Source organism: Neophocaena asiaeorientalis, unplaced genomic scaffold, assembly GCF_003031525.2.
Source record: "Neophocaena asiaeorientalis asiaeorientalis breed wild unplaced genomic scaffold, Neophocaena_asiaeorientalis_V1.1 scaffold344, whole genome shotgun sequence".
NCBI classification, from domain to species: Eukaryota; Metazoa; Chordata; class Mammalia; order Artiodactyla; family Phocoenidae; genus Neophocaena; species Neophocaena asiaeorientalis.
Window position 1 is genome coordinate 913,265 of NW_020174693.1, and position 72,089 is coordinate 985,353.

At 37.7% G+C, this 72,089-nt stretch overlaps 1 protein-coding gene and 2 non-coding genes across 6 annotated transcripts; all 3 read right to left on the reverse strand.

Annotated features, from left to right (window-relative positions):
* Positions 1-20,373: 20,373 nt before the first annotated feature.
* TMPO (thymopoietin) lies at positions 20,374-47,667 on the reverse strand. Of its 4 annotated transcripts, XM_024758895.1 has the most exons (9): positions 47,023-47,546; positions 41,011-41,137; positions 38,601-38,759; positions 33,101-33,198; positions 25,236-25,355; positions 25,041-25,136; positions 24,515-24,625; positions 23,415-23,503; positions 20,374-22,632 (listed from the first exon to the last, which is right to left on the reverse strand). In XM_024758895.1, exons 1-9 carry the CDS (start codon positions 47,299-47,301, stop codon positions 22,347-22,349), a joined length of 1,365 nt encoding a protein of 454 aa, XP_024614663.1. In that variant the 5' UTR covers positions 47,302-47,546; the 3' UTR covers positions 20,374-22,346. The 4 variants fall into 4 exon arrangements, with proteins under 4 accessions (XP_024614663.1, XP_024614665.1, XP_024614664.1 ...); XM_024758897.1 differs by lacking the exons at positions 25,041-25,136; positions 25,236-25,355; XM_024758896.1 differs by lacking the exons at positions 24,515-24,625; positions 25,041-25,136; positions 25,236-25,355 and having other exon boundaries at positions 47,023-47,667.
* Positions 47,668-55,552: 7,885 nt separating this feature from the next.
* TRNAW-CCA (transfer RNA tryptophan (anticodon CCA)) lies at positions 55,553-55,624 on the reverse strand. Its single transcript has one exon. It is a non-coding gene; the product is annotated as a tRNA-Trp (tRNA).
* A 664-nt stretch (positions 55,625-56,288) lies between these two features.
* Positions 56,289-56,360, reverse strand: TRNAD-GUC (transfer RNA aspartic acid (anticodon GUC)). The gene has a single exon. It is a non-coding gene; the product is annotated as a tRNA-Asp (tRNA).
* Between the last annotated feature and the right edge of the window lie 15,729 nt (positions 56,361-72,089).

Here is a 72,089-nt window from a genome sequence, read left to right on the forward strand (position 1 = left end):
TATCCAGAGGTCATAATTTAAGAAATTTTTTTTTGCTAATGCATGCCATGGACAACCAGTGTCACCATTATCATTGACAGCTGGTCACCAATGCCTTTAAATCCAATCAGACCAGATAACCCAGAACAAATTCAGAGAAACCCATTGTTAAGGTTTTGTTCTCCTGGAATTACTTCCAACACCACTGTCTGTATCAGAGTTTGATCAGAGAAGCATAGCCACAGTGAGTCATATGGAATAAAAGATTTATTGTAGGGATTAGACCTTATGAGACTGTGGGAGCTGGAGAAGAATTTGCCTCTGTGTCCGAGGCTGGACCTGAAATTACTGTAAATCAATAGGACTTACAGTCAGGCAGGAAAGCTGAACATGAAGTGGGGGTGAGCAGGGACAAATTGGAACCCACAAAGTCAAACTAGACTGTGAGTCTGTCTCATCACCTACAATGCTGGTCCCTGCAGGAGCCATGGTGCAGGTGCTTATGAGAGCCACAGTGCCACTATGCATCTGGCCCAGGACTCAGAGAAACCGAAGAAGATCCAGTTCTGAAAAAGCTTCACGCCTGGCCTCTGCCCCGATTTAAGGTGAGCCAGCAAATCAGCAAAATGAGCGTGAGCTGCCACAGCACCTCATGTCCTGCACCGACCTTCAGAGTATAATGACTGCTGCTTCACTTCTGCCTTTGCACAAATTTCCTTTGTGACCAATCCTAACCCAGACCCATATTTAGGAGATAAACAGTTAAACTTTGAGGCGCTAGAGAGATAGAACATTCAAGGGGAACTTTGCCATGGGCATTTGAAAAACTCAGAGCTAGAAGTCAAGTTTGCCCTTGTAGATTTGACAATTATCTCTGTCATGGAGAATCACAAGAAAATCCTTAAATAATTCCTAGCACAGTCATGTAATAAAAGGATATAAAAAATTATGTGAGGGAGACTGAAGTCCATTTTCATATCTGCCCTGAGGAAAAAAGAGTAACATCCACTTATTTATTGTCTTTTTTGATTAGAAATCTTGTTTTTTATTTTTGGGGTGGTTTGTTGTTTTGTTTTCGTATGACTTCATAAATAGAGTAGGGAGAAATTTGTCTCTTTGTGTCTGAAGTAAAATAAAATGGACTTCACAGTTGGGGCTTTAGTTTCCATTCTGGAAAGTTTTAAAATCCCCATTCTTTGGAAAGGTACGCTAGGTTGAGCCTAGAGTACCTTGTCTGCAAGACTGGTGGTCTCCTTACCATAGCGCACCCCGAGAGAGCAGACCTAGCTCTGAGGCCCGGTCTCAGACTCTTAAATTTACCCATGTTTGTGCATGGAGCTGAAAACAGTGAAAGTTATATCTGTATATCCAGAGACATTGTATTTTATAGGAAATAAAAGGCAGGTGAATCCTTTTACCCAGTCTTTATCTCTTGATATCTTGAAATTTCTTTCTTTCTGCAATTAAGATCATAAAATATGCTTTGGCCCAGAGAGGAGAGCCATACCTTGATGTGGCAGAACCTAAAAGAGTCCACGTGGAAGGAGCACATCTATGTGGCACTTCAGTCACTCAATGGCTACAATTCATCACCTGGACAGATTTTAAGTGAGGCCCTGTCATCATAAGTTAGAGGTTCCCAAACCTGGTTTCTCATCGAAGCACCTGGGGAGCTTTTTAAGCACAGATGTTGTCAGACCTCAAAAGATTCTACTAAGTCTGATGAGGAGTTCTAGAAGCTGCCATTTTTTTTTTTAAAGATCCCCAGGTGATTCTTAAAATAGCCAGTTTTAGGGACTGATGATCTAAGGAATTCAAAGATAGGCGTGAGCCTGTGGAATGGGCCTGACCCAACACTGACAACATCCTGACAACATCCTGAGTTGCCTGGTTTGCCATGGATATAAAGTGCTCACTTACTAGAAAGGAATCCCTGCTGATCTGGTTTGCTTCAAACTGACTGTTCATCTTGTTCTTCCACATTCAAGAACAAGGTGCAAGGCTGCGGTGCACACCATCAGCACCCCGTACAAACTGGGGCAAATTCTTAACAGAAGTATGAAAGGGGACAGGAGAATATCAGCTGCTTAAAGATGGTCACAGCCACAGACTTGGTAACATACAGGAAATTTGAGGGGGAAATGTATATACCTGAAGAATAGCAAATACGAAAAATAATGAATATAAAATGGACTAAGCCTTACTAAAAGGAGGAGAAATAGTTTTGTTCATCCTTAGATGGGACAGAATATACCTAACACCTAAATTTCTGTTTATACGCTGGGTTATTATGAACTGAAATGTATAGTAATTTTATCACAATTCAAACCTCATGCCGCTTATGATCTTTTTGCTGTAGCTACTCAGAGGCCTTCCCACAAATGAGTCCGATGTAACTGCAGTCAGCTCTAAATGAAGTTAAAATTTGCAAACATAATGAAACTTCAGGAAAAATTCTCAAATTCTGCTATTATATCTCTAAACCTGGAAGATAGTCAATTGGGAAGGAATAACTTTAGGGAATCAAACATATTTTTAGACAGCAGTAGCCTCAAACGTTAGTGGAATTTGACTGACTGATTTTATTCTTCTGAGAGAAACTGAATATTGCTGACTATTACACAATTACAGTTAATGTACATAACACTAGCAGTTACTTAAATTTTCTATAATTTGTGCTGCTTTGAAATTTTGTGGAAAAGACACTATTTTTTCCCTCTTTTGACTTCAAGAATTTCAACTTTGAAAAATATTTAAATCATCCATCATTTAAATTACAAAATAGGAGAAAATAAAAATCAACGTAGAGTTTTGTCAGCTAATCTACTCACCCACGGCAGTTTATGGGTCAGAATAACTTGTTCCTGGGTGTTTGAATGATCAAATTAGATGTCTGAATTAAATGAACATTATTATTATTATTATTTAAGTGGTATGGCTGAAGCTGAGGAGCCTGTTTTTAATTTTTTAAAATATATGATCGGGAATTCCCTAGAGGTCCAGTGGTTAGTCCTCTGTGCTTGAATCTCCTGAGTTATGTGGACAAGCTTCAGTCCTAAACATTAAGAACTTCTTATACCTTACTTTGCCATGCCCTCATCCTCCTGGCTACTTACAGTCATTGTTTTTCTGTTAACACAATCTCCCAGTTAGGTCCGATCTTTCCAAAAACGTTTAAGCATCCTCCCTTCTAGTCCATTTGCTAATGTATGTTGAAACTGCTCTATGTAATAGTAATCTAGACAACTTAAAAGTTTTTGGACTACCTTTCACTCTAAGAAATATCACTGTAACATCACGTATTTTAAAGAATTGTTGAAACGTTTGCAATTTTGCCTTAACACAGTGGATCCAAGGGTAATTGAAAAAAAGTCATAGGCAGGTTTCGACTGTTAACATGTTTAAGGTAGCATGGTTGTTAAAATGTGTAAATATGTCTAGAAAAAAATACAAGTATCTTAGTAAAAATCATTTTAAAAAACAACATAATGCCCCGGTTGGTCTAAGTTATTGATATTTATTCTTAAATTGTTTAATATCTATTGAATACCTAGTGTAGGGTACTGTGAATATTTCCAAAGGCCTCTCTCCTTTCACATTCTCTTCCCAAGAATCTCCTTTACTCCCATGGGATCAGCTTTCATCCTTTATGGTAAAATTCTCAGTATTTTATTTTTCGTATTTTCTGATTTTGAATATTTGTTTACTTTTTAAGTTTTTTGAAGTAATTTTAAATTTACAGAAAAGGTGCAAGACTAGTACAAAGAGCTTCTGTATACCCTTCACTCAGCTTCCCAGATTGTTAACATTTTGCCATGTGGTTTATGACTCTGTCCGTCTGTCTGTCTCTCCCACCTATTTTTAGACACAGATGTATGGAGAGTTATATACACATATAATATATTTATATGTATATATATAGATTACATGTACAAATACATAAATACACATAAATACCTATATACATACATATTTTTCCTGAACCAACTGAGAATTAAGTTAAATACATGATGCTTTATTATTCCTAAATACTTCAGTATTGTATTTCCTAAAAGATAGAGCACAAGCATCAAAATCAAGATATGATCAGTGATATAATACTACCATCCAATCTAAATATCCTATCTAAATATCCCAATAATGTCATTTACAGCAAAAAACAAATCAAAACAAACCAAGAATACCTTTTCTTCTAGTCCAGTATCCAGTCCAGGAGCATGTTACATTTAATTTTCATGTCACTTTAAGTTTCTTCAATCTGGAACAGTCCTTCTATCTTTCTTTGTCATTCATGCCCTTGGCATCTTAAGAATACAAGACAGTTATTTGGAGAATGTTACTTGAATTGGGCATCTCTGATGTTTTCTCATGATTAGATACAGAGTATGCATTTAGGGCAGGAATATCGTAGGAAGGATTTCTTGTTCTTTTCGGAGAATCATATCAGAAGGCACATGATATTGATTTGTCTTATTACTGATGAGGGGAAGTTTGATCACTTGATCAAGGTGGCATCTGCCCAGTTTCTTTATTGTAAAGTCACTATTTTTATCTGTAATTAATATGTAATTTGTAGGGAGATACTTTGAAACTACCTAAGTATTCTGCTCTTCAACAAACTTTCGCCTACTGATTTTCACATTTGTCAGTGATTGTTGCCTGAATCAATTACTATTGTGATAATTGCCAAGTAGTGATTTTCTAACTCCATCAGTCCTACATTTATTCTTCTGTGAGGAAGTGCTTTTCTTACTCTTCTTATTTAGTTCATTCTTCATTTATTTGTATCAGTATGGACTAATGGATTCCTGTTTTATTCAATGAATTATCTAATACTAACATTATTTCATTTGATGCTTATATTGTCCCAGATTTGGCCAGTGGGAACCCCTTTAAGCTGATCTTGTATTCTTTCTACAAGTCCCCATCATTTTTTGAGCACTTTGTTACTTTCTGGTACAGCAAGATGTTCAAGGCTCACCTTATACTTTTTCTGCCCCAGCCCTGGAATCAGCCATTTCTCCAAAGAGCTTTGGTTCTGTTAAGAGAATAGCATTTAGAACCAAGATCTGGGATCAAAATATGCATAACAATGCTATGTGTTATTGCTTCTAGGTTTTCTCAGTATATATACATGCAAACATATATACACATTTGTATCAATCCATCTATCTATCATTAATTATATCCTCTTAAAAACCATGAGTGCACACAAATACTTCCAATTCCAAGTCAGAATTCCCCAGAATTCATTCTAGCCTTTTTTTTTTTTTTTCCTTTCCACATTTGTAACTCCCTTCTCTGGTTTTCATTACCTTCAATGTATTGTCTCTTACTTGCTTATTCCTTCTGGTTATAGCCAGCTTCCCAATCCTGCTGGCAGTCTCCCTGTCATAAACCTTACAGAGCCCACTGGCCCTGGTTGCCTGAAATGAAGAATAGAAACCAAGAAATTAAAGAAAAGAAACCAACCAATGTTTTTTAAAGAAAAGAAAAATAGAAGGAGAAGAGGAAGAGGAATGGAAAACAGCTATGGCTATCATTATTAACAAATTAACTCCAAATCTTAACTCCAAGTCAATAAAAGTGTACTTTTTGCTTCTGTAAAGTTTAATGCTGATTGAGCGGTTCTCCAGGGAGCTCTCCTCCAAGTGGTGACTCAGGGATCAAAGGTGTTTTAATCTTATGCCTCTGTCATCTCAACACATGACTGCTGCAGGTTTGGCCAAAAGATGAGATGCAACAAGGAAAAGTCACACCCTCTCTCAGCTGCCTCAGAGTGAAAGTAAAATGTCATTTCTGCTCATGTTGCTTGATTGAGAATTAATCTCATGACAGGACCCAGATGTATAGGACTGAGAAAGGTAAGAACATATGGATATTCAGGGACTCATTCAGGGATGAGTTCCTAGTCTCACCTGCACCCAATGTAGATACATTTGCATAGATTCTATCTATACTTAGACAACAATGTAACTTCCTGATGAACATTCTTGGAGAATAACAATGAGGTTGACCAGGATAAAAATGAGTAAACTTATATGTAGCCCTTAGATATACACTGTTAAATGCAGCAGTCATCTATAAAAAATTATTTCAGTTTTGGATTAGTTGATTTAAAGATACTTTTCCTAGCAATAGTTAGTAGTTAGCAGGGTCATGTCTCTATAATAGTCACTTCTAGTCCAAAGGTTAACGTGCTATTTCCTGGTGGCCCTTGTAAGCATTTGGATTGTTAGTAAGTGTTCATTAAATAACTGCAGTACAAGGTATAGCTCTGTGCTTCCTTCTTTAATTATAATTATTTTAACATTTGAAATAATTTCAAATTTACAGAAAATATGGAAGAATAGTACAATGATGTACTTCATCTAGATTTACCAGTTTTTAACATTTTGCCACAATTGCTTTAATAGATTCTTTTTTGTCCATCTATCAGTCCATCTTTATAATTTGAACCATTTGAGAGTAAGTTGCAGACTTATACTGTTTTACCCCTAAATACTTCAGAGTGCATTTCTTAAGAAGAAGCACTATTTTCTTATACAATCATAGTAAAATTATCAAAATCAGGAAATTTAACTTTGATAATATAATATACAATACACATTCAAAATCTGCCAATTATGCCAATTGTGTCCTTTATAATAATGCCTTTTTTCTCCTCCACATCTGATCCAAGATGACATGTTGCATTTAGGGGTCATGTCTCTTTAGCTCCCTTTGCTCTATAAGTTTCTCAGTATTTCTTAGTCTTTCACAACATGAACAATTTTAAAGAGTACAGGCCAGCTATTTTGTAAAATTTCCCTCTCTGATGTTTGCTCATGATTAAAGTTGTGCATTTAGGGACGGAAGGAAGGAAGGAAGGCCATGTAAGTGATGTATTCTCCTCAGTGCCCTGCTTTGGGAGGCGTTTGTGGTTGATTTGTACCATTACTGGTGAGATTACCTTTGATCACTTGGTTTAAGGTAGTGTCCTTCAAGCTTCTTCACTGTAAAGTTATTATTTTTCCCTTTGTAATTCATAAGCAATTTGTGGGGAGATACTTTTCATACTTTTGAGACTATGTCAATAGCCTGTTTCTGAAAAATCTCACACCCACTCATTTTCACATCCATTGATGATTCTTGCCTGAGTGACTACTATGATGGTTGAAAATGGTAATTTTCTAAATCCTTGTTCCTTCTACATTTTTTTAGTTGCCCATTCTACTTTAAGAATGAGATTCCCTTTTAAAAAAATTTATTTACTATCAGTATAGACTCTGGATTCTGGGTTATAATACATTACTGTTATTTTGATGTTCATATTATCCCAGTGAAAGTCCCTTCAGGCTGACTTGTTCTTTTAACATGTCCCATCACTTCCTGCACATATCCTTGCTTTCCAAGGCAAGATATTCCTGGGTCATTTGTTTTTTTCATGCCCTAGTCTTCGAATCAGTCATTTCTCCATGAATCCCTGGTTCCTTTTACAGAGTAATAGTATTTAGGAACCTAGTCCTTTCTTAAGGAAGGGCTTACATTATTGAACCTACTTATTTTGGGCATTTTTAAAAAATAAATTTACTTATTTATTTACTTATTTTTGGCTGCGTTGGGTCTTCGTTGCTGCACGCAGGCTTTCTCTAGTTGCAGCGAGCGGGGACTACTCTTCGTTGCGGTGCACGGGCTTCTCATTGCGGTGGCTTCTCTTGTTGCAGAGCACGGGCTCTAGGCTCACGGGCTCAGTAGTTGTGGCACACGGGCTCAGTAGTTGTGGCTCGCGGGCTCTAGAGCGCAGGCTCGGTAGTTGTGGTGCACAGGACAGTCTTGAAAAAGGGACACTGAAAAGTTTTGGCTAAACTGTTGGCTCCTAAAGGTTTCTAATACAATATAAAACATCAAAGTGAAGAGTAGGACACATAAGACTATTTTAAGCTATGAATCTGCAGCATAAGTGGCCATAACAAATGAATGCAAAGAATGTAACTGCTCTTTAGTGATCCTCGAACTTAAAATTGGAACCATATTTCAAGTAGGTTTCTCTTGGCAGCATGTAAACCATTCAGCAAATATTTATGGAACACTTTCCTATGCATCTCTGGCACTCTAGGTGCTGAGAACCCACTGATAAGCAAAACAGATCTTTGTAGAACTTAGGATCTTATAGAAATGTAAAGGAGGTAAATGCTTTCTCAGCCTGAGCAAATGGGACCTAATTCACTTCTGCAGTTAAAACGCCCAAAATAGGGCTTCCCTGGTGGTGCAGTGGTTAAGAATCCACCTGCCAATGCTTTTCACAATTTTCTAAATAGCTAGGATGTGATTTCAGTAAATGTCGTTCCTTTTAACTGAGATTGAAAGAGTACTGACATTCTATAAAGTCTGAGGTGTTAATTCAAAATGAATGGTTGAGTAGTTTATTATTTGGCACTACTAACAAATAATCTGAATAACTCAGATTACAAATTTGAAACAGAGGTAGAATTCAATCTCTGGTTGAGAAACAAATCATAGAGTTAGTGAATGTCGTTTGATCTTTTCTTGACAGAAACCTAATAAACTTTTAGATCTGCTTTTTTTTTTTTTTTCGGTACGCGGGCCTCTCACTGTTGTGGCCTCTCCAGTTGCAGAGCACAGGCTCTGGTTGCCCAGGCTCAGCGGCCATGGCTCACGGGCCCAGCCGCACCACGGCATGCGGGATCCTCCCGGACCGGGGCACAAACCCGTGTCCCCTGCATCGGCAGGCGGACTCTCAACCACTGCACCACCAGGGAAGCCCTAGATCTGCTTTTTAAGGCACTGAAAGATTAGAAGATGAAAATTAGGAAAGGGTAGGCAGGAAGCTGTTACAAACAAGTCAATTGACAGCTAAAAGGAGGGACAGATAATAGATAATCAGAGGAAAAACTAGAAAAAAACACCTCATAAACTGAAAATATACAGCTGGCTCCAGCCCCACTTAGGATTAAACAACTTTACATGGTACCCAGTTACATATATCTTTGTTTATCACACACACAGCTAAAAGAGGGTGTAGGGAGAGTAAGAGAGCAAGAATACCTTAGCTTATCAAGACATATTGTCCTGACAATGTCCATCTATCAAAAATCACAAATGCATGTACTCTTTGGTCCAGTCATCTCACTTCTGGAAATTTATCTCACACTTACAACACTTGTGCAAAACTATGTATGTACAAGAGGATTCATTGTGGCGTTATTTATAACTACAACAGGTTGGAAAAAATGCAGTAAGTACACTGATAGGGTTAAAAAACAAATTATCGTATAGCTATACATGGAATACTTTGTGGATAGATTGATAGATAAAACTGGACCCTTTTTTACTGATGTATAAAGATCTGCAAAATACTGTTAAATGAAAAAGTAAGACATGTATAGAAAGAATATAGTACCATCGTGTAATATTGTGTGTGTTTCTGTGTGTCTATGTAACATCTCTGGAAAGATATACACACAAAACACAAGACTGGTTGCCTATGGGGTAGAGAACTAGATTACCCTGATGTTTCTGGATATTTCAGGATTTACTATGTGCAAGTTAATAAGGTAAAGGGCTCCTGTTTTAATGAAAGAGTTATGTTGTCAATAGAAATTAAATTATCCTAAACTGATTTAAAAACCTTGATAATCAAGTTATATTATATTGGAAATAATAAGCCCAAATTAAGGCCAATTATTTCCTATTTACTGATTTTCTATTACACTACCTTCATGCTCATTTTAGTGTAATGGTATGAACATAAGGATTGAAACTGTATTGCATTTTCCATCCAGCATGCAATAATAGCAACTCAACATTTCAACTGTTACTTTCAGGTGACCCACTACTTGGTTAAAGCTTTCTGATAGTAGGATATATTACAAACTACAGTGAGTTCCACAGTGACATCTAGTGTCCCCTTTTGGTAAAATTATTTAGATTCTGGGATATTATTTCTGAGATAGCTTGTGACCATGTGACTAGGTACTATTTTTTTTTTTTTTTTTTTCTGTACGCGGGCCTCTTACTGTTGTGGACTTTCCCGTTGCGGAGCACAGGCTCCGGACGCGCAGGCTCAGCGGCCATGGCTCACGGGCCCAGCCGCTCCACGGCATGTGGGATCCTCTCAGACCGGGGGCACGAACCTGTGTCCCCTGCATCGGGAGGAGGACCCCCAACCACCGCGCCACCAGGAAAGCCCAACCCGATAATCTTTTGACATACATTCAGACGTCTATGTAGGTATGGCAGATGGCTCTAGGTTAAACCACCAAATACAGTGGTTCAGTGGCCACAGATTGGAGATATATATATATGTATGTATATACATATATATATATTTTAAATATACATGTATATATCTCCCAGCTATAAGTCAGCTATTTGCCGGATTATTTACCCCTTGGGGATCTAAATTCATACTTCACTAATTCCACAGTCTGAAGTTCTCCTAGGACTTTTTGCTAAATTCCAAGAAATTATGCATTCTTGATCTCTTCTGTCCTCAAGTCCAGCTTCCCTGTGTAATCTGTTTTTGCCTTTCCTCAACCCAGAGAACAAGCCCCACCTTTAACTTCACTCAAAATTGTTCACTTTCACAAAAATGAATTGGTGAGCCAGATATAGAGAACAAACTCGTGGTTATTGGGGGAAGGGGGGCAACATAGGGGTGGGGAGTGGGGGGTACAAACTATTGGTTGTAAGACAGGCTCAAGGATGTGTTGTACAACCCGAGGGATACAGCCAATACTTTGTAAAACTATAAACTGAAAGTAACCTTTAAAAATTGTACAAAAGATTAAAAAAATATGACTAGCTAGCAATTTTGAATATACTAAAAAAAAAAAAGAATTGGTGAGCAATGTAGCCTTTATCAAAGACATTTTTAGTCTGATAACGAAAAGCTGCACAGCACTACTCAGAGCAAATAAAATTAAAATCTCCTAGTCATTCTTTCTCTCCCAAAGACCCTTTTGGGCTGCTCTGCCCTGAGAATTCTCACTTCTTCCCTCTCCCCTCCTTTATTCATCCCCTTTATTTACACAGAATAATTCACCTGTCCCAAACTTTTCTCCAACCTGTACCCCTAAATCTATCCTGACTGGGAAGGGAAGAGGACTTCTACTTAACAGAAGGCAAGCTCTTACTAGAACAGTTGGGACTGTACATACAGTATCCTTTTTTTTAAAAAATAATGCCTAAGATTAAGTTTTTTAATCTATAAAAAATTTCTTGATTTTTACCAATCTAACTTTCTTTTCATCCAAATGCATATTGGCTTCTCAGTATTTTTTTTTCTTTTAAGGGTTATCTATTTCATGGAACAATTCTAATTTTCCAATCTACATTAAAAGAGGGAAAAATCAAGAAATTGATATATGCTACATAAATTTTATATACTATAAAATATATTCCCACGAAGTTAGATTCATATAGAATGGAGATAATAGTGCTTTGTATTTCTTTTTTTGGCTGCTCTGGGTCTTCATTGCGGCATGTGGGCTCATAGTTGTGGCATGCGAACTCTTAGTTGCAGCATGTGAACTCTTAGTTGCGGCATGCATGTGGGATCTAGTTCCCCGACCAGGGATCAAACCGGGCCCCCTGCATTGGGAGCATGGAGTCTTACCCACTGGACCCCCAGGGAAGTCCCTCAACTACTTTTAAAAATGGTCAAAAGACTTGAACAGACACTTGAGCAAATGAGAAGTGTAAGCTGGAAATAAGGACATAAAAATCCTATTCCAAAGTAAAAGGAACAAATTAAATGCGACAATTCTCAGAAGATTTAGTCTAAGTCAAGTTTCTCAGCTTCAGCACTACTGACATCTTAGGCCTGGTAATTCTTTGTTATGGGGGCTGTCCTGTGTATTGTAGGATGTTTAGCAGCATCCCTGGCCTCTACCCATTAGTGCCCTCCCCCAAACAAAGTTGTAACAACTAAAAATATCCAGACATTGCCAAGTGTCCCCTGGGGTGCAAAACCACCAGTTGAGAACCAGTGTGCTGAGTGATGGAAGCCAGACTCAAAAGGCTACAAAGTGTATGGTTAATTTATGTCACTCTGGAAAAGGCAAAACTGTAGGAACAAAAAGCAGTTCTTGCCAGGGTATGGGGTTGGAGGCAGGAGATTGATTACAAAGGGTCAATAAGGGAACTTTCTGGGGTGATAGAAATATTTTATATCTTGACTTTGGTACTACTCACATGACTGGGTTTATAGTTTTTGTGAAATTTAGTAAAATCTTATCCATCATTTCTTCAAATGGTTTTTCTGCATTCTCTCCTCTCCTTCGGGTATTCCAATTACATGTATGAAAGACTGCTTGATATCACCTCACAGGTCACTGAGGCTCTTCCTCTTTGTGTTTCAGTTTGGATAATTGTATTGCTCTGTCTTCAGGTTCATTCATCTTCTTTTGCACTGTCTGATCTGCTAAGTCCATCCAATAAAATGATGTTTTGATATTGTAATTTTTCATCTCCAGAAGTTTTTTCTTTTTTTTTTTTTCGTAGCTCCCATTACTTTCATCATTATGTTCATGTTTTTAACTTTTTGAGTAAATTTAGTAATGAAGCATTTCTTGGTCTGTCTATTGACTTATTTCCTGCTTATAGGTCACATTTTCCTGCTCCTTTGCATCTCTATTTAATATTTTACTGGATGCTTGATATTGTGAATATTACTGACAGTGCATTTTATGGTCTTCCTTTGAAGAGTGTTCAACTGTGTTCTGGAAGACTTAATTTACTAGGAGGTCAGCTTAATCCTTTCAAAGCTTATTTTTAAGTTCTGTTAGGATGTATCTAGAGTAGCTTTTATTCTAGAGCTTGTTTAGTACTACTCAGTTGTGGCCCTTCTAGGATCTATACTAAATATCCTGGGCATTTTACAAGGTCTTTCCACTCTGGCTTTTTGTGATGAGAATGTCTCCCAGCCCTGTGTGAGTTCTGGAAAGTGCTGAGCTCAGAGCCTCTGGGGAGGTGTTCTTCAACCTATGCACACAATTTGGTATTTAGCCAGACTCAAGAGACTCCTATGCAAATTTCTGGAGCCCTTTTCCTGCATAGTTCCCTTTCCTGTTACTCTTTCCCACAAATTCTAATTGCCTTAGCCTCCTTGAACTTTGATTTCCGTGTCTTCAACTAACCAGAGACCCTGTGCGCTGCTTCAGACTCACCCTCCTTTTGTCACCAGCTGGAAAGTGCTGTAGGAAAAAAGTGTAATTGTATGCCTACTTTTGTTTCTCTTCTCTCAGGGATCACAAATTCTAATTTCCTCAGCCTCCTTGAACTTTGATTTCCGTGTCTTCAACTAACCAGAGACCCTGTGCGCTGCTTCAGACTCACCCTCCTTTTGTCACCAGCTGGAAAGTGCTGTAGGAAAAAAGTGTAATTGTATGCCTACTTTTGTTTCTCTTCTCTCAGGGATCAGTCACATACTGTCTGTTATCCAATGTCGAAAAGCAGTTGTTTCATATACTGATATTTTGCCTAGTTTTCTAACTTTTTACAATGGAAGGACAAATCTGTTACTGGTTATTCTGTCACATCCAGAGACAGATGTGAAAAGCAATGGTTTTTTTTTTTTTTTTTTTTTTTTACTAATAATAGACAAAAACACTGTAGACCAATAGAAAGAAGCTAGGAAAAACTTGAAATATAAACATAAAATATTAAAATGATCCCACCTGTCAATAAGATCCAAACCTCCCAACTACCAAAAGTGGGCAAAAATACAAATGGGCAATGAATAAAAATGAGATTAAAAGACCATTAATAGATGAAAGTTGCATTAATTTTAAATTAATTTTCTCAATCTCTTTGATAAGAAATATTTTTGTTTTACTTATTGAGGTTTAAAACACAGTAAATTGCACAAAATCTTGTGTATAGATTGATGAAACTCTTGGTTACATATGTATATACCCTTGTTAACCACAACCTAGATCAAGATATATAGAACATTCTATCACTGTAAAAGAATCCTTCATGTTCACCTAATACCTACCCTTTCCCCAAAGGTATGTATGCCTTGTTCTTCTATCACCATAGAATATTTTTGCCTGTTTTCCTACTTTAGGAATTTTGGACTGAATCATACACTAAATACTTTTGCCCCAGGATTGTTTTAACATTATGTCTCTGCAATTCATCCACATTGTTACATGTAGCTGTAGTTTGCTTATTGCAACATAGTATTGCATTATAAGAGTATTCTACAGATTATCTGTTCTCCTGTTGATGGATGTGTGAACTATTTCCAGTTGGGAGCAATTATGAATAAAACATTATTATGAGCATTTAACAATTCTTTTTTGTGCTTATGTTTTCATGCCTCTTGGGTAAATACCTGAGTGGAATTGCTAGGTCACAGGATGGGCATGTTTAGCGTTAGTAGATACTACCAAATAGTATTCCAGTGTAATGCTGTTGCAGTTTCAGTTGCTCCATTAGCTTTTTCACATTTGCTGCTGTCAGCCTTTAACCACAATTTCAAATGCTTATTTGGATATTTCCTTTTGTGATGAGATTTTCAGGCTTTTGTTAGTTTTTTGTTTGAGTTGTCTTTTTCTTATTGATTTGTGGGACTTTTCAAAACATTCTGTTTAAGTCCTTTGTCAGATATGTGTATTGGGAATATCTTCTGCCATTCTTTGACCTGTTTTCTAACTGTCTTTTGATTCACACTTCTTAGTATGTAATCCAATTTACTAATTGGTTAGTGCTTTTTTTGGTCTTTTAAAAGAAATGTTTGCCAACTCTAAGGTCAGAAAGATATTCTCGTGGTTTCTATTTAGAGGCTTGATTTAGCTTTTACATTTAGGTCAATGATCCACCTCAAATTAATTTTTTCTGCACAGTGTGAGTTAGGGATCAAGGTTAATCTTTTCCCTATATGGAGATCTAATTTCTCCAGCAGTATTTTAAAAATCATCCTTTCACTGACAGAATTGCATGGAACAAGTTGAGAAGTGTTTATTTCTGTCCTCTGGGAGTATAAGATTAGTATTATATCTTCCTTATATTTTGATAGAATTCATTAGTGAATGCTATCACTGAGTTTTGTGTGAAGTTTAAAATTACATATTCAATTTAATAGATATAGTACTATTATTTTTTCTCAAGTTAATTTTGGTCAGTTGCCTTGTACCAATTCTTGTCTCTTGGCTCCAAAAGCAACCCCTTACATATTCTGCTTCGTGATGCTGAGGTTAGGACTCTGCAACCACACTTCTACTTTGCAGGCTGGTTCCCTGTTAGGCTCTGCTGATAGTGGTTACTAGAGACTGAAAGCCTGGAGAAAGGAGATTTGTCCTTCCTGTGGACTATCTTCTTGCAGCTCCTCTATCAACCCAGTGATGTTTCTTCTCTGTGGTGCTACAGTTTCTGTATCAGTTTCAGAATCCAGTGTGGAGTTTCTTTGTGCCTTTCCTCTCCCTTCAGGTGGCAGCATGCCCTCTTCAGAGGTCTGAGTTTCAGCCCCAAGGGTTCCTGCCCCAAGCTTCTAAGTTTTAATAATTCCAACCTCTTCTCTTTTTTCTCTTGACCTTAGGTTCTATAGTTGCTGCAGTGCTCTCTCCATACTTCAAAATTCTTTTGTTACTCTTTCAGTTACCTAACTTTATGACTGGTTAATAATTCTTTAAAGTATTTCTGTTCAAATAACTGATGTCATTTTTGCCTCCTGATTAGAATCTGATACACTGACAAAGGGCTAGAGTCCAGAACATATAAAGAACTTCCACAAATCATTATGAAAGATGGACAACTGGTACATAAGCAAACCCTGTAACAAAATGAAGAGACAGAACTACACATATATACACACAAAGGACATGTACAGAAATGTTTACAGCAGCATTTTTGGTAATAGCCCAAACCTTCAAACTACCCAAATGCCCATTAAAAGTTAAATGGATGTTATGCTATATCCACACAATGAAATATAGCAGTGACAAAAATCTATCACTACATATATGGATTAATCTCACGAACACAATGCAAAGTGAAAGCCACTCAAAGGAGTAAATAATGTATGATTTTATTAATAAAGCAACAACAACAAAAATCCATGGTGCTATGTTAGCACAGTGGTTATTCTAGGTGGAGGGCTGGAGAGGGATAGAAACTAGGAGATTGAGAATCTCTGGGGGATTGGTAATATGGCTTCTTGATCTATGTATGGCACGGTCTCTCATTTTAGAAACAAACGCCTTTTTAAAAAAAAATAAATTTACTTTATTTATATTTATTTTTGGCTGCGTTGGGTCTTCGTTGCTGTGCGTGGGCTTTCTCTAGTTGTGGCGAGCGGGGGTTACTCTTCGTTGCAGTGCGCGGGCTTCTCATTGCGGTGTCTTCTCTTGTTGTGGAGCATGGGCTCTAGGTGCATGGGCTTCAGTAGTTGTGGCCCTTGGGCTCAGTAGCTGTGGCTCACGGGCTTAGTTGCTCCGCAGCATGTGGGACCTTCCTGGACCAGGGTTCGAACCCGTGTCCCCTGCATTGGCAGGTGGATTCTTAACCACTGTGCCACCAGGGAAGCACCCACCTTTCTTGACATACTGCCAACTCTCAAGCTACTGCCCTGTTCTCTTAGTTGTCTACACATCTGCCCCTGCCTTAACACTGAAATTATTCTCACCAGTCACCTAAATTCAGTAGACATCATTCTATGCCCCTATTTTACTTAGCATAACTGTTGACCACTCTTCTTAAAATGCCCTCTTCAATGACACTGCATTCTCTTGGTCTTCCTTGATTACCCATCCCTTAAACACTGATACTCTCATCCTTAGCTCTTTCTCACTTCCAAATCTGTGTATAATCTTATATATTTCCATCATTCTGAATATATCTATTTGCTAAGGACTTCCAACTGTTTCTAGTTTCTCTCCTAAGCTTCAGATAGTTACCCAATTGCCAACAGATGACCTCCATTTGGATTTATTCACAGTGTCTGAGTGCTTACTATGGGTCAAATATTGTTGCTACAATTTCTCACAGAAATATCAGATTGAATGCATTCAAAGTCTATCTTCTTTCCCCCATAGTCTTCTTTTAGAATTCTTTCAGTGACTGGAACCACCTTCCACTAGGCCAGCCAAGTAGAAAATCTCCAGGTAATTTTTTCTTCTCTCTCTCTGACCATATATTAATCAAGTCTGTTAAATTTGCAAGATAACTCAAATCTACCCCCCTCTCCAGTCTCACTGCTTTTCATTCATATTTAATTTTATATATAATGTTTTGGAATGATGGACAGATCAAAGTGAACATTCCAAAGAAATGTCCGTATACATTCCAAAGCAATACTAAACACTGTTTTCAAATGCTACACAGCATGTCCAAACTAAATATCTATATAACCCCTCAGATTAAGATAGTTGTGGTAGCCAAACTCCAAGAAGAGTCCCAATCACCTCTGCCTCCTGGGTATTCATTCTTGTGCCATCCCTTCCCCATTTGACCTGTAAAACCAATAGAATATGGCGAAAGTGATGGTATATCGTTTCCAAGATTAGGTTGTATAAATGCTGTGGCTCCAATCATGGGTGCATTTTCTTGGATTATTCTGGGAGAAGCCAGCTGCCATGTCATGAGGGCACTCAGGTGACCTATGATGTCTCCAGCCAACAGCCTGTAAGGAACTGAGGCCTGCCAACTACCCTGTGAGCTTGGGAGCATATTCTGCCCCAGTTGGACCTTCAGATTATGTCGCTGACAACTAACTACAAAGTCATGAGGTCTTGAGCGAGAACCACACAGCTAAGTCGCTGCCTTAATTAATTTTTGGCTGCGTTGGGTCTTCGTTGCTGTGTGCGGGCTTTGTCTAGTTGTGGTGAGCAGGGGCTACTTTTCATTGCGGTGTGCAGGCTTCTCATTGCGGTGGCTACTGTTGTGGAGCACGGGCTCTAGGCACACGGGCTTCAGTAGTTGTGGCATGTGGGCTCAGTAGTGTGGCTTGCAGGCTCTAGAGCACAGGCTCTAGAGCGCAGGCTCAGTAGTTGTGGAACATGGGCTTAGTGGCTCCACAGCATGTGGGATCTTCCCGGACCAGGAATTGAACCCGTGTCCCCTGCGTTAGCAGGTGGATTCCTAACCACTGCGCCACCAGGGAAGTCCTGCTCCCTGATTTCTGACACATAAAAACTACAATAATTGTTTTAAGCTGATAAGTTTTGAGGTTAATTGCTATTAAGCAATAGATAACTTACTTCTCCCAATCAAACCAGAAGCTGACTAGTTTCTGTCAGTGGGACAAATAAAACAAGTATACTTTACACTGCTTCACAATTTCAAATTATTCACTGCCACAAGATCAATGTGTTAAATTCTGGACAACAAAGTCAGTACTGGTCTAGTATAAACGCATTTGATTAGGATTTTATTTTCATAGTCAGCTTTGATTTATTCCAAACAAGCTGACAAATTTTTCGTTCTTCGATTTACAAGGGTTAAACATTACTAATTCCTCTTAATTAGCTAAAGAACAATTAATACAATAGATTTAAAATTTTTATTTATTTGGCTGTGTTGGGTCTTAGTTGCAGCATGAGGGATCTTCATTGCTGTGTGCGGGATCTTTAATTGTGGCATTGTGGGAATTTTAGTTGCTGCATGCGGGATATTTTTGCTGTGGCACGTGGGATCTAGTTCCCTGACCAGGGATTGAACCGAGGACCCCTGCATTGGGAGTGGGGAGTCATAACCACTGGACCACTAGGGAAGTCCCCCATTAATACAATACTTAAACAGCTAAATAAACCTATGTTGCTATTAGTTAATGGGACAAATGTTTTTGACCCCAAAAACTTCCCCCAAAGAATACCCAAAGATATTCTTAAAACTGCATCCAGGGCTTCCCTGGTGGCACAGTGGTTGAGAGTCCGCCTGCCGATGCAGGGGACACGGGTTCGTGCCCCGGTTCAGGAATATCCCACATGCCACGAAGCGGCTAGGCCCGTGAGCCATGGCCGCTGAGGCTGCGCGTCTGGAACCTGTGCTCTGCAACGGGAGAGGCCACAACAGTGAGAGGCCCGCGTACCGCAAAAAGACAAAAACAAAAACAAAAAAACTGCATCCAGCATTGCCAAACATTATACCTGGCAAGAGGAGGCAATGAATAAATATTTCTTCAAGTGGGTGTAAAATTTTACAAGCAGTCAATTTCAAAGAGCTGGGAACGTAATAGCAATAAACGTCATGAAGTGTCAGTTCAACTAATGACTTTATACCAGAACATAACAGAATTGATCTGTTTTGGGTCTCCCTACACTAAAAATTCCATATTTCCTTCTCTGCTTTCTTCCTAAATCTTTGGTGGGAAGATACTATATGAACTCTGAATAGTTCTCAGTGACTGCTAATTCAAAGCGACAGACTGACTACATGAATGGAAGAGAAATGAGACATCAGAAGACAATATGTTGCAAAAAACTGTATGAAGATGGAAAACAGATTAATAAATAGAAAACAAATTAAGGGTAAGAAGGCTCAAAGTTAAATGGCTACAGACAAAGATTAAAACTACAAGTGAACCTTAAAGATCCCTTAAAGAGGTTTGGAACTTAGAGGCACCACTGAAGTTGTGGAAGGAGCAAGGCTGAACAGGAGAACTGGTTCAGAGTCTGTTTAAGAGTTTCGGTCTTCTAGGTCCTCTCTGCCATTGTCATATGCAACCAGACTCATCATTTCTCAGCTGTGCAAATTTGGGCACGTTTCTTAACCCCTCCAAGCACCAATTTCCTCATTTGTAATGAGAGAATAAGAAAATACTTATTTCATAGGACTATCTTGAGGATTAAGTGAGTCAGTACATATCAAGTACATAGAACAGTATCTAGCACACAGTAAGCATGCAATAAAGCATACTTTATTGTTATTTTAAGCCTTTGATGCTACTTGCTTTCTAATTAATTACAGTGTACATATTACCTTGAGAATCACTAATTTAAATAAAATCACTTTTGGGGGACACATGAATGATGGAGAGATAAAAGCATTTTCAACTTGTGAACACAGCTCCGTGATGAATATATGGCAGCAACATCTTTGCTTAGTCTCAAAGCAAGGCTAACAATCATGAGCGCCATAGATGAGTACAAAGACAGGAAAACTGATGGAAAAAAGGAAGTGTAGACTGAAAAGTATTAGTTGCTATACTGTAGAAAGTGGGAGAGGTGCCTCTGAGAGCTTCCCTACAACATTCTGTGAGTATAATGCCTATACACTGCTTACCTAGGAACAAGAGAGGACCAGATTACTACAATGATTAGAAGCAAAACATAAAGTAGACTGAAAAGAGAACTAAAATTCAACAATCCATAAATCTCACATACAAAACGTTATCAGGAAACCTTACAGTTCGTGCTATTTGAAAAGTATTTATTGCAATGACAAAACTAGAGGTTAATTACTTTTTTATTATTGAATTAAATTGTAAAGTCTACATCTACAATTTTAATCAGGAAGAAATGCTTTGCATTTACATCAAGGACACATTTATTCTAGTGGAAGAAAACAGACACAGACAAAAGACCAAGTACACATTTAAAAAATTAAAAAAAGACTATGCGTTTTACCTGGTCCTACTTTGCTATTTTGGACCATACCTCTCCTATTAGAAAATTGATCTCACGTACATATTAAGTCTGATTTATCTTCCCACATTTCTGAACATTAAATGCAGTTTCTCACAATTTCTAATTATAAACAAAAGATTGAAAGCAATATGGGAATCAAAGTTTAAAAACAAAAAAAGTAAAAGTAGACTGCTATCACTGTATAGAGGCAACGCTGAATAAAATGTGCTCCCTCTGTGGCTCATCTCAAAACACTTACTTGGAGAGGCAAGCATTTCTGATCTAGGAGTAAGTTTCCCACTGCCTTTGCAGAGACGAGACCTACGAATATTTCTGGTCAACTGCAAAGTGAAAAATGTCTACAAAATACCTAAAAGCTAAATATCAGACTATGGCTGATGCAAATCAAACTTGTGTGTTGGTCTAAATATACATCTTCAGCTTTTCCTTTTTAAAAAGTATCTTTTTTATTTCAGAAGATATTTTAAAAAAACTTACATTTTTAATGTGCTTTACTGTCAATGACTGTAAAGTTGAAACTCACATGATTAAATCAAAATTTTTGTTTTACTTGATTCTACTGAAATTTCAATTACCTACTACTTTACCGAACAAAGTTATACATGAGGTAAGTTTTAGCTAAAAAAAAAATTAATCAACCACAAAGATAAAGTTAAACATTTCAAAAGTAAACAAAAATCATAATGCCCGCCTCAATTTCAGAGTTTAAAAATTTATGTATTAACTATTGTGTATCCAAGGAAAGTTTATTATGTAGTTTAAAAGCACATACTTTTTGCTTTTAAAAGCACATACTTTCAAATCAAATTAAGTTGGGAAATATGGGGCAAAAAAAAAACTTGGCAAAATGCATTTTTGGTAACAGAAAATAATTCAATAATGAATCCAAATGGAACCTAAGACTGGTGTTTAAAATTTCTAACTTCTAAACACACACACACACCTATTTATCTAAAAAATATTTTGGTAACGGATTGATAGAATAAATGTTTTGCTTTAAATAAAAAGTACAAGTTTCCAATTATAGCCTTATAGCTAGCTAAATAGTCTTTAAAAACATGTACAGCCAGCTAACAGTTCTCTAAAACATGTGTAAGTTGCACTGATAGATCCCTGCTAAAAATCAACTGCATTTAAAATGGGGTCTTACCGAAGTAGGACATTCACAATACTAGATATCTTTTAAAAGTGAGTACAATAGGGCTACAACAATAACATTATTACTATTAATAAAAGTTACAGAAGAGATTATCACTGTACTTTTCCCCATAAACACCATCAAACTTTGTTGCAGTCACCAAAACTACAATCTCAAGTTACTTTTTCTCTTACCGAATTTCACGTTTCACATGTCTCTAGTTTTTATTCAGCAGAGAATTCTTAAAATCTTTTCTGTAAGAATTCAAAGTATTTAAATGTGTAGCTTCACATTATACTACCACGTTTTGCCCTTGTTTCCCAAATACACAAAAACAATATACATTTTTTCTCAAAAAAGAAATAAGATGTCCACATTAAAAAAATAAAGCCTACAAAAAAGTTCCAGAGCTAAAAAAGATTATTCATATGGCACGAAGTGATCTCCTACTAGTCCGAAGTCCAAAACATTGAATGAAGTCCATTTATATATATCTTGCTTGCTTTTCAATGGAATACTACGTTTACTGAGGTGAAATCACATTTTTTTTTGTTCTTGAGTCAAGTGTACACAAATTTTTTTAATACAGTTATTAAAAATAGGAGACCAAGCTGAATGTGCCAAAGAGATATCATTCAGTTGACTTTTTTAGAGTCATTAGAAAGAAACTTATAGAATGGATTTCCTTGGTTGGTTTCCATAGCTTGATAGACCAAAAACAAAAAAAAGGCTACAACAACGAAGAGCAAAATTTTTATCCACATGGGAATGGAGCGTCCCTTTTTTGTCTTTTCTGACTTGACATCTGCCAAGGGAAGATACTTAGGAATATATTTAGACGAAAAAGATTCCTCCATCCTGAAATCACTGAGTTCTAATGGCCGGCCGGCAGCCCCTTTGATTGGTCTGCGGCAACTAGCACTGTTGGGAGTAAAAGGAGGAAGAGAAAAACTATTAGATAAAGTCATAACTTAAATAACATAAAATGACATTATTACTCCTAATTCCAAACACATTCCTTGAGGTAACAGTAGAAAATTGTCATATAATATCAACAGTGAGATCAGTCAACCTATTTAAAAACTTCTATACATTTTTCATTTAAAGAGTTAGATTTGTATCTTTTATTACAAAATAATATTCAGAGTATTATAAATATTCACTAAATTTGCCCTCTTAACGGTTTTTCAAGCTAATATATTTAGGGGATAAGAGGAAAAAAATAAGGTAGTTTGGTTGTGATTCCTTCAGCCAGGAAACAATTCAACAGATATCTAAAAGCAGTCTTTTCAATTAGAAAAGAGAGACTCTCAGGAATAAAACTGATTTCCTTCTTACCAGGTTTCAGTTTAGATTTAAAAATAAGAATTAAATAGTAGGTAAATGATTTATTTACAACCTTTCAGCTTAACAAAGTTAATTTTGAAACGGACTCAACTTTCAAGAATATGAACTAGTTAGTGCTTAGAAGAATTAAAGTGCTCCCAAAAAGAAGTTTACTTATGAGAGCAGAGGTACAGTAATTTTGTGAAGAATTAAAAATTAGAATTCATTTATGTATGTATATATAAAAATAATTATGTTGTACACCCTAAATATATAGTTTAATGTGCCAATACACCTCAATAAAGGTGGGAACAAATAAATAAATAAAAATGCCTTAATTGAATACACTAAATAATTGTTTCAGTGTATCTGAATACCTAATTCCTGTTGGTGTAGCTGCTTCAAAGGGAAACATTTCCTTAAGAATATCCCTTTCTACTCTTCTTTCCTCTGTTTTTTCTCCCACCTAATAAGAAACAAACAAACAAAAAAACAACCAGAAGTTAAAATTTAGTGTAAATATGCAATAATTAGAACATAATTTTAAACAGAAGCTTTGGAGAACAGAATGCACTTAAATCTATCCAACTTTTACAACTGCCATTTCTGAATTCATTATTGCTTAATTATCCATACATTTCCACGGCTCTCTTCAAATTTCCTCAGTGTGAAGATATGTTCATGTTGTAATGGGGGGCACACATTCAAGTAAGTTAAAAACAAAAAGTAAAATTTCAGTAGAGCTAATATGGCAGTGTAAGTTCCCTCCAACGCTTTTCATTGACATTAAAAGTACATTGTTTCTTCCTCTTAATTTTGTAATAAAATAAATGATCAAATATAGAAGATATCAAATTAAGATGGATCTTTTAACAAATTTTAGTATATGCTTTTAACTAGAGAGTCAATCCAATCTTCCTAATTTAAGAAACATAAAATAATTTTTTAAACAACCTGATTGCTTTGCTAAATTACCTTTATGCCCAGATCAAAATAATCTTTGATAAAGAATCATTAAAATTATAATGTATCCATGCAGTTAGTACTTTAAAGCTTAATTTTACAGGAGTTAATCAATTCAAGTATAATACAAAGTCACTTTAAAGTCCCATTATTTGACCTTTCAATGAAAGGTAGTAAGTATAGCTTCCCCCACAGCCCAAGTAACACTTTCCACTCACGTCCATTTTAACAAAGAGAACATATTACAAGCAGCACACAAATGAGCACTCCCTTGAAAACTGGAACTTAAAGAGGCACACAGTAGTAGCAAGAGGATAGTATTAGCATGTCATATGATATTACTTTCCATTGTCACTAATAAAGTATGTCTTTAAGATAATATATGCACATAAATAGACACACACACCCCCACCCAACAAAGAAAGCTCTGCTCCCTCCCACTCCAAAAAACAAATATAAATATTTCTTCATTAAAAGATCAATGATAGCATCGATCTAAATTTTATTCATTTACTTCAGCTCTTGTCAATGGTTTCTTTGGTGTTCTTCTGGGTATGTCTGAGAATTCAGTGATTGGCAGAATAGGAGCTGCATGCTTGAAATTTCCAGTCACCCTATTGACAACCTGCCAAGATTCAAATTATTCAGACTCAGAATTATCCAAACATAACAAAGACACGTTAAAAGAAAAAATGATAGTCGATTTCTCTAATATTTGAAACTTTCCCTTAATAAAAATTTAGGCATAAGAACCTAGAAATACATTAGTGTTTCATATGTGAAGGAAGCCTTATTATTCTTTAAACATGTTAGCAAAAAAGTATCCTTATAACACTAAGTATTCTTGCACAATGAATTATATATATTTTAAAGTGGCTACACTGAAAACTTCTAAAATTCAGAATTATATGGGGAAAATGAGTTTAAAATATGTTTAAAAACATGTGTTTGAGGTTTGCCAAAATTCGCCACCTCCCCAATTCTAAGTAAAGGATAATTGACAAAGAATACCACTTGTATAGTTTATGAAACATATTTACTAAAGTTTCGTTGCTTGAAGCCATTATAGTTTCAGCTATGGGAGTACTCTCTGAAATTATTGCACCATCTATACGAAAATGTTCTGAAGTTTCCACCTGTTAGTTTGAAAACAAAACAAAAACAATAAATATAAAATAACCACTAAAACCCTACCAATCTGAGAACCCCATTCTAAGCAATAAGCCTTGCATCACCCTTTTCCTCGGAGTTCTTCTCGACCCTCTCGTAGATTCCCTAGTTAATGCCTGCAGAGGTCCGCCTTTTGACGATCCACTTGTCCATTCAGTCTCAGTTACTCCAGCTTGAGAATAGCTCTATTCAAGCATCAACACATTAAAAAGTCATATTCTAATATCAAACACCTTAATAATGATGGCCATATTAGCATATTGAGAATCCATGAAAAGTTTCCAAATGCCAGCATTTGAAAATAATGCTATGCCCTCAAAATACTTCAAATGTATTGACTGAATAGATATGTAGGCATAAGAAAACACTTAAAATATGGTAAAATACATTAGAGTCCAACTATAGGAGCTCACATTATTATGATAAAAGTGAGAGGGGAAAAAAGACATCAATTTATCACTGGCTCCTTTTGTGACTTGCTGTTTACTATCTGGCTCCAGTATCATAGCTGCATCTCTAGCTGTCTAAACAAAAAGGCAGGCTGATCATGACTTGTAAGATAGTCATTTGTTATAATAACAAGTCAGTTTCCTTTTAAAACAAAATACAAATTTTATAATTGTTAGCACAGATTAAACATTATTCTTGTCGTGCAGTTAGGACTATTTAAATAGAATCAGTTTCAATAATCTATACACAACTATCTGACTTAAAAGTTCCCAGGTGTCAAACTCATCTTAGAAACAGGTAATAAAATTGAGCAGCCAAGAAAAACTTGATGGTCATCTTTTTTTGTGAACAGGCAAGCCTAAAATGTCACTGCCAGGACTCAGTGCCACTCACTCCTCACTACTGAAAAGAAAGAAAAAATGGTAATAGGGATAGACCACTGTCCATTTCCAGTCCCAGATTTATTTCTCCTTGGAAAAGTCGATTGATTTTTCCTCATTGAAAAAAATAATTTAGCAGTCCTCACATAACTATCTGAAAAGCACTAGACTAGTGCTTCTACCTGAAGCTTTTGTTAACATGCATATTCTGATCCAGTAGCTCCAGGGTGAGGCCTGAGATTCTACATTCCAAGGATCAAGTTATTCAACTTTTGAAACTTTTATTACCAGATGATTCTTTTAAATTCTTTTAACTAGAGGACATCCATCAATGATTAGTTATACTAGAATATGCTTATACTATCACTTTTGCTTTCAAGCTAATATTTTATGTAGATAACTGATGTTTTTATATCTAAGTTAGTGTCTATTAATTTTAAAGATAGATCTATTTTACTCTTATCTCGGGACAAGAGCAGTCATCCAATAAGTACACTTATTTGGCTGGAAGCATTACTACCAAAACACCACAAGATACAGACATAGTTTCATACATCTGGTTTTGTATTTATCTATATTTGGAACGGACTTTATAAGAGTTTCCCCTTTGACTCACAATCTGAATCTCTGGGTTTCTTTTCCAGCTATCAATTAGGAAAAATTTGCTGAATGCAAACATTGTTAGTCAAAAGACAAATTTGTAAACAAATTACACACACATATAATAGATGCTTATTAATAGTTAAATTCCTGATTATTTGAGTAGAAGGGAACACTAGTTTTAATCTTAAATTCTCAATCCCGGTGGCACAGTATCATCTGGGAAGCTTTTAAAAAATACCAAGTGCCCCAACCCCACGCTAGACCAATTAAGTCAGAATCTCTTCTAGACCGGCCTGGGCTTAATTAAATTTTGTAGCTCCTGAAGGGATTCTAAGTGCAGCCAGGGTTGAGAATAATGTAACTGACTTATGATGTATCTCAAAGCCAAGTATTTTTTTTCAAACTACTTCCAACAACTGCTTCCTCTTTAATAATCAATTGCTCAATGCCAATAAAAATAATGAGAGTATTTAAAAAATATTCTAGTTTGATAGTCTACCTGGTATTATCAATGTATACTCAGTATTTAAAAACTCCTCAAAGAATTAAAAAGAACATTACTTTAAAGGGCTAATAAAGTTATCAGTTATGCAACTAATACAATATAAAGCCTAGATATTTGACCTATGTCCATGAAAGTAAGGAGGGGGGAAGAAGAGACATACTTTTCCCTTAAAATTGGTTATCTACCAAATTCCAGGACTTTCCATTTGTTATGTTTTATTCTGAATAAATAACTGAAATAATCTCATCAAAAATGTTACCAAACATCTATTGAAACTATTACACTTAATACAAAAAAAAAAGTTTACATTTTTATTAGTTATCTTTGAAATTAAAGGCGAAGTTCCATTTTAAATTTTCTCCCATGGAAGAAAACACAAGAAATTCATTGGTTGCCTGTGGAAATAGCTGGGAACAGGGGTAGGATGGACACTTTTCACTATAAATCATTTATGCTTTCTTTTGCTCAGGTTTATTAAATTCTTTGGTTGAGGACTGTCAACCAATTTTATTAGTTCTTGCCTATCATCTAATTTAGAATTAATCATCTGCACAGAAAACTATCTTTCATACGAGAAAAGATACCTTGAAGACTGAAAAAAAATTTTTCTACCAGAATCCACTATGCAACAAGTGACTTTGAGAAGAAAATATAAATAAAAAACATAATTACAATTCAGTGTTATAACTACTTAGAGTAAGATGGACCAAGCAATTATTGACTGAAAAGAAAAACTCATTGCTACATAAAATTAGTAATGCGACTGCTATATGCTCTGTGGCCAAAATAAGGACTGTAGTGTCATCTATTTTCAGCAAGATGTTCTACAGAAAGTCCTCAATTTATCATGGAGACAACAGGAGGAAGAAAGAAAAAAACCCTATCAGGTATAAAGTTATTCAGAAGACATCAGGCAGTTGAGGCACATGAGAATGCAGGAGCTGGGTTATTAAAGGAGGCTATAAATCTCATTCAGTAAAAATACAAGCTTTAACTAGGTTATAAAAAAATAATCAAGATAATTAAAAGCCACCTTACTTTAATGAACTATTAATTTAAGTAAAACATGGCCAATATGGTTATTCATATTAACTTTTATTTTTTAAAAAAACAGCATCATATTCGTCTATTAGAGAAAGGTACTCCCATACATTACTTGTGGGAATGCGAAATGCTTCAACTCTTACACAGGGCAATTTGCTAACATCTAGCAAAATTACCCAGCAATTCCACTTCTAGATTTCCTGAAGATAAACTGGCTAAAACATGAAACACATGTAAAAAGGCTGTTCACTGGTGTACCTTTGCATTATTCAGAATAGCACATAACTGAATAATCAATAACAAAAAATCAAAATATCCATGAAAAAGAAAGTGGCTGAATAAATTACAGTAAATCCATAAAATGCAATACCATGCAGTGGTATAAAGCAATGAGGAAGCAATGAGGAAGAAGGCTATACTATATCTTGACATGATCTCAGGATAAGTGTTTAGATTAAAAACAGAAAAATAGAGATGTGCAATGTAGGCTGTCTTTCATATATGGAGGGGAGCATAAATAAATATATAAATCTATTATTTACTTATATTTTCAAACAGAAACAAAATATAAACCGAAACTTAATAAAAATAGTAACCTATGGATAGAAGGAACAAAGATAGAAGCCAGATTTCTGACTCTTCTTTTGCCCAAATAAAGCCACATATATATTCTCAAAACTTAAAAAATAAATATGAAAGAAAAAAATTCTTTCAAGTGACTTTAAGCACAGTATTTTGATTTTATATCCTTAACATAAGAAAAACTGCCCCCCATCTGAAAATACAATTAGCAGCTTTACTATTAGTAGTAATGCTGTTATTTAAAAACATATATAAAATTACATAAGAAACAATATTATTTTAAGAACCAAGATACTCAGCATAAGAGAAAAGTGATACAAGTGTAACACCTAGAAATTAGCCTGCATTCATAAATTTGAGGAATTCATGACCTATCTTCTCTTTCTAAAAAGTAAGTACTCCTAGCTTTACCTACTGAAAAAGCCTAGAACAATGACAACCCAGTAGGAATGAACACCCTAGCATCCAGGCTGTAGGTAGCTTCCAAATAATACTTTCTATTAAAAGGATAAGGGGTTCTTTAGAAAAATGAATGACTTGATAAGAGGCAGGAAATATACAGCCCAGGACTTCTTATTGTGCCAGCAAACAAGAAAGTATCAAAGACAAATGGGGTCACTAAAAGGATACAGGAATCAACTCAGTAATTCCCAGTGGCTAAAGATGGTACAACTTGAATGTGAAAAAAGAATAATGACTGCAATTGATCATAAATCAAATATATAAAAACCACAGTAGTAAAAAGATATTATTGATCGTTTTTCAAAATGACTAAAGCACTTTAACTTGACAACTGGCAAATAAAAGGCATGTAAGCGTTTATCCTGGCTTTCCTATATGAATTTTATTTCAAGGTAACTAGGCAATTCACAAGGGAAAGTTCTTTATAAAAGAATTCCAGTTACAGATGTAAAGGAATCAGAGAATTCCTAGATCCATTATTTCATTTGAAGTAATGAAATAATGGATCTAGGAAATAATCATAATGGCTGTCATAACCATTAAATGAAAGGGCGATGTGGAACTTTATAACGGATGAATCAGGCTTTCAACGCCTGAACCTATTACTAATTAATTTTAGCATCATCAAAAGGACATCATGTGTCTCTGGAATGATGCAATGTGAAGGCCACAACGCCATTTGTGAAGTATTCTTGTCAAAGTAACTGAACTCAAATCTAACCAACCCCTTAGATCTGTGCTGTACAAAATGATAGCTACTAGCCACGTGTAGTTATTTAAATTTAAATAACATAAAATCAAAATTTTAGTTTCTCAGCCATACAAGTCACATTCCAAGTATTAGGTGGCTACTTAATGAACAGCAGATATACAACAATTTCATCATCACAGAAAGGTCTATTGCACAGCCCCACTATAGTTCTAACTCCCAGTCTACAGGAAATCCAGGGTATGAAAGAGCAAATTAAACGACCCTTGAAGAAGCAATCTGCCAAATCCACAATGTGAGAAATATTATAGAGAACTAACCTGGTTTCTTCACCAAATAAACGGAGGGACGGAAAACTGTTTTAGTGGAAATAGCTACAGACTTAAAAGACAAAACAAGGGTTCCCAGGTGGCACAGTGGTTAAGAATTCGCCTGCCAATGCAGTGGACACAGGTTCAAGCCCTAGTCCGGGAAGATCCCACATGCCGCAGAGCAACTAAGCCCGTGAGCCACAACTACTGAGCCCAAGGGCCACAACTACTGAAGCCCGTGCACTCTAGGGCCCACGTGCCGCAACTACTGAGCCTGCATGCTCCAACTACTGAAGCCCGTGTGTCTAGAGCCCATGCTCCACAACAAGAGAAGCCACCGCGATGAGAAGCCTGTGCATCGCAATGAAGAGTAGCCCCCACTCGCCACCAACTAGAGAAAGCCCACATGCAGCAATGACGACTCAATGCAGCTAAAATTAATTTATTAATTAAAAAAAGACAAAACAAAATCAAAAACACCAAATGATATGTGGAGTTTGTATGGAACCTGATTTGAATAATTCAATCATAAAAGAGACATTTCTGAAACTGGAGGTTATTGTATGGAGAATGTATAAAGCTTTGAACACGGATATGAAAGATTTTACACACACACACAATGCCACTATCACTCCAAATAAAATTAATAATTCTTTCATATCTAACATATATATCTAATATATATAAATAAAACACAGCTCCAGGGCTTCCCTGGTGGCGTGGTGGTTGGGAGTCCACCTGCTGATGCAGGGGACACGGGTTTGTGCCCCGGTCCGGGAGGATCCCACATGCTGCGGAGCGGCTGGGCCTGTGAGCCATGGCTGCTGAGTCTGTGCGTCCAGAGCCTGTGCAAAAAAAACAAAAACCCCAAAAAACCCCAAAAAACAAAAAAAAACCCAAAAAACAAAAATCAGCTCCAATCTTTTAGAGATATATACTGAAATTTTAATGTGTGAAATGAGATGATGGCAGAGATTTGTTTTAATATACTTCAGCAACAAACAACAAAACCAAAGGAATTAAAAACGCCGCAGGGTGCAAGTGAAGCTAAAATAAAACTGGTAGAACGTTGACAGCTGTTGAGGTTCTGTGACTGAAGGGTCAGTAAACTCTTCCCTTTACTCTTCCATATGATTTAAATTTTGTGGGACTTCCTTGGTGGTCCAGTGGTTAAGAATCCACCTGAATGCAGGGGCCACAGGTTTGAGCCCTAGTCTGTCTGGAAAGATCCCACATGCCACGGAGCAACTAAGCCCGTGCGCCACAACTACTGAGCCTGCGCTCTAGAGCCCACGAGCCACAACTACTGAAGCCCGTGCGCCCAGAGCCCATGCTCCGCAACAAGAGAAGCCACCACGATGAGAAGCCCGTGCACCGCAACGAAGAGTAGCCCCCGCTCGCTGAAACTAGAGAAAGCCTGTGGGCAGCAATGAAGACCTAATAAAGCCAAAAATAAATAAATTTATTTAAAAAAAAAAAGGAACCTGCCTTCCAACGCAGGGGACATGGGTTCAATTCCTGGTCAGGGAACTAAGATCCCAAATGCCACACGCCACAACTAGAGAAGAAGCCCGCACGCCGCCAAGAAGAGCCAGTGCAGCCAAAATTAAAAAAAAAAAAAATTTGTATAATAAGGCCGTTGTCTAATCCTGCCTCTCATCTCCTAAATCTACTCTCTCCTTTGACTATTTATCCTGTCCCTCAGTTTAGATTCCTCAGGTCAAACAATTACACCTTAAACCATATTTAAAACCATCTTCCCACCCTCCTTTTAACCTCTTATCTGACAAGTCAATGCATTCTTGCTAGCACTATACCATCTTGCCTACATAAACTGGACCAAGATTCTCCATGTCTGTCCATTTCAGTGTCCTTCACCAGATTTTCCTAATTTCTCTTGCTCTGTTATTTCCTTATTCTTTGGTGTGCCCCTGCTCTTTCCTGACAACAACAGATAAAAAGACAACAAAATATTTATTCCAGTATTTGGTTCAATATTAAACCAAATCTTCTTTCATTCGAAGCTCTATACATTCTCCATACAGTCACCAAGCTCATTTCTAACAAATAGTTCTGAAATTCAACTTAACTACATCAAACTAAGAAAGACACATGGCTTAAGAAATCAAGAATACGTCCACTGATGATGTGTGACTTTAAAATGACAAAGAGAAAATGGAAAAGATAAATAGCCAACTAGACAAATCTTCTAGCTGGGCAGAAAAAGGGTAAGGAAAATGACTCTAGGGATAGCTGACTTGTAAATCGTCAGCCAAATCAATGCTTGATTAGTCAATAATTTGTTCGCTGTAAACTGAGTTCATTATTCCTGTGCTTATTTTCCCCTTAGTTTCCTACATTTTCCTTTTGGAAAACTACATTTTGCCTCACCCATAAAAAGGTGAATTTTTGTCTAGAATAAGGAAAGAAAACAGTGTGGTCTTAGGATCAGACTAGCTTCAGAGTTGAGGGAAAAGCCACAGAATTATTATAAGACAGGCAAAAATAAAAGCAAAGTCAAAAATCTAGAGACAAAGACACAAATATAAAACCATTCCCGTTTTTTATTATATCAGAATTGCTTAGGTATTTCCACCTTTTAAAATATGTCTCTTAAAAAGCAGTATGACTGGCTCTGAACTATGCTTAGCATAGAGTCAAACACAAATGAGACATTTATTAAACACTTGCTTTTGCAGTAAACACAGGCTACACTACTGACAAAACACACGAAGTTTAGATTTCTAGTGCCATTTAATGAATGCTTTATCGAGTGTGCTGGATTTTGGGTGTCAACTATGAACTAAAGGCAGGGACACAGGCACATCAGTGTTGTCAGAAGATTACTTATACCTGAATACAGCGACCATAAAGCTAAAGATACCTGATTGTGCTCAACTCTTCTTTGCTTGAGTGTTACCGGAGTCTTTGCTCTGCCCTTTAGTGGTTCTCTCTTCTCAAGCTTGAGCTCTATTTTAGAGTCTGGAAATAACATCGGAGAAATCATTACTCTCTGAGACACACAATAAACTACAATGTCATCCTAACATTACTCTGGAACCCTGGTTTTTTGGCACACTGATACATAAAATAAGTCTGTAGATTAGTACTACCTCAACAGACCCAAACTTGTTAACTGCAATTTCTGTCTTTAAAAACTTTTCTTTTCCATTTTTATTTCATTCCATTTTTGTTTATCTCCCCCACTCCTTAATATGATCACCACTTCTTCCTGTTTATTCTTTCTTTTTTCTGGGACTAATAGCCTGAAACAAAGTAAAAACCCATGGAGGCTTTTCACTGAAAACAATTAGCAAGTGGGAAAAGTACATTAGAATACATAGTTGTTACCATTCTTTTGTCCATACAGTGCATTTTTACTACATAAACAAAGGTTAGTTATTAAATTAAAATTTAGAATATGGAAGGGAAAAAGCTATAGAGAATTTTAAGACTGAAAAAACTTGTATGGTATCAAGCCGCTAATAAGTACAATGACGTTTATACATAAGTGCATTTTAGAAGTCTGTCCTTTTTTGATGTGACTATAAAAACCCTGGGTACAATTGAAGAGGTATGGAAGAAACTTGTTCACAGAAAAGTACAACCAACCACAGGTCACTTCTCCTCAGCCTCCCCCATAATAAAGTACCATTTCTTGGAAGAGAAGCTAGTGCATGTATATTATAGCAAATCACCATGACAGTTATTACCATAACAACTCAAATACGTATATCTTTTATCATAGGCTTCAATATCCCATTCTCCTAGTTTTGATTTTATCACCATTTGAAGGGCCAGACTTTTCAAGAGACTTGACAAAAATTTTAGTTACCTTCTACATTTTTGTAGCCATTTATCATAGTATAGCAAAATTAATGTCAGTTGTCACTTCTAAAACTTCTATTACCAAAAAGTTACTTTCTTATGAGACAGAAATGGAGTCAACTCTTAAACAAAAGCTTAGTTTTGCATGAATTCAATGCAGTTGTGCTAAAAAGTAGTCAAGATAGTTACGTGTCTTGCTAAATATCTAGCCTAGTACCAGTCAGTCCAGTCTACTTGCAAGTTTCCCAAAAATAAACAGTGATTTTTTTACCATGTTAGTTCGAATAGTTCCATCTTTATTTAGGATTAAGGTATCAACTCCATCCCCCACTTCCCAGTAATTCTATTAATGGCTCTATTATCTATGGGACAATCTTTAGCATTATAAAGTCTTACGTTAACTCAGAACCTAAGAATCAGAAAGCAAAAAGAACCCAACAGTAGTTGAGCAGAAATTGATTAAACAAATAAGATATCTGGTTACAGAATAATTCCTCTTACAAACTTAAATTCCAATAGCCAATAAAAACATGGTCCTCATCAACTATACTTCAATTAGAAAAAAAAAAAGACACCCCAAAACCATTGTCCTCAAATAGGGAAAAAAAAAAACCCAAACATTTAATAATAATTTGAATATGTTCAGCTAAACCATTGGAATGTCAAGTGAGTTTCAGTGATGAAATGGAAAAGGGATGTTGTTCATCCACAAATATCTAACTTGTTGCAACTCTAAGAATAAAACACACATACAACATGTTTGTGGAGACCACACAAAACTGTTCAAATTTAACAACTTTATTGAATTTGCAAAAGCATTCTACAGTAATACATTAAAAAAAAAATCACATAGTACTTAGTAGGTACATGTATACATGTACATTTCAGAAGACAAATAACAAATAGAATTACTCCCAGAAAGCTGCAAAGATGGATAGGTTAGTCTAAGAATATAGTAATGGCTGTAAGTCCCAAAGGACTATATTTTGTTTATAATTAATACTACTATTTTCCATAAAAATACAAAGAAATTCGATTATCAAGTGCCTCTACAGTTAGACTCTCTCATCTTACAATCATAGAAATGAAAACAGAGAATAATATATTGCTTTATATAGACACATAGAAACTGGGATATAGTAGGATTTCTTATGACTTAAAAAAAATAACTTAAATTTGCTTTTAGAATTTAGCTTAGATTAAGCCTAATCATACACGAATTACAACATACCTTAAAAGTGTTACTTATAAAAAAAAAGTCCCATCTTTCCTAATTCACCTGACTATAGTTTTACAGTGATGGTGAGAATGCACTATCCCAGAATACTATGGTCTAGAGCAGTATTTCTCAAAGTGTAGTCCACCAACTGCTTGCTACCAGTCCATGAAAAAACGAGGCATTTGCGCCAGAATGTAAATCAGCGCACTGTCTTTCCTCTACCAATAAAGTTTTACCACAAAAATAAAACCTGTCATTCATCTAGATTCAAATTCTGGTACACGCTTATCTTATCTGTGGATCAGTAACAGTTTGTAGACTGGCACTTTGAGTTGCACTGATTTGGACTATTACAAACGATACTATAGATATCAGTAAAAAACAACACAAGTGAGAAAATAAGAGAAAATATGTAGACAAGTTCTGGAAAGTAATAAAATATTTAGTAATATTTAAAACCATGGAGACTCAACTTATAATCTAGTTAATGGAATTTTCTTAGTTTTGAAGAGTTGTAAAATCTTAAAATAGGAAAGACTGAACTATTTGAGAAAAAAATGCTATCTAGAAAAGCTTTAAACTGTTAGTATCAGGCTTTCTTTCTGTGCAACTAAAAAAAAAAGGCAGATATATGTAGGCAATTACTTTTATACTGCAATTTAATTGGTAGAAGTTTGACACTTTGAAATTAGCCTATTCTGGAGACTAAAAAGACCTTAGAAAATTCTGGCATAAAAGTACTTTAAATTCCTAGAAAAGCTGCCAAGTTCCCCATATCAAAGATAAGATAGATGTCTTTATTCTTAATTTTATTAGCGTTTTTTTCCACTCTTTTTAATTACTTTGAATACTTCTCTTCCAAATAATGTTCCGCCTTTAAAGGGGGTAACAGCCAGCTTATTCTTAGAAGCTGGATTAATTTTGCAATCTTTTAGCCAGAGATACCGGCGACCTAAAGTGGAAGATCCCATGGTATAAGCAGCCATTTTTATTTCATCAAAGGCAGCTTCACAAAGAAATGAGGCCGCATCATATGTTTTGCTTAGCATCCCAAGTGCCTGGTGCACGTGACTAGGATCTGAGCTAAGAATTTGTGCAGCCTGACTAATGTCTGCCTGCATAGCCCGAACTACAAAGGCAGTATGGGTTGCAATCTGCAATGCTGATGCTGCAGCTTCATACGTTCCACAAAGTGCTAAGTCCAACTGTTTATCACAGGACTCAGGGGAAGCTGCCTGAATACCTGCTGGTGGAGTGGCTTCAGAAATAAACCCTAGGATTTCATCATCTACTTTTGGAACTGATAATATCCGTGTTGCCTCTCTGGAAGAAATTGGATACTTGCATGCCAATGAAGGCAGCTGCCTGCCGATTTGCTGCCACTCCTCTTCAATTACTTTTAAAATAGATTCATGGAAGGGAAAAGATAGTTCGGGGGCATCTATTTTATCATGCTGTGATTGCTTAGACATTTCTATGCCTAAGGCAGTCAGTGAGTGAGAGACAACGGTTTTTGCAGAAGAAGACATCAGTTCGGATCCAGGTATATTTTGAAATGCCACAGAGGAACCTGAATCCTTTTCTTCTACTGACTTTTCACTGAGTCTAGGTAATTTTCGTGGAGGAGACAGGGATTCTGTTTCTCGAAAATTAGGTGCATCAATTCTCTTCCATATATTTTCTACATCCAGTGGGGGTGTAGAGCTAGAAGTCCCAGGCAAACTACCTACTCCACCCTGGACCAACAGAGAACTGACGTAATCTCTGATTGCCTTAGCCAGTGGTGGAGAAATTACTTGTGATCTCTCAGACTCTTCTAGTGCTCTCCTTTCACTGGAGAGAACTGACTGATCTGAAACATGGGACCTCTCAGTACATAATGGTTGAATTCCACTTTTCTCTCCACAGTAAATATTTTCTACTATGTCTTTATAGCAAGTACTGGTGGTTTCTTTAATCAGTGAAGGAGAAGCTGCAGCAGAGACCAACATGGCAGCGAGTTCATGCTGAGGAGATGTCGAAGAACTTTTCTCTAAACATCTATCATGGCTAGACTTGGAGGAAACAAACAAATTCCCTCCAGAAGCTAACTTCTGCATCTGTTCCCTGCCAGGCAAGGCTGTGGCAATAAGAGGTTCCCTAGGTGGGTCTCCCTTAGAAGAATGTACTTTCTTAGCTGCCTGTTGTTCAGTCCTGCCCAAAGGAGGACGGGTGGAGATTTCAGGAAAAGAAATACCCTGAAAAAATCCACCAGAGGGAGTAGTTGGAAGTTCAGAAAAAGGAAAAAAATCCCTAGTGGACTTCACTTTCTTGTGTTCTTTCTTCTTTCCTGTAGAGGCAAAAGAGGCAGGAAGTTTAAGCATTACTTGTGTTTAAGCTGATTCTATTCTTTGCCTCTTTGCTAATAACATAGTGCTGTTGAAGGAACATTCTGAACAACCAATTTGACAGACTGTGCCCTGGCAGGCAATGTTTATGGAGATATAAACAATTTGAGTCATTAAATAGTCATGAAATTAACAAACAAGTCATATGAATTAAAAATTTATAAGTGTCAAGTTGTTCTTAAAATAAATTTTAAAAGGTCGTTTATTTCATGTACTACTCGAAAAATATTTATATACCATGGCCAAATTTTCTTAAAATAGTCTACTAAAAACATGTCAAAATATTTACTATAAAGTTTTCTTGAAATCAGATCTTCCAGCAAAAACTATAAATTTAAATGCTTATCAATATGAGAACAGAGAAAACATGCCATATGTAAATACTACTGCTACATATCAATTACGAGAAATAAATCAGACACATGTAATAAATCAGTAAGAGATCTCAATATAACAGAGTAAAGAAAAGCAAGTGATAAGATTTAGCATATCACTTACACAAATTTTTTTTCAAGTATAAGATAATACCATGTATTAGGCAGATGCATATGAAAAAGTATTTAAAATCAGGCTGGAAAGATAATCATCAAATTAATGATAGTGGTTGCTTCTCTGGAGATGATACTTAGAAAGGGATAACTGGGGAAACTTTGTCTCTACTTGTAATACTTTTCTCTTAGAAAGATGAAATTTGCAGCAAAAAAGATAAAGAGTGATTTTACGTGACAAAAAATTAGACATTTCTACTTTTCTGTTTCTTAGAATTCTCAACAAAAGGTATTTAAATCAAATTACTTGGAGGACTACTCTAATGATATGAACAAAATTTACATATATCTTGGTAATATTATTTAAAATTTTATCTTCTTCATGGTTACTGTATCTTATGAGTCTGAAAAAAATTTGATGTTTTTGATTATATACTTTATTAACATCATATAAAATTTTACCTTCTTCATTGTCACTGTATCTGTCAGAGTCATTACTTCCATTCTGTCTTGTATTTTCCACTGAAGAAGAAATTGCCGGCAGAGGAGTAGAAGATCTAGATTCTGTTCCTTGTTCCCTCAGTTTCAACAGCTTTTTCTCATATAGCTTCCTGGTTGTTCCTGTATTAAGGCAGAATTTGCTTTATTACTTGTATTGTCTTATTTAAGATCCAGCTCAGACATTAGCTTTAGAAACATTAAAGTGTTACTTTTCACTGTTTCCTTTTCTAAACTTAAATGCTTAAAAATACTACATAATGGATTCTTTTCTAAAATAGGTGCTTTTCTGGGATGTTAATAAATGATTATAACAATGGTTTTCTGGTTTGTTTTTTTTTGTAGAATGAAATACATAATAGATTGATTTAAGTCTTACTATGGATTACCTATTGAAGAGCCATGTATGACTGAGTATCTCTGACTGAAAAGTTTTGAACTTTGTGTAATTTCTCTAGTACTAAGTAATAGTACTTGCCTTTGTAGAAAAATTGTGTTTATAAACAGAGTGTATTCCTCTGAATTATTATGATTAAAATCCCACAACTCTAAGAGACTAATATGCCTATAAAGGCCATTTAGTTATGGGAAAAGTCCTAAAAGTCACATTTTTAAAAACTAAGTATCTCTCACACCTAGCACTGAGTAAATTTAAGATGTTAAATCATATTTCAATATACTGCTGCAGTAAAAATGACCTTTTACGGAAAATGTGTGTTACAAAAAGAAATGATTTGCCAATTAGATAGCAAAGTAAAATTGATTATAAATAATTTAGTAACATATTTCAATGACAATTTAAAACAAAAAATAGCTTTTACTTTCTGTTTTACACTAGCTATATGTCTTTCCCTGATTTCTATAAGATGAATAAAATGATAAACATATATTTTTTAGAAACAATACATATCTCAGTATGTTACATAAGTAGTCTTAAGATGAACAGCTGGGGAGGGGGAAATAAGGAGACGCTGGCCTTAAAATTTCAGTTACACAAGATGAATAAGTTCTAGAAATCTAAGTAGAGCTTGGGCTACAGTTAACAACACTGTATTACATCCTTGAAATTTGCTGGGAAGGTAGATCTTAAGTGCTCTCACCACACATACATGCATAAAAGGAAACTCTGAAGTGATGGATATGTTAATTAGCTTGATTATGGTGATCATTTCACAATGTACATGTATATTAAAACAGCAAGTTGTACACCTTAAATGTACAACGTTTGTTTGTCAATTATACCTTAATAAAGCTGGGGAAAAAATAAACAACTGGTATATCAACATGTAATTTAATGTATGTTAATACACAATACACAGTCTTCAGCACCTCCCTTTTGTAATTTTAAATGAAAAATATAAAAAGGGTATCAAATGTCTGTTGGTAATTATACTAATAGGCTTATTATCATCTCTTGGGAAGCCGTACATTAAATAAGACAAAAGAAAGTCAATATTCTAAATTCTTATTTGCAACTACACCTATAGGTAAAAAACAACCCCCAAATCTACAGTATTCAAAAATTTACAGGGACTTCCTTGGTGGTCCAGTGGTTAAGCATCCGCCTTCCAATGCAGGGGACGTGGGTTCAATCCCTGAGCAGGGAAGTAAGATTCCATACGCTGTGGGGCAACTAAGCCCACGTGCCACAACTAGCGAGAAGCCCATGTGCTGCAACGAAAGCCCGTATGCCACAACGAAGATCCCACGTGCTGCAACTAAGACCTGATGCAGTCAATTAAAAAAAAAAATTTTTTTTTTTACACAACTTAGAAGATCAAATAGAACTTTCTCATCTTGAGGTTATTGCCAAGACCCTCCAAAATTAAGGCACAATCAGCCTTGCAAACTCACTGACTTAACAGTAACCAAATGATGAAAATCCAGGGTATTTACTTTTAAGTTTTCCTTTTCGGTTTGTTCTTTAGTTTTCAGTTTGTTCCTGAATTCCAATCAAGACAAGACTTTTTAATAGGTACTTTTAATGATAACTGGAAGTGGGTACTATGCTGGGAATTGAATAACTTGAGTTCTTTTAAGAAGTCTGTAACTAACTTACTGATTTGGATTAATTTGGCCAGCTATGTTACCTCAGATTTTCCTCAATTGTCATATAAGACCCATGTCTCATCAAGTAGTATGACAATGGGCACAATACGAAACAATCTCAACAGAGGTAATCTTGGGGATTAATTAGTTCAATTCTCTCATTTTATTTCCCTCATTTGTATAGTTAGGGAAACTAAGGTCCTGGTCATATAAATGATTAATGACAGACTGGTCCTTAGAACGAAAACTCTACCTGCTAGACAAGAGGGGAAAACAGTGTGGGGTACTGCTTCATAAAAAGATATTTGAAATTTTATCAGCTTACCCACAATAGGACCAGGGTTCACTCCATATTTCACAAGCTGATCCAGAAGGTCTTCATTAGAGAGCTCGGTTACATCTAGATCATCTTTATCTTCTAGTCTGGGTTTATCAGTTTTCTTTGTGGCTTTCTGTAAACGAAGTCCAGTTGTCATTTCCACATGAATTTTTAAATGTTCATTTATTGACACTATATAAATAACACTGCATATAATAAATACGCAAATTTACCTCCAAGTTGACTTATAGTAGAGCATAGCAATTTGATTAAATTAAAAGCAACTTATTATTCAAAAGTATTTTCTAAGTTCAGCTGTAATTATACAAACCTAATAAGCCAAGCAAGTAACTCAAATTTTAGATATTACTGTTAAAATAGTCAATTTTGGTTAACTATCTAAAGAGGTGACGGCATCAAAAATTCAAAAGAGCAAAAAATCTGAGTCTAAACATTTTCATCCAGATAACTGTAAATACAATTTACTACTGGTTTTTCTATAATCCTTGAAAGTTTAACTTAATCCAGGAAAGTTTAAGATTTTACCATAAAGGTTAATACATGTTATATATAAAAATGATTTATTTTAAACAAGCATATCAAAATTTAAGAAGCCCAAATGAATTCTTCTTGTAATACAGTGACTTTAAAAGCCAGTTTTTGACTCATGAAGGAAGTCAGACTCTATGGCTACATATCACCTCTGACATGGCTTTGTTGCCACACATAGTCTATATGACCATTTCACTAAGACTAGCTGAAAAGCGTGGAACAAGCTTTGAGAAAAATTTTAAAGGCAGTTTTTAAAATAATTTAAGCAATGGCATTCTTTATTGGAAAAACTATATAAGCTTCCAAGGTTAAACAGGGTAAGGGAGCAAAAGTATGGTTAGCTTTTAGAGTTGTGGCAAATAGCTTTACAAATGTCTCAGTAATCCCAGTAACCATCAGAGGACAATATAAACGGCTGTTTAAATAATGGCCACAAACATCAAAGTCAACGTAGGCCCAAATTACTGTTTAAGGCAGAAGAGTCAATACTGCATCCTAGAAATATTTTATGGAAAATAGCAAAAATCATAAAGCTGTATGGGCTGTTTACTTTCCAGTGATGCTGAGGGGGAAAGAAAAATCAGGCATTATTTGTCATGTATTAGAATTTGTTTCTCAACCAAATAAAAATGTGAAATACTTCATATAAAGAACATAATAGGAACAATGTCAACTCATGAGAAATCTTCAATACAATTTTTTAAATGTCTGTGAAAAGTTACCAAGGGTACTTTCAGAAGGCTTTAATATTGTACCAATCTAGGATCATTAAGTTCAAATCTTAAGCAACTCACACCTTGATGTCAAAATAGCTGCCTAGAGTCTAAGAGTTCTATATATCAAATCCTTGAATTCTTTAGAAAAGACTTCTTTTTTTTTTTTTAATCAAAGAGACCTAATCCTGTGACCTACTTGAATATTCCAAAAGTGTGGACAGGTTGGGAAGAAAAACCCCATTGTGTAACATAAATACTTTAAACAAAAAAAAGCAGTCAGGTACAGATTACTTGTAGAAAAAAATCCCTCTAACCATAAGAACGTTCAAATCCTACTCCTATAACCAAACACCCAGGAATTTCAACTTCCTGAAGCAGCGTGAGGTTTTCAAGAAATAATCTGTCTTTGGCACTAACTACATTCTGCTTTTTATTAGTTATCTGTACATATGTTTTACCTTCTCCAGATGGTAAACTCCTTGAACAATAGTCCTTAAGTCTGGCTTGTTATCAAAACCTCAAAACTTTAGGAAAAGTTGCCCCTATTTTAAAAAGTCTTACGCCATTCTGAGTCCTAATATTGGGCCTAACAATCTGTATTTTGATGTACAGCTCAGGTGATATTAGATGTAGCATTTAAGAGGGTAACACAAAGCAGGAGCACTGTCATATTGTATCCCAAGCAGCTAAATTAAAAAGAGTGCCTGACATAGGAATAGGTACCTGATACATGTTTTGTTGAATGAATGAATCAAAGTGCCATCTGGTGAGGGGGAAATTAGCCACTTATTTTAAAAAACCAATTTCTTATTAAGAAAAAACAAAGACTTAGCATATCCAAGCAGGAAACCAACTCCCTCACTTTTTCTTAAAACATATTGAAACTCTACAGCTGTACAAGGAAATTTTAAGTAAAGGCCAATAAACTGGCATAAGGTAAGTCAAATAGAGCAGGTGCTCATAATGGGCCACCTGAGTTTTATTTTTACGAAGAAAAGCTCCAGAAAAGTAATGCCATTCTACGAAATATCAAATTTAATAAGAATAAAAATTGGGAGTATACATATTTATCAAGCCAGCAGTTTCAACCAGGAAGAAGGAGTCATTAGTTGTAATGATTTCTGCCTCCAGAGAGCTTTGTTCGTTTAAGCAAATCATGTAATCTCTTAGTTTCCTTCGGTCAAAATACCAAGTACCAGCTACGTGCCAGGCACTGTTCTCCAGTTTCTTCCCAACTACCAGATGATCTCTAATTTCTTTTTCAACTTTAAAATCCAAAAGTTCTGTGATATCACCTATGAACCACTCTTATTTAAATCTCAACCATTAGTAGCAAAGATGCTGAAGTATAACTAATTATTACTACAGAACAGATTCTATTGAGCATTTATATACCAAATTGTGTTCTAAGTGCCTTATATGTATTAACTTATTGAATCCTAAAAATCCTATGCGATAGATACTAATATCCCCATTTTACAAGAGAGGAAACAAGTCCAAAGTTGTTCAGGTAACTCAGGCAATCTGCATACCCAGTTATATGGTAACATTTGAGCAGACTTTACGTGTACATCACTTTCACAAACTTACCTCATCCACTTCTGAATACATTATGGTAGCACTGTATTGTTCTGGCATTAAATAAAAACAACAAAGTTCAGAAATCACATATTGTAATAGCTAACATACGCTGTAGTTGCTGAGCACTAGACATCTTCACAAATGCAACCTCAAGTAATCCTCTAAGTTGCTATTAGATTATTCCTATTTCAGATGAAAACTGAGCATCTGATAGGCAATGCTTTTTGTTCGAGGTCACCTGAATAAGGGCAGAACTGGAATTTGAATCTATAATTCTGATTCAGAAGTCTGTATACTTAACACCTTAGTGTAGAATATAGTGGTCAATTTATGATTTAACTTTTACTACCTAACACACTCTTTACTGTTCTGTTCCATGTCATTAAATATTTCCTGTTAAGAATTCATAATTCATCAGATCAGACCATTCAAGAATGCTATGCTCCAATGGATTCCAAACAGCTACACTGCTTTGCACCCTGAACGAAAAGGCAGACCATCAACTCTGTATGTAAATGTTTATTTTTGTGTTGACAATGCTGATAATTTCATCACTGGAAAATACTGGTTACCATCAAGATGCATAAAAAGCATAGAAATAAGAAAACTAAAAACTAAAACCAAATTTTGAACATGCAAATATTTTGTCCTATCACACCAAGTGTACCTGACCATGGCAATGGCTGAAATGAAACAATTTCTCCTTTAGTTAAAAATACTCTTCATAAACCCATGTTTAAATCGAAGGTATATGCTATGTCCTTGGCCAAATCCATGTTAATGTTTGTTTTAAAATGTTAAAAATTCACCATTTAAAAAAATCTGCCTTATCTGAAACTGTCAAACATAATTTGGCTTTCTCCTAGAGCATAAATATTCTTTAAGAAATGTGACTCTATATTGTTATTACACATAGGGCTAACAATGACTAGAACATAAAACACTGTACATATAAAAGGAGAATAATTTTATATACCAATTATTATAAATGGTCTAAGGTTGTCTTCTTATAAATTCAATATATTTTTTTCCTATGCCTGATAAAAAAAATTTATCAGACTCCTTAGTTAAATTAGGACTCATTTTTACTTAATGTGCTTCAAAGAGGAAAGTGACGTTAGTGACCAACTACCACTATTAGCGTTTTCAAGTTGTTGACACCGCTGCACCCAGCCCAGGGTACACATTTTTGAGTTTTAAATACACAAGGTAGAAAAAACTTAAAGCTGTCTTTGACACAGTTGATATCTATATGGATTCAAACATTGAGATACATGCTACTGGACATAGGAGGTTCTCTTAAAAAATTAACTATGGTGGTTGGCAGGTCTGCAGAAATCAAACTCCTGCAGTTAAGAGCGCATGATAGGAACTCAAAAATGTTGGATAATTGAACTGAAATTTAAAAATTTTACATTCAGGTCTTCTTACACCCCAACGAACACAGGGTAGATCGGGACATACCCTCTTTGAAAAAGTTGAAGGAAAAACATCAAAACCGAGACAGCTGTTTCTGTCGACAGTGAATCATCATCAAAATAAGAATGAATAATCCTATCATAAACATACAACCAAATACTTCCACAGCTCAAGAATGATACATTTGCGCAGGAGACCAACATAAGGTTCCATAGAAGACTTAAAAAATAAAGTGCGCTGATTTAAATGGAAGATATTTCATTTTCAACCAAATTTTTACTAATAGTTTGAATATTACTTTCGTTTTCAGAGGGGTTGGGGAGAAACAGGTAAGGGATATACTTTATTTCAAAAATAAATTTCTTCTTATGAAGTACAGTGGCTTTCTTCAAATTCAAAAACAAGACATGAGAAACAAGAAGGTGCGATTGATCTTTTACTTATCAAACCAATATTTATTTGGCACTACTATGTGCCATGCATCGATTTAAGACATAAGGTTTTCAATTTCTCTAAAGCCCAGGCTAAGATTTAATTAAATCTACATGTGTCTATTATATCTTTCCTTCATTGCCATCTGGGTAGTCCAGAAAATACACTGGATAAATTTTTTAAAACTAAAGTTAAGATAACTTTGAAAGAAGCAGTCATTTAGAGTTATACTAGTAATCAGTACAACTCTAAACTCCACTTTCAATGTTTTACAAAGCATTGCACTTTACACCAGTCACTAGTTTTAACTGCATTCTATTATGATTTGTAGCCTGATAACCAGGCTGATTCATACTAACAGCACATAAAACCCCAGAGAACAAAACCCAACTATCCTCAAACGAAATATGCATTTGCTGGAGCCAATCTGAGTTTACCCGGGATTAGATATCCCAAATTGCAACAATGACAGAGCAGAATGTCATGAAATAAACATTTCTCCTGATTCCGAAGCTTCTCCTTTTTTCATGCAAATACACCAAAAGGAAAAACAACCCCCCAAACCCCTAAAACCCAAGCCCTAAGTAACTAGAATTTTTAAATATTTGAGCGTCTATGATAACCACTCAAGGGTGTATTTTAAAATGCTCGTTTAATTTAGAGTAACGCTGTCCCGCCAAAAGACGGCCTGCTGCTGGAAAGGTGTAACACAAACAAGAAAAACATAAACCGTTCAAAAAGCCCTCCATATGCAAAAAACATAAAAAGGCGGGAATTTCTTTATTTCAAATTTTGGTTAGGTATCAGTATGTCACAAATTGCCCTCCAGGGAGCGCTCTGAGACCCGGTTACTAGTCATTTCTGTTAATAAAGCGGGAAAACGCTCAAACGTAACCTGTAGCCGTTTCGAACTGACACTCCTTAGGGCTTTCGAAAAGGGCAGGGAAGTCCCTGTTCAGCTGCCCACCTCCAGCGGCCGGGCGTCCAGGGACACAAAGCTGCCTGCGCGCGCCCATCACCCGCGCGCAACCCGAGAACAAACACCAACTTCACACCCCCCGACACACCGCGACTAAAACGCGCGCCCCGCGGCCTTAACTTCGGGGATCTCCTCTCCGACGCCCTTCCCTCTCAGAGCCCGAGAGCCCGCGGCGAAGGAGCCGAGCCCGGCGTCCGCAGACCCAGAGGCCAGCCCCCCGGGCGGGTGGGGTAATAGCCCCACCGCCGAGGAGGCCCGAGGGAGGGCTGCGCGCGCGCGAGGTGGGGGGGCGCCCACCGCTAAACGCCTGCCTTTGTGGCCCCGGCCGTGCGTCCTTACCCTGCCGACGGCGGCGCGGCTGCGGCCCGCGGCGGCGGCCCCGGAGCCCAGGACCGGGGTAGGTTCGCGCTCTTCGTCGCTGGAAAAGTCCGGGGGCCCCTTGCTGTTGGCGCCGGCTGCGAGCGGCGGCCGGTTGCGCGCCGTGAGGTGCTGCAGGTAGAGCTGCACGTACACGTCTTTGCGCTGCTCCCCGGCCGGGAGCGTCACATTGTTGGCGACCAACTCACTCTTCAACTTCTCTTTCGTCAGGACCGAGGGGTCTTCAAGGAACTCCGGCATCTCGGCGGCGGCGAATCCCCTTCCCCGCAGCCGTTGCACCCGCCGCTCACGCCGGCGCGCTCGCTCCTTGCCCGGGGGGGGTGGGGGGCCGCGCTACCGCCTCCGAGTCTCACAGCTCTCGGCCGGGACCTGCGCCACGGAGCACAGCGGAAACTCGCGCACACAAAGCCAAGCCAACGCCGGACACAAAAGCCCTTGCAGAACAAGCGGGGCCCAGTGCAGCCAAGCCAGGAGTCCGCACCAACCCCAGCGCACACCCCACGGCCAAGGGAGAGCAGCCTCTTCGCCCACGCCCCAAGAACGGGTGCCGCCATTGGCCCGCGGCCGTAGGAAGCGCGGCGGTGATTGGCGGGACGCCTCGCGCGGGTTCCATTAGCCGCGGCGCTCTGCTAGAGGTGGTGGAAACGCAGTTTAAAAGCCGCTTGGGCGGGAGCTCCGTCGCGCGGCTCGTTTCTGTTTCCCATTTCCTCATCCTTCCTCTTAGGATGGCGATAAGAGGCAAGTCGTACTGCTTTTTGTGCGCCGTTTCCTCTCCTTGCCCCTCTGGCGAAGCAGCTTTTCTCTCCGGGGTCGGTCGCCGGCGAATGGGCCGGATTTCACGGCAGCTGCGAGGATCCGGGTCTGGGCCTTTCTCAATACCGGGACACTGGTTCACCGAAGAATAGCCGCAGCCTTTCCTCTCCAAAAGCTAGCCCTGAAGGGAAAGAAAAGGAGTGAGGCGTTCATGTGGACGCTCATCTTCCTCGATTTGATTTACTTGGGGGAGGCAAGGGGAAAGCGGGCAGTTAAATCTCCGTCTCTGCTTGCGAGCGCTTCTTTTGTTCCCGAAATTCAGAAAAAGCCAGACCTTGACTACGGGGCACTTTGAACTACCCTTGAATTTGTGACGAAATTGTATTGCCAAATATTGCACTTGCCTCTTACCCTAAAGAAGGTTGGGACCTTTCTAAATTATTTCATTTAGTTATTTGGGGCTCAATTGCATTTTGTTCAGAGCCGTCTCTGGGTTGGATCCCTCCACCCTTAAGTATCTTACCCGTAACTTAAACCTAATGCTTCATAATACAACGAAATGAAATGATTTAGGAATTCCTTAATGGATAACTTACAACTGAGACAGGTGCATTCTATATTTTAATCTTAGGGGAAGCCTAGTGACTAATAATTAGGCCGGAAACCCTAATCAAACCCCGATTACGGATCCGAGTTAAAACTTGGTGGAGCCTCAGAAATTTTACAATAAAAATGTCTTTCTGAAAACAAACCATTAACGACAAACGTTTAAATACCTTTCGAATTTATATGTTTCAAGATATTTTCTTCCAAGAAAAGAAAGAAACTGACCTTGGATTTAGGGTGTCTTAATCATTTCCCCAGATTCTGACCTCCAAACTATGTTTTATAAGCTACTTTAAAAAAAAAGTTTATCTGATTTCTGCATGGTTGTTTAAGTTCCAGTAAATTTACTGGAAACACTAAAAATGTTTCCTATGAATTAAGCCATTTTATTTTTAGAAATTGAGGAGATATTTCTTTTAACGATAGTCTATTTTCCTAGAGGCAATTTTACTAATTATTTTCTAAAAATATCAGTATTTACATATATTTGAGCAATAGTATTCAGACCAGAAATGCAAAATAAAAATTGTATTTTAATTAGCCAGTTGTTTCGTAGGTCTGTAGGTTGCTGTGTAAGAGTTACCTTAACCGTTACCTATCCACCCCCAGCTTCACGAGGTACAGAGGCAAGGGTTTCATCTTCAGACGGTGAACTGAGCTGACAGGCGAACGACCATAATTTCGCAGTGACTGGTAACCCCATAAATGTAGTCAGTGAGTGTGGGATGGTCCCAGGCAGTGTGCCTGGCACAGTTCAGTTATTTCTTCCAGTATAGTCTCAAATTACGCGCAAGGCAGAAGTCCTGAGCAGAATATCTGCAAGGCCACAGTTAACGGGTTTATTCTATCCTATTTGAATTAGCAAGTTATCCTGTTAAATCGTTACCTTGCTAGTTGAAGGGGTTGACTTGACTGTACTAACAGTTTTTAAGAGGTAGGTTTTGCCGCTCTAACTGAAAAGGGTCAGAGTTACCAGGGCTTAGTATTTGATCTGACGAGGGTGGAGTACATAGAAGGATCTCCAGCCTCTGATAGCTGCCCTATGGTCTGAGGATACCTGGGCAGCTAGGTTCCTGAAGTGGATCTTCAGAGGAGGAAGAGGCATCATTGACACTTTGAAAATAATAATCTACATAAATTTGATGCCAGTAGAGTACAATGCTGGAATCACAGAGCCACCTGGAGGGACATCTGAGGGTGCTGCACTGGAGCTCTGCTTTTTCATAGGGCCATTGTACCAGAAAATTTCCAGGCAGTTTAATCCTACCTTTTACCACAAGCAAAAAAAAAAAAAAAAAATCACCTGTTGAGTCAGAAAGTTGTTATATTTTATTTTTATTTCTGATTGAGTTATAATAAACACATCAATACAATATTAGTTTCAAGTGTACAACAGTGATTCTGTATTTTTATGCTTTATGAAATGATCACCATACAAAGTTGTTAAAATATTTTTGACCATTCCCTTATGTGTACATTACATTCCCATGATTTATATATCGTTTTTTTTTTTTTTTTTGCGGTACGCAGGCCTCTTACTGTTGTGGCTTCTTCGTTGAGGAGCACAGACTCTAGACACGCAGGCTCAGCGGCCATGGCTCACGGGCCCAGCCGCTCCGCTGCATGTGGGATTTTCCCGGACCGGGGCACGAACCTGTGTCCCCTGCATTGGCAGGCAGACTCTCAACCACTGTGCCACCAGGGAAGCCCTCCCATGACTTATTTATCTTATAATTGGAAGTTTGTACCTCATAATCCCCTTCCCCTATGGCAACCACCAGTTTGTTCACTGTATCTGAGAGTCTGTTTCTGTTTTGTTTGTCCATTTGTTTTGTTTTTCAGATTCCACGTATAAGTGAAATCATACGGTATTTTTCTCTGTCTGACTTATTTCACTTAGCCTAATACCCCCCAGGTACATCCATGTTGCTGCAAATGGCAAGATATCATCCTTTTTATGGCTGAGTAATATTCCAGTGTGTGTGTGTGTGTGTGTGTGTGTGTGTGTGTGTGTCTGTCTGTCTATCAATGTATATCACATTTTCTTTATCCATTCACCTATGGAGGGACACTTAGTTTGCTTCCATATCTTCGATGTTGTAAACGATGCTGCAATAAACATAGGAGTACATATATCCTTCTGAATTAGTATTTTTGTTTTCTTCATATAAATACGTAGAAGTGGAATTGCTAGATCATATGGTACTCCTATTTTTAATTTTTTGAGGAAACTTCATACTGTTTTCCATAGTGGCTGTACCAATTTACATTCTCATAAATAGTGTACGAGAATTCCCTTTTCTCCACATCCTTGCCAATACTTGTCTTTTTGATAATAGCCCTTTTGACAGGTGTGAGATGGTATCTTGCTGTGGTTTCGATTTGCATTTCCCTAATGATTAGTGATGTTGAGCACCTTTTCAGTGTGTGTTGGCCATCTGTATGTCTTCTGAAAGTTCTTTTAAATATACACAGTACTGTACGCTACAGGCCAACATTAAAGATAACATAATTCACAAAGAACTGAATTCTAGATGCCTGAAATCAATGTTCCCTGAGTAAAAACATTCTCATTCCCTCTCATTAATTCTCTCTCCTTTTCTTATCCCTGGACACTATCAAAAGGAGGTTACTTGCAGATTCTACATTTCTCAGGAGACATGGTTGATGTCGTAGCTATCAGACAGTGAGATTGACTTTCTACATCATCCACAAAGCCATGAGTTATCAAATTCAGACTTGGAATTATCCTAGATGCATCCAGGTATATCCCCAGCACCACTATTTTTAGTGATGAAGGTAATTTTGATTTTAACTCTGCTGTAGAGCTCCGAAGTAGAGGGTTTTTTTTTTTATACTCTTATGTACATTAAGGCCGAGAGGTTGGGCTACAGAGTTTGGGTGGCCTCTGTTCCTGGTTACCACTTCCAAACGATTTCTCCTCTTTCCTCCTTCAAAAACATTTGAAGTTCACATCATCATAAATCACACCTCATCCTCTTTACTGCTATAATTTCTCAACCCTTGGCCAATCTCCCTCAGAAATTAGACCATTGCTCCATGCTCTAAGTTTTCCTCACCATCCCTTTTGTCTACGTTCTTTGTGAATTCAACATTCTAACAGATGGCCCATGTAACACTGACATTGGGCCTCTTAGGTCTTTGACCTCTTCATCTCCAATAACGTGTTCCTCTATTCCATCTCATCCATCCACTCTAGTGGTAAGACTCTGAACCCTGTCATCAATAGCTGTTTTACCTTCTAAATCTCAAATTCAAGCATCCCAATTGTCAATCACTAGCCTCTTTCCTTCAGCTCATTTATCGTATTCTCACTGACCTCCCATTCATTAACCCCAACACTTTAAAGAAAAACCTATTATCCTGCTCCTGCCATCATATAATCATTCCAACTCAACTGAAGTAGATTCCCTGATCAATCCATATAATCACTCTTCTGCAAACATTTTCAACTCTCTTACTCCAATGTCTCTATCTTTCTTTCTTGGAAGAGCCTCAGCCTTGCTGGGACTGAACCTTGCTGGAACAAACTTTCTCACTGCTTGCGCCCAAGTAGCAAAGATTGCTGGAGAAAAGTCATACAACAACTGGTTTTAATTCATGACCTCAGACCTCACAGGAGCACTCGACACTGGCTGACAAAGCTCTTCATTCTCTGGATTAACCATTCATATCTTCACTTCTCAAATTGCTCACATCCCTTCCCCATTTTCAGCTGGTAACCTTGCTTCATACTTGAGAAAATAGAAACCATCTGTAGGAATGCCTCAACTTCAGACGGTCAAATCTGCACTCATTTTCTCTTGCATCTTTCTTGCTTAAATTGAAGTGGTGTCCTTCTATCAGAGTGAATTCCACCAGTTGTACTCTGGATCTCACCCTTCTGTCCTCAAGGACTTGATTCTTTCAGTCATATCCTGTGAAACTTCTGAATTAAAAAAAAAAGACGATGTTTTATTTTGTGTTACAGTCATCCAATATAACAAATATTTTAATTATCTTTTATGTTGAAACAGGTATTAGAGATTTTTTTTAAAAAATCTTTAAAATATTACAGCTCGGGGGCTTCCCTGGTGGCGCAGTGGTTGAGAGTCTGCCTGCCAATGCAGGGAACTCAGGTTCGTGCCCCGGTCCAGGAAGATACTGCATGCTGCGGAGCGGCTGGGCCCGTGAGCCATGGCCGCTGAGCCTGCGCGTCTGGAGCCTGTGCTCCGCAACGGGAGAGGTCACAACAGTAAGAGGCCCGCGTACCGCAAAAAAAAAAAAAAAACGTATGTTGCAGCTCTGGTACCCAAAACTTTGGGAAACAGTGGAAGGATATTTCTATGTGAAACCACAGATTTTTTTTTTTTAAATGATGTTATTACTTTGTCAGAAAACTCTTCCAAAACTTTTTTTTTTTTTCCTAAAACACTTGATAACTGCCTACATTTCCCTTTTTGGAGTTCTTAATGTTATTAACATACAGGTGACTTTTTTATTTTTCATATCCTGTTTTGTATAGGACTTGGTTGTGGATTTAAGGATGTCACCTCAAACAGCAGTTGATGAAATACTACATGGTCATGAAAATCATGTTCTTGACATTTATTTAAGAATATGAGAGAATGTTTACAACACAGCAGTAAGTAAAATACAAAATAGAAAAAGAGACCCATGTTAGAGTAAGATCTCAGTTCTATAAAGAACTGAAATGTGTATGGATATGTGTATATTTAAATGGACTACATGAATATAGACCAGAATGTTTGTAGTAGTTTCCTCTAGGTGATGGGGACAGGTGTTTTTTCTTTTCTTCCCTATCTTTTTCTGTATTTCCCAAGATTTCTACAATGAACACATACGATTTTATAATCATAACTACTTTGAATTAGTGTGAGAAACTGGGGAATCACTTGGCTTATCAGAATTCAGAATCTGTTTTTCAGTTTTCATTTCCAAAGGCTCCATTTTATCAGTTTATCCAGAGTACATCAGTCTTAGGTAAATGATTAAAAATAATTCAAAAGAGAAAGCTTATTAAACAGGTGAGATAAATGCTCAGTGCTTCTGTACTAGTGGATAAATCCACTTGTATGAATAAATGATACACTGGAAACTTTTTAGTGAAATAGAACAAAATCACAGAGCTATTAAGTGTCAGGATTTGGGAATTCAAATATGAATTTGTGTATTCCAGAGCCTCTTTCCTTATATCATTACTATACAATGATTGTAGAGGTTTAAGTTAAAATGAAGTGTTGGATTTTGGGTCATTTCAAAGTTACAGCAAGTTAGCAAATGGGTCATTCTGAGAAACTACAAATGTCCAGCCTTGGGAAAGAAGCTGGAACCTGTGAAGTGACAATTTTAGAGCTATAGCACTATTAATAATGACATATATATATTGCTTTACTCCCCTGCTACCTCAAAATGTGGCTGTATTTGGAGATGAGGCCTTTTAAGAGGTGATTAAGCTAAAATGAAGCCATTAGAATGGGTCCTAATACGATCTGACTGGTGTCCTTGTAAGAGGAAACTTGGACACACAGAGAGACACTAGGGAAGTGTGCGTACATTGGAAAGACCATGTGAGAACACAACAAGAAGGTGGCCATCTATGAGGCAAGGACAGGCCTTAGAAGAAACCAACCATGCTGTCACCTTGATCTTGGACTTCTAGCCTTCAGAACGGTCAGAAAATTTCTGTTGTTTAAGCTACCCAGTCTGTGGTATTTTGCTATGGCGGCCCTAGCAAGGTAATACATATAAACCTCTACTTTTATAGTTGAAGAAGTCAGATCACAGGGTGACCTTGACTCATAGAAGGCATTTATGTATGTCCATTGGATGAATAAATGCCTTAAAGTCACAAAGAAACTTTCATTATTTTTCAAGATCTTCCTTTATGAGGACTTTTTGAACTACCCAAGGCGGAGTTAATGTTCCTATTTTAAGCACCCTCACACCACTCTGTTCATGCTACTCTCATGGCACTCACCCCAACATATTACGGTGTTTGGTTACTTAATGTATCTTTTTCCTGCTGCTCAAAAAAAACCCCACTTTCACTCTGTATCCTTTTCCTCAGTGTTTATCACAGTATCAGTGGTCCATAAATATCTGTTGAAATGAGTGACCTAATCTCAATCCAACCAAAAAAGAAAGGGAAGAACAAACTACACAGAATAAAAACACAATTTCCAATGCTATATTAAGTTGAAACATAGAAATTAATATTTGGTATTTTCAAAATACTGAGCAGGAAAACTTGGTGACTTCCACAGAACATATCCAATAATAAAAAAAATTAATTTCTCCTAGTCTTGCTATTCATTTTTTGCACAACAGACATTTGACACATGCCTGTTAAGGCACTATTCAGTACTAAGAGTACTGGAGCTTACACAGGTGAATGAGTAAACTTTGCTCCCTGCTATGAGAGATTAATAGTTGAAAGTGGTACCTGATTTGTCACCACTCGCATTAATTGGTGAAAATATAAAAGATGCATTGGTATCACTTAGGTCCAATGGATTCTAGCAAGTTTTTTCAACAGTTTCCACCTTTATTATAAAACATTTAGTAAAGAGTGGGATCTGGGGTCAGTCACGCGGTTCAGAGTCTCGGGTGGGACTCCGTTTCATCCGTAAGCGTGTACAATGTGCACACATTGCAGGGTTGTCTACAGTGCCTGGCACATGGGCTAAAGCATGTAAACTATTACACAAAGTTAGAAACTACCCTGTTGGACTTGCTTTCCGAAGGCAAACGAGTCTAAAATTGTTTTTGGAAAAACAGCTTGTACGGTATATGTATCGTATGTTTCCTGTTAAGGACCACCATGGGCTGATATGCCCACGAATGCACAACAGTAATAGCCCACATCTCTATGCATTATGCACTTTGAATGACAGAGAACTCACAAGGCCAAACAGTAAAAAAAAAAAAAAAAAAGAAACCAGCCTTAATGTTTCACGATATATAGTGATCCTCGTCTTTTTGCAGACTAAGGATTACTGGGATAACATTTGAATGAGTAAGATTTAATCCTAAAATCAAAGGCATTTTCAAAAAATGGCGGGAATACATCTAGCTTTATAGAAACCAGTGGGCCTAAAAATAAAAACCATGACCCCGACGTGATTCGAACACGCAGCCTTCTGATCTGGAGTCAGACGCGCTACCGTTGCGCCACGAGGTCCTGCTGGGCTGTGGCTCACGCAATTTCTTAGGACTCCGGTAACATGGCGTCTCTTCCGGGCACGCCTCGCCTTGTCTTCCATTCTCTCCCTGCCCCTCCATCAAGTTTAGGTCGGACTGGAGACTGATTCTTTTAGTGCCAATATTTTCCTCACAGCTATCCCTCTACCTAGGCAAGGATGGAACTAGCAGAGGCGGGAGAATGGAGTTTCCCTTTTAGTCGAGTCTCCAGGGTCAAAGGACACCGGTCCTTCCTCTTCTTCTGCAAGCGATTTCCGTTCTAACCTGCCCGGCTAGGGGCGGAGACTCGGCCCTCATCTTCCCCACCCCCTCCCCGTTCAGTGGGCTGAGTTCGTGACCTCCGTTTGGAATTTGGCGGGGCGCTACTGCGCATGCGTAGGCGTTTGCCAGCTAGCGTCAGCTACCGGCTGGGAGCGCGCAGTGGGTTTTTAACGAACGTTTTCGTCTTTCTTAATCCTTCTGACAACAGTGTAAAGCGTTTACTCTCGGAGTTGACTTTTATCTCACGGTGAGCATTAAGCTTAAAAGTTACCACTTTGAAATGACGCACTTATAAAAAATATCCGCATGTTGTGTTTGTCACCCATGCTGGGCAGTTGAATTACGCAGAAAATAGTAGTAGTGGTTAGTAAAAGTGAACTTTTCTCCCCGTCGGGGAATTGAACCCCGGTCTCCCGCGTGACAGGCGGGGATACTAACCACTATACTAACGAGGAGCTGTTCGTTTCTTTTCTCTCAAGTCCTACTTCAAGGTAAGGAGAGATTTCCCCTGCTACCACTCACCTGCGAGTGTGAAAATAGCCTGTTGCTCCTCACATTATCCATTCTGGGCGCCTTGGACTCTTTTCGTCCCTGAAAATAGTAGATGGTTTAGAATAAATGAAACAAAATGCGCTTCCAGTTTTAGTGATGGTGAACTGTTGAACATAGTTTGCCAGGACTTTTCATGCTTTCCAGATGATTTAGGTTTCTGGCGGGAGATTTTTGTTTTAAGTGACCAAGAATACCGAGTTGACACAGGGTTTTTTTGTTTTTTAATTTTAATTTTATTAGAGTATGGTTGATTTAGAATGTTGTGTTAGGAAGCAGAGTTTTACCTTCACAAATTTATATATTTTTTCTTTAGTCAAACTTCAAGGGTATCATGGTTGCCAGATGTCAGGGGCAGTCGGAGTTGCCCCACAGTCTAGTGCCTCTTCAAACTATTTGTAAGCTTTTCAGACACAAAAGGGCTCACGCAGACCAAATGAAATTTTATTAGCTGATTTTTCTTGTATTTAGGTCTTTTTCCTGAGGCGTCTACAGTTTACTCGGAAATGACAAACACTTAAATGGTTAAATAATAATACATTTAAATAATTCAAAACAAGGATGTGCCATTGATTAAACATAGGGTTAGGAAAGTACATTAATATAATAATTTATATTATCCTGAGACTTTTCATAAACAGGATCAAGCCTGTTCCCAGGGGGACCAAGAGGGCCTCACTTACAAACTTCTAAGGTTAACTCTAAATAAGTGAATTTATAGAGTCACAAACTGACATGATTAAATGTCTTTATTATAGAACTTAAACTTACGTGTCTTAAGAAATCCATTCCTTGTACTAGGAATTAGTATTTTTATAGATCATAGGTTACATGGTGTTTTCCATCTGATGAAAGTGATTTTAGATTTAAACGCAGACATTAAAAAATGGCAATTTATTTTTTTTTATAACATCTTTATTGGAGTATAACTGCTTTACAACGGTGTGTTAGTTTCTGCTGTATAACAAAGTGAATCAGCTATACATATACATATATCCCCATATCCCCTCCCTCTTATGTTTAAAAAAATGGCAATTTCTGAGGCCTGTTTTGGCACATTTTTTTTTTCACTCTTAAATACACCCAAAGCCTCAATAAAACTCAGTGTCCCTGGGCCTCCTTCTACTTCTGACCCTCCACTAACTCTTGTAAAGTCCAAAGGGCCCTGCGATAACTATGCTGATGTCCTTTTCTGAGTAGGATTGAAGAGACTTCCCTCTGGTCTCTCAGTTGGAGAGGCTTCAGGGCAGTGGGAAGCCAGGTCTTCTGAACTGTTTGCACAAGGTTCCACACTGTGGGAGAAGAGGCTTAATCTTTGTCTCTTCAGAAGAGACACCATCCTCTCCACCTAAGCTCTGTAAAGCTATGCCAGTGGCTCTACATGTGTTGTTACTGCTCCTCTTTTATCCTCCCTAGGGATGGGAAGAAGCAGCCTGAGTCAGCAGAGATTATGGAGCAGGGAACACAACACCTGCTGTCCATCTTCCTAAAATGGAAGGAAAAGAGAGGGTAACTAACCTGAACAGGATAAGGCAGCTCAGAGATTCCTCACTGTCAGCACTGGGAGAAAGTAAAGGTTACAATCGGACTGGCAGTACAGAGGGCATAGAACTCTCTTTGGAGGTAAACAGCATGATGGCAATTGATGTGATTGAAAGTTTCAAATCTTGCTTTACCTAAGTAACTGTAGAGCTTATCACAGCTTGCAAAAGCATTCACATTCATTTTCTCTTCCCAACAGCCCTGGGAGGTTAACAGGGCAAGTTTTTATCCCTATACGGGAATCTTGTGTAGTTATACAGGTAGGAGGTGGTGAGAGGCCAGGAATCACCCAAGCCTTGACTGCAAATCTTGTGCAGTTTTCACCCTGCTGCACAGTTCCACATACATGTATATTAACAAAGAAATATGAGTTATGGAGAGAAAAAGTTTTATCACTTTGTACGTGTCACACTTGTTCCTGTACTAATATTTATTAACCTCTAATTACTTAGCAGACACTGTAGTTATTTATTCACTATTGAACCTACAATATGCCAGACATTGCTTTAGATGCATGAGGAGGTTTCAGTTAACAAATTCTGTTCTTGTGGAGCTTATTTCCTAACAGAAGGAGGACAGACCATAAACAATGATGATCATAGATAAATAAGTTAGATGGTGACAAGAGTGGAAATAGAAGAAAATAGCACGGTAAGTGGGTTTGGAGAGTGGCAAGTTAAGTAAACAGAATGTGGTCAAAGTAGGCTTCATTTTTTTTTTTAATTTATTTTTTTAACTTATTTATTTGTGGCTGTGTTGGGCCTTCGTTGCTGCACGCAGGCTTTCTCTAGTTGCAGAGAGCAGGGGCTACTCTTCGTTGTGGTGAGCCTGCTTCAGTAGTTGTGGCTCGTGGGCTCTAGAGCACAGGCTCAGTAGTTGTGGCGCACGGGCTTAGTTGCTCCGCAGCATGTGGGATCTTCCCGGACCAGGGCTCAAACCCATGTCCCCTACATTAACAGGCGGATTCTTAACCAGTGCACCACCAAAGAAACCCAGTTTGTAGCCTTTTGAATATGGCTTCTTCACTTAGCATAATGCTTTTGAGAGTCGTCCAAGTTGTTGTATGGATCAGTAGTTTTTTTTAAAATTGCTGATTAGTGTTCTATTGTATGGATGTTTGTTCATCCACTCTCTAGTTAATGGGCATTTGTATTTTTTCCAGTTTTTGACTGTTATAAAAATAGCTATTACAAACATTAGTGTACAGGTTTTTGTGTGGACATAGATCTTCAGTTCTCTTGGGTCAATACCTAGAAGTGGGACTGCTGAGTCTTAGGGTAAGTGTATGTTTACCTTCATGAGAAACTGCCAAACTGTTTTCCTAAGTGGCTGTAACATTTTGCATTTCTACCAACAATGTATGAGAGTTCTTGTTGTCCCATATCTTTGCTAGCACGGTATTGTAAGTATTTTTTATTTAAGCCTTTCTACTGTAACATTTTGCATTTCTACCAACAATGTATGAGAGTTCTTGTTGTCCCATATCTTTGCTAGCACGGTATTGTAAGTATTTTTTATTTAAGCCTTTCTACTGTAACATTTTGCATTTCTACCAACAATGTATGAGAGTTCTTGTTGTCCCATATCTTTGCTAGCACAGTATTGTAAGTATTTTTTATTTAAGCCTTTCTAATAGGTGTGTAGCGGGATCTCACTGTAGTTTGTTTTTTTGGTGATGTCGGTGTTAATTTTTTTGTTTAATTGAAGTATAGTTGATTTACAATGTTGTGTTAGTTTCTGGTGTACAGCAAAGTAATTCAGTTATACATATTCTTTTTTCATATTCTTTTCCATTATGGTTTATTATAGGTTATTGAATGTGGTTCCCTGCACTATACAGTAGGAGGTTGTTTATCCATTCTATATATAATGGTTATTCCCTGCGCCACCAGGGAAGCCCTCACTGTAGTTTTAATGTGTCTTTCCCTAATAATTAATGGTGCTGAGCATTTTTCTATGGATTTATTTAAGTATCCAAATCTTTTGCCCTTTTAAAAATTGGGATGTTTTCTTATTGAATTTTGAAAGTTCTTTGTACATTTTGATTACTAGTCTTTGTCAGATATATCATATATGATATATATCTTGGGATATATCAACACACACACACCCACACATATATATATATACATACACATATACATATATATATCAACACATATATATCTTGGGAGATGTATTTTCTCCCAAGCTGTGCCTTGTCTTTTCATTCTCTTAAATAATTTTTTGTTTTTATCAGAGGATGCATGACCTAGTTTCTTGTGTCTCTTCCCTTTTTTCTGTTATGCTCACTTCCTCAACCCAGCCTTTGAACATAATATAAACAAGAACTTGGGCTAGCTCACTACCCAACCTTCTTCTTCCCTTCCCTTCTCCCCATAATTAAAGAGCCTAAATGGCTCCTGAGTAGTTTTTGGATTCTGTAATCGTTCATTCACTGAAACATTATATCTATTAAAACACCGAACTTCCCCTGCAAATATGGGAATTAACCCTTCATAAACATTAAAATTCAAAGATAAATGTTTATGATTTGGGCCTGGATGGGTACATGTTTAGATTATGAAGGGGAAAAAAGTCATACTTCACTGTTTCCCAGCCTAATTTATTTAAACAATAATCCAAAGTTAAAACTGAGAGGCAAAAGTGTGTCCCCCTCTAGTTCAATCAACCTTTCAGTCTTTTTTTTCCTTCTCATTAAGAAAACAGACAAACAAACAAAAACCTTTATTGATTTATTCTTTGTGCCAGGCATGGAGCTAGGCAGTGGGGACAAAGATATGGATAAGACTCACTTCCTGCTTTGAGGACTCAGATCATGGGGGAGGTGGACCCTTTAACTGATCATTATTCAATACTTTGTTAAGTGTTATGGTGGAGGCATAATCCAGGCCTATTGAGAACCTGATAAATGTTGGCTCTGCTTTAAGTGCTTTACACCTGTTAACCGTTTAATCCTCTTACAATCCTTTGAGTTTGGTACAATAATTCTCCCCCTTTTACAGATGAGGAAGCTGAGGCACAGGAAGGTTACGGTCACACAGGTAGAAAGTGATGGAAGTATGTCCAAAATAGTATGGAATTACAGAGAAGGGAGGACTACCTCTGCCTGAGGTGCTTGAGGAAAACCTAGCTGGGCCTTCAAAGGATGATGAACTTTGAAAGAGAAGGGGAAAAGTTTTCCAGCACTTCTGCAAGGGGGAAGCACTAATGGTTAAGGCGCAGAGTTTGTTAAGGAGAATGTGGGGATCTGGGAAACAGCAAGTAGAGGGTCTGCTGCTCCTGGGCTGCAGAAGGCAGAGAATGTCTCCATTTTTCATTGTTATGCACAGTCGGGGATCATAAAGGATCACAGACTTTGAGGGGCTGGCAGGAACCTTGGATCTTTTCCACCGTTTCAGTTATCTGGGTAAGGAGACTGAGACCCAGAGAGCTCCAGTGATTTTCCTAAATTCCCGGGGCTGAGAACACCACTCTTTTCTTTTTTTGTTGCTGTACTAATGCAAGGGAATCTGTGAGCTGAGTGATTAGGTGTGTGTGTGTGATGCGGGGAGTGTTCCAGAGCATCAGATCTCGGTATCACCTTGGCTGTGGTTATTGGCCCCAGGGCTGGTCTCAGCTTCTGTTCCGATTTCTGAGGAAGCCACCTGCTGGCACTGGCCCCAAGACTCAAGGTCACTGACCTTACTGTTTCTAACTTTTTTTGGGTCTTGCTGGCCACCGGCTGACCTGCCAGTTAGTGTCTGTGTAGATTGATCTGTCTGACCTTAAGTCATCCTCAGACAGCCGGGAAGGACAAGTTCATTCCCCCTTTTTGGGGTGGGATGGCATAGTTTCTACTTCTTTTCTTTAATCTTTACCTGTTTCCTCTTCTAAATGCAAAGCAACAGAAAAATTCTCGCTTCATATGCACGACTCGGGTTTGGCATTCAAGTTGCTATTTTAGGGCAAAAGCTTCTGACATTTCTTATTCTTCTGTGATTCACTCATGTGACTAGCAAGGTTATCAGAATTTATGGATAAAAATGAAGTTGATGATACAGTAAATGAGAAGGAAGCCAGCACAAAATAATATGAAGTGCACTGTTTTTCTGTGCGTTTCTATATACTGAAAAAAGTTTGAAAAGAAATATGTGAAAATGTTAGGTTAGTGTATGTTGATGATCTCTTTTTTTTGCGTTTCTGTATTTTCTAAATTTTCTGCTATGTACCTGTATCATTCATTCATGAACGCAGAAAAACAAGAAATAAAATTTTTTTGGGGGTAAGTTACTAATATCAAGCAAAGCAAATAGCTTAAACGCACACCTGTGATAGTCTTTCATAGAACTAGGGTGACTAATCCATTCTCTGATTTTCCTTGTTAGCCCAAGATTTCATTATTTTGCGGCATAAGTTGTTTATATTTAGTTCCTTAAGGCGGGGAGGTGGGTGGATGAGTAAGCAAACTTCAACGCCAGTAAAACAGGGCGTGCAGCCTTTTTCCCTTGTCCCTTTGTCTCCCGGCCCCTGTGTTCCCAGTCTTTTGTTGTTCTCCGCGCGGACTTAGATTCAGGATTTAAAGAAAAACAAGTGCCAGCCCTCCGCGCGCCCTCTGGTGTCCCAGTGAGGTATAGCCAGACAGTAACCCACAAAGATCACGGCCATTTCACACTGCGGTCTCCCCACAGCGTGATGCCGCAGACGAGAATGTCTGGAATCTTAGAGGAAGGAGTCACACACCAACAAGCCTGACAGGTTTAGTCTTTGAAGCCATAGGTGTGGAAAGTGATTCTTAAAAGACAATTAAAGTCGGCATCTGGGTATTTTAAAAAAATCTTGTAATAAAATAAATTCTCAAAGGACACAGGTTTCTGGGTTCTAAAACTAGGAAAGTCAAATTTTGTTCTATAATTAAAATATAAATCAGTACTTCGGATTGAGTGCAAATAAATTAGATGAAAGGGGTCTGGATACTTAGGCTTCAGCTTGCCTGGTGATAATGATTTCTGCCACTTTGAGCTTTGTCAATATAACGTGAGAGTTGATACTGAAGGACCTTTTTGTCTATAATTTACTTCTTTGTAAACATCAAACCACATGTTTTTTAAAAGTATATTTCCACTAAAAAGCATACAAACCAACCAATGTAGACAAAGACTATTTTTAAGTGTTTAAGGATTGATGGGGTCTCAGGCTTTACAGTCTTACTTGAATAGGTGTTGGGAAGACAAAACTTTACTTCTACCTTCTTGGGGTCTCTCTTGGGCCTGAGAATTAAATTGACATAAGACATATTTAGGGGAGAAAAGTATACAGATTTTACATATATCTGGAAACCCCCATAGGAAAATGAAGAACATAGAAGTGGCAAAATCTGAATATTTTTATACTAGGTTGAACAAAGAGAGGCAACTGTGGACAAGGAATCAAAATACATGGGGAGGCCAAAGGAAGATGGGAGTTATTTTAACAAGGTTTATTTGTACAGAATTCTCTTGGCCTTGACACCTCATCTCTGGTGATAAGAATGTTTCTTTCCTCCTGGTATAGGGAGGTCATGTTTTCACATGGAGTTTTACCCCTTGCTTTCAAGAAGAAAAAAGGGGAGGTCAGAGCTCCTTTTTCTCCTGTTGTTTTTCAAGTAAAAATCTCAAAATAGTACTTATTTGGGGTGGCATATGGTGAAATAGTATGAAACTACATAGTATGAAATTCAAAAAGTTCTGAAGGGTATGCAGAGGAAAGTCTCTCTCCCATCTTTGACCCACAGCTACAATTCTCAAGTGATGTTAGGAGTGGTCTAGCAGCTCAGCAAGGTTGTCAAGAGCTCTAGGTTCTTTCTTCTCATTCCTCTGGGTCTTCTTCTCTGCAACCCATAGCAAATTGATTTTTCTTTTCATGATTGTCACCTCATGGTTACAAGATAGCTGCTGCAGCTCTGGGCATTATGGCCACTTTCAACGTTGGAGCATGAGGAGAGGCAGCTCCAGTAAACTCTCCTTTTGAATTTGTCCCTTAAGAAAGCCTCTCCAGAAGTACTCTGACCATTGTTTCCCTATGTTTCTCTAACCCCTATTGGGTCACCAGCAGTCTGGGAAAGTGACTACCTGGTAAAAATGAGTAGTGATTACAATATAGGTTTTGGCATTCTAGTGTTCTGTGCTATTTATAAGAACTGAAATCTGTTAGTATAATACTGTTTTTCCTTAATTTAACAATATGTTTTAATCAGTTTTATGTCTGGAGATATGCCTGGAAAATTACATACTGCATTAAAATTTCAAATCAAACAAAGGTGCATATGTTTTGAAAGCATTCTGACTACATCCTTCCTCTATTTCAAGTTCTTTCAAGACATCTTACTACTGACTTAATTCCAGTTTTCCTCATAATTAAAGAGGTTGAGTGTCTTTTCATATGTATCTGTCATTTGTACTTTCTCCAGAGCTAGTTTGGTCTGACTTTTCTTCCAGAGTTTCCTGGTGAAATCATTTTAGGACAGCAACTGAGATGATGGTGACATCATCATGATCTCAGGATTACTAGGAGTGACTATATTTCCCACTTTGCTTGGGACAGTCCTAGCTTGTGCCTGTTTGTCCCACTGTATTTTACTAACAGCAGTCCACTCACTTTCAAAAGTGTCTCAATTTGGATGAAAAACTATATGGTATCTATTACTTAAAATATACATCAGAATGCCACAGTCACCATTATGTTCTGGAATTTCAATCAGTAGGTGCAGGATTATCATGAAGGCTGGAGTTTGGTGGCTTCATTCGATGTTGTATCGCCAGAGCCCAGAACAGTGCCTAGTAGAGAGTAAGTGCTTAATAAATAAGAATGAGTCAGTAAATAAACTAAGTGCTTAGAACTTGGCCCATTGCCACCTGAGCACCTGGACTCAGTTAGCAAGGAACATGGAGGAATGATTTTGGGGTGTAAACTAATGGTGCCTGCCAAAACATGCAGTTTAGATTTTGATAGATATTGTCAAATTGTTCTCTACAGGGATTGAGCCAGTTTACACTCCCACCAGCAATATGTGAGAGCATCTGTTTCTCTAACCTCCATCCACATGGTGTTATCAAAATTTGTATCTGCCAATCTGGTAGTTTTAATTTGCATTTCCCTTATTATGGAGAAGGTTGAGCATATTTTCATATGTTTAAAAGCCATTTGGAATTCCTTGCCTGGCAACTGTCTGTTCATATCCTTTGCCCATTTTCGATTGAGTTATTGGTCTCTTTCTTATTGATTTGTAGGAATGCAAATAGTTGTTTCCAGTTTTTCATGTCTTTTGAGTTTGTTTTTGGTGTTTTTTGTTTGTTTGTTTGCTTTTTCCTGAGCAGAATTTAAAAAAATGTATTCAGACATAGCTTTCCTTTTATAGCTCCTATGTTTTATATCATGCTCACCAAGGCTTTCCCTACTCCCAGATTAGAAAATAATCCTTCTGTATTTTCATCTCGTACTTTTAGGTTTTCATTGTTTCACATGTTAGTCTTGACCCACCTGTAGTTTATTTTGGTGTCAGATTTGAGGTATTCCGAAAGAGTTCCCAGATCCAATTCCAATTTGTGTGTGGAGGCTTCCCCACACCAACAAGCAATTCTTGGATGCCTGCCGGGTGTCTGAGAATTCAACTCAATTCTGACACTGTTGACCTGGAGACAGAACCAGATTCCACAGGTAAAGGGCTCAGTCCCACAAGATGCAAGCCCAGGTTGTTACCTGTGCTTCTGACCAACCTGTTATAAATCGGAGGTTCCAATGACCCCCTCCTAGGGGTTAATTAATTTGTTAGAATGGCTCACAGAACTCAGGAAAACCCATTTACTCACTAGATTACCAATTTATTATAAAAGGATATTAAAGGATACAAATCAACAGCCAGATGAAGAGATACATAGGGTGAGGTATGGGGAATGGGTGTGTAGCTTCCATGCCTTCTCCAGGGGGGCCTCCCTCCCCAATCTCCACCTATTCATCAACCCTGCAGTTCTTTAGACCCTGTCTTTCTGGGTTTTTATGGAGGCTTCATTACACAGGCACGACTGACTAAATCATTGGCCACTGACGATTGATTCAACCTCCAGCTCCTATCTCTTCCCTGGAGGTTAGGGGCGTGAGACTGAAAGTTCCAACCCTCTAAGCACATGGTTGGTTCTCTTGACAACCAGCCCCTACCCTTGGGAGGAATCCAGAAGTCACCTTTCCTGAAGCCTTTTCAGGGACCGAGGACAAGAGACCAAATATCCCATTGCTCTTGCTGCTCAGGAAATTCCAAGGGTTTTGGGAGCTGTGAGCCAGGAAGTGTAGATGGAGACCAAATATATATGAGACATGTATAAATCATAATATTGCAGGTATGAATCCAATCTAATATTGTTTACTGAATATTCCACCTTTTTCTCATAATGGAGACTCTAAAGCGTTTCTGGATTTTAGGGACTCCATTTCCTATGACCAGTACTTTTAACATTCTAGTAAATGCTAGGGAAAGGCATTCAAGGGCAAAGCAGTCAGGATGAAAAGTTAATCTTTAGTCTCATGTCTTTACACCGTTGATTTTCTAATAACACTACCTTTTGCTAAGCACTTACTTGTGAAGTATAATACACACAGAAGGCAGTATAAAATATATATGTAGGGTTTAAGAATGCTGATAAAATGACGCTTGTGTCCCTGTTACCTGGGTTAAGAAGTGAAACATTGCAGTGACTTGAAATTCACTGTGTGCTCTTCCTTAATCAAATTCTCCACCCTCCTCCTCAAGAGGTAACCATTAGCCTGATTTTTTTTTGGTAATTATCCCTTGCTTTGCTTTATACTTTTACCTTAGGTAATATATTGCTCATATATATTTAAAGCTGTGGTTTTCTTTTTTTTTGAAGATGTTGGGGGTAGGAGTTTATTAATTAATTAATTTATTTTTGCTGTGTTGGGTCTTCGTTTCTGTGCGGGGGCTTTCTCTAGTTATGGCAAGCGGGGGCCACTCTTTATCGCGGTGCGCAGGCCTCTCACTATCGTGGCCTCTCCTGTTGCAGAGCACAGGCTCCAGACGCGCAGGCTCAGTAGTTGTGGCTCACGGGCCTAGTTGCTCCGCGGCATGTGGGATCCTCTGAGACCAGGGCTCGAACCCGTGTCCCCTGCATTAACAGGCAGGCTCTCAACCACTGCGCCACCAGGGAAGCCCTATTGCTCATATTTTTGACAACTGAGTAGCAAGCACAACCATTGTGGCAGGTTCTCAGAAGATAAGCTACAGTTCCCCGAGTCAAGTTTGTCTTTAGCACTTCTGAGAGAATCCAAGAGCTCCTTCTGGAAAGTCAGGGGTCAAATCAAGAGTGAGTTCTGGGAAACACAGGATATGCCACAGTTGGACCATCTGCTATAGTTTGGGTCAGGTGACAGACATCTGCAGAAATATAGTCAGGCGATGGATGGCTCTCTATCTGATGCTTTCCTGCCTCTATGGCCCCTCTTCTACTCTCTAGAGGAAATCAAAACTGACCCCTTCTGTGGGGTGAAGGGAATTTCCTCAGCTCATCCAAACAGCAGGCCATGGTGAGTGTGTTAGTTTTCTATTGCCATGTAACAAACTCCCACAAATGTAACAGCATCAATCCTTCTCAAACTCTTCCAAAAAATTGCAGGGGGAGAAACACTCCCAAATTCATTCTATGAAGCCACCATCACCCTGATACCAAAACCAGAAAAACATAACACATAAAAAGAAAATTATAGACCAATATGACTGATGAAATTAGATGCAAAAATCCTGAACAAAATACTATCAAACAGAATCCAACAGCACATTAAAAGGATCATACACCATGATCAAGTGGGATTTATCCCAGGGATGCAAGGATTCTTCATCATAACCAAATCAATCAATGTGAAACACTGCATTAACAAATTAAGGAATAAAAACCATATGATTGTCTCAATAGATGCAGAAAAAGCTTCTGACAAAATTCAACACCCATTTATGCTAAAAACTCTCCAGAAAATGGGCATAGAGGAAACCTACCTCAACATAAGAGGCCATCTATGACAAACCCACAGCAAGCATCATACTCAATGGTGAAAAACTGAAAGCATTTCCACTAAGATCAGAAAAAGATGTCCACTCTTGCCACTCTTATTCAACATAGTTTTTGAAGGCCTAGCTGCAGCAATCAGAGAAGAAAAAGAAATTAAAGGAATACAAACTGGAAAAGAAGTAAAACTGTCACTGTTTGCAGATTACATGATACTATACATAGAGAATCCTAAAGATGCCACCAGAAAACTACTAGAGCTAATCAATGAATTTGGTAAAGTTGCAGGATACAAAATTAATGCACAGAAATCTCTTGCATTCCTGTACACTAATGATGAAAAATCTGAAAGAGAAATTAAGGAAACACTCTCATTTACCACTGAAACAAAAAGAATAAAATACTTAGGAATAAACCTACCTAGGGAGAAAAAAGACCTGTATGCAGAAAACTGTAAGACACTGATGAAATAAATTAAAGGTGATACAAACAGATGGAGAGATATACCATATTCTTGGACTAGAGGAATCAATATTGTGAAAATGACTATACTGCCCAAAGCAATTCCTATCAAATTACCAGTGGCATTTTTTTACAGAACTAGAACAAAAAAATCTTAAAATTTGTATGGAGACCCAAAAGACCCCGAATAGCCAAAGCAGTCTTGAGGGGTAAAAGTGGAGCTGGAGGAATCAGACTCCCTGACTTCAGACTATACTACAAAGCTACAGTAATCAAGACAATATGGTAGTGGCACTATAGATCAATGGAAAAAGATAGAAAGCCCAGAGATAAACCCACGCACCTATGGTCAACTAATCTATGAAAAAGGAGGTAAGGATATACAATGGAGAAACGACAGTCTCTTCAATAAGTGGTGCTGGGAAAACTGGACAGCTACATGTAAAAGAATGAAATTAGAACACTACCTAACACCATACACAAAAATAAACTCCAAATGGATTAAAGACTTAAATGTAAGACCAGACACTATAAAACTCTTAGAGGAGAACATAGGAAAAATACTCTTTGACATAAACCACAGCAAGATCTTTTTTGACCCACCTCCTAGAGAAATGGAAATAAAAACAAAAATAAACAAATGGGACTTAATTAAACTTAAAAGCTTTTGCACAGCAAAGAAAACCATAAACAAGACAAAAAAGACAACCCTCAGAATGGGAGAAAATATTTGTAAATGAAACGATGGACAAAGGATTAATCTCCAAAATATACAAACAGCTCATGGAGCTCGATATCAGAAAAGCAAACAATCCAATTAAAAAGTGGGCAGAAGACCTAAATAGACATTTCACCATGGAAGACACACAGATGGCCAAGAGGCACATGAAAAGATGCTCAACATCACTAACTATTAGAGAAATGCAAATCACAACTACAATGAGGTATCACCTTATGCCAGTCAGAATGGCCATCATCAAAAAATCTAGAAACAGTAAATGCTGGAAAGGGTGTGGTGAAAAAGGGACCCTCCTGCACTGTTGGTGGTAATGTAAATTGATACAGCCACTATGGAAAACAGTATGGAGGTTCCTTAAAAAACTAAAAATAGAACTACCATATGACCCAGCAATCCCACTAATGGGCATATACCCTGAGAAAACCATAATTCAAAAAGACATGTACCACAATGTTCATTGCAGCTTTATTTAGAATAGCCAGGACATGGGACCAACCTAAATGTCCACTGACAGATGAATGGATAAAGAAGGTGTGGCACATATATACAATGGAATATTACTCAGCCATAAAAAGAAACAAAATTGAGCTATTTGTAGTGAGATGGATGGACCTAGAGTCTGTCATACAGAGTGAAGTAAGTCAGAAAGAGAAAAACAAATACTGTATGCTAACAAATATATATGGAATCTAAAAAAAAAAAGGTACTGATGAACCTAGTTGCAGGGCAGGAATAAAGAGATAGATGTAGAAAATGGACTTGAGGACATGGGGTAGGGGGACGAAACTGGGGAGAAGTGAGAGTAGCATCGACATACATACACTACCGAGTGTAAAATAGTTGGCTGGTGGGAAGCAGCAGCATAGCACAGGGAGATCGGCTCGGTGCTTTGAGATGACCTAGAGGGGTGGGATAGGAGGGTAGGAGGGAGGCTCAAGAGGGAGGGGATATGGGGACATGTGTATGCATATGGCTGATTCGCTTTGTTGTGTAACAGAAACTAACACAGTATTGTGAAGTAATTATACTCCAGTAAAGATCTATTAAACACACACACACACACACATACACACATTTGTTATCCCACAGTTTCCACAGGCCAGGAATTCAGCACATTTTAGCTGGCTTCTCTGCTTACAATATCATAAGGCTGAAATCAAGATGTCGATTGGCTGTATCCTCACTTGGAGGCTTGGTTGGAGAAAGCTCCATTTCCATGCTCCCTCAGGTTGTTAGCAGAATTCATTTCCTTGCAGCTGTAGGACTGAAATCCCCATTGGCTTGCTGGCTGTCAATGAGGACTGCTCTCAGCTCTTAGAGGTGGCCCTCAGGTCCTTCAGCACTTGGGATTAAAGGCAGTGTCTCATTTTAGGATGCTGAGATTTTCTATGGCTTGCCGGGCCTGTAAATCACTGCTTCCCCTGGCTTCTCCTCTGACCTTCACACCCTCAACCCTTAGTTTGTATAAGCTTCTGATTCTCTCTATTAAAACGCTTCTATTTGTGTCCCTAGAGTGGCTTCTCTTTTCTTGGCCAAACTCTGACTGATACAGTTGTTTTGCTTTCAGCATTGCTGTTTGGAAATTTGAAACCATTTTGATTCCAATATGGAATATATGAGACCCTTTTTTCTTCTCTGGAGGCTGGTAGAATCATCTCTTGGACCCTCAGTGTTTTGAAATTCCACAATAGTGTGTCATGGGTGGTTCTGTTTTTATCCATGGGGTATGGCTTCCAGAGCGTCCTTTCAATCTGGTGATTTATGCCCTGCGGTTTTAGGACATTTTTCTGAATTGACTATTTTCTTCTGTTTATTTTCTCTGTCTTTTATCTTTCTGGAGCTCCTATTATCTGGATGTTGGACTTCTTGGGCTAGTTCTTTAATTTAAAATTTTTCTCATAGCATTGTCTTTTTGCTCCATTTTGGGGAGATTTCTACAAATTTATCCTCTGGTTTTTAAATGTTAGCATATTTTAAATTTTCAAGTGTTCATTCTTTTATTGAAGTATAGTTGATTTATAATGTGTTAATTTCTGCTATACAACAAAGTGATTTAGTTATACATATACATACATTATTTTTCATACTCTTTTCCATTATGGTTTATCACAGGATATTGAATATAGTTCCCTGTGCTCTACAGTAGGACCTTGTTTATCCATTCTATATAGAATAGTTTGCATCTACTAACCCCAAACTCCCAGTTCATCCCTTCCCACCCCCCTTGGCAACCACAAGTCTGTTCTCTATGTCTGTGAGTCTGTTTCTCTTTTGTAGATAAGTTCATTAGTGTCATATTTTAGGCTCCACAAAGAAGTGATATCATATGGTATTTGTCTTTTTCTGACTTACTTCATCAAGTGCTCGTTCTTATACTCAGATTATACTTTTATTTTTTTTCAGATTATACTTTTAAAGTAGCATTTAGTTCTAGTTTTATGAAAGCAAAATATTTTCTTTTCTCTCTGAGAACGTTAGTCTCAGAAGTTTTCCTCTCCTTTCTGTTTCCTTCAAGTTCCTTCTCCTTCTGTTTGTTTGGTTCCCAGTGTTTACGCTACGGGCTTTTCTCAGATGATTGGAAATCCTGGATTGTCTGCTCCTGATTAAGAGTGAGACCCCAAAAGATAATTTGCAGTTTTGAGAGTATGGGTAACTTGTTCACTTTAGGAGCCTCACTGTAGGTGTCCTGAATGATTAACCTCCATCCCTTTGACGGTATCTTTAGTTCTTTCTTCTTGGGCTACTTAGATTACTTGGAAAGCGTTTCAGTTATCTATCTGGAGGATTAAGATCTGTTTGCCAATGTTTTGGGAGCCAAATAAGGAAAGAGAGCTGAGGGTCTCAGCATTCAGCCTTCAGTGAAC

Bases quoted from the DNA above. Each gene is read 5' to 3' on its own strand.
- TMPO (XM_024758893.1), bottom strand. From the start codon at position 47,301: ATGCCGGAGTTCCTTGAAGACCCCTCGGTCCTGACGAAAGAGAAGTTG. The intron at 41,138-47,022 runs GTAAGGACGCAC...CTTCGTTTACAG, and splicing joins GCCGCGCCGCCGTCGGCAGG to AAAGCCACAAAGAAAACTGA. The intron at 37,593-38,600 runs GTAAAATTTTAT...TTGCCTCTACAG, and splicing joins ATACAGTGACAATGAAGAAG to GAAAGAAGAAAGAACACAAG.